The sequence below is a fragment of the Trachemys scripta genome, chromosome 6 (assembly GCF_013100865.1).
Source record: "Trachemys scripta elegans isolate TJP31775 chromosome 6, CAS_Tse_1.0, whole genome shotgun sequence".
NCBI lineage: Eukaryota > Metazoa > Chordata > Testudines > Emydidae > Trachemys > Trachemys scripta.
This window is the reverse complement of record NC_048303.1, coordinates 67,374,527-67,446,615: the sequence shown is the minus strand read 5'-3', so window position 1 is coordinate 67,446,615 and position 72,089 is coordinate 67,374,527. Positions and strand designations below refer to the sequence as shown.

General features: G+C 43.3%; 2 protein-coding genes across 3 annotated transcripts in view; one reads left to right on the top strand and one right to left on the bottom strand.

The window, feature by feature from the left end:
• The first annotated feature begins 15,978 nt into the window (after positions 1-15,978).
• Positions 15,979-50,148, top strand: REEP5 (receptor accessory protein 5). 2 transcript variants are annotated; one of them, XM_034773031.1, is made up of 5 exons: positions 15,979-16,244; positions 17,109-17,202; positions 38,858-38,996; positions 44,769-44,937; positions 46,546-50,148. In XM_034773031.1, exons 1-5 carry the CDS (start codon positions 16,127-16,129, stop codon positions 46,593-46,595), a joined length of 570 nt encoding a protein of 189 aa, XP_034628922.1. In that variant the 5' UTR covers positions 15,979-16,126; the 3' UTR covers positions 46,596-50,148. The 2 variants fall into 2 exon arrangements, with proteins under 2 accessions (XP_034628922.1, XP_034628921.1); XM_034773030.1 differs by lacking the exon at positions 15,979-16,244 and adding an exon at positions 16,647-16,908.
• An 11,467-nt stretch (positions 50,149-61,615) lies between these two features.
• Positions 61,616-72,089, bottom strand: part of SRP19 (signal recognition particle 19) — an 11,285-nt gene continuing 811 nt past the window's right edge. Inside the window, exons 2-5 of the mRNA XM_034773033.1 lie at positions 69,979-70,054; positions 68,336-68,407; positions 63,945-64,056; positions 61,616-62,269 (exon numbers count right to left, since the gene is read on the bottom strand). Of these exons, the coding sequence (XP_034628924.1) occupies positions 62,136-62,269; positions 63,945-64,056; positions 68,336-68,407; positions 69,979-70,054 (394 nt within the window). The 3' untranslated portion in view covers positions 61,616-62,135. The remainder of the gene's footprint in view (positions 62,270-63,944; positions 64,057-68,335; positions 68,408-69,978; positions 70,055-72,089) is intronic.

The following is a 72,089-nucleotide window of genomic DNA, read 5'->3' as shown; positions in this document are numbered from 1 at the left end:
CGCCGGGACTACAGCGCCACAGTGCCTATATAGACACCGTGGTGATTACAGCGTTGCAATTGGCCTCTGGGAGATGTCCCACAATTACTGTTCTCACTGCTCTGGCCATCAGTTTGAACTCTACTGCCCTGCCCTCAGGTGACCAACCATCAGCCCCTCGCCATACATTCCTTTACAAATTTGAAAGACCCCTTCCTGTTTGCTCAGTGATGCGTGCAGTGGTCTCAGTGCATCTTTCCAGGTGGCCAGCCTGCTCCACACACCAGGCAATCCCCTGCTTGGAACAATGCCGATCTGCTGGACCTCATTAGTATTTGGGGAGAGGAGGCAGTGCAGTCACAGCTGTGCTCCAGCTGTCAGAATTATGATACCTTTGGACAGATTTCTAGATGCATGATAGAAATGGGCCATGACCGGGACACATTGCAGTGCAGGATCAAAGTGAAGGAGCTGCGGAATGCCTACCACAAGGCGCGGGTGGCAAACCGCCGCTCCGGTGCTGCACCCACAAGCTGCCGGTTCTACAAAGAACTGGATGCGATACTCGATGGTGACCCCACCTCCACTGCGAAGGACCCTGTGGATACTCCATTGGCTTCCATGCCAGTCGAGAATGGACCAAGCCAGGAGGAAGCAATCTTGGATGAAGGGGGGACCCAGAGGCAGAGGATGGCTCGGAGGCCAGAGATGTATGCAGTCAGGAGCTCTTTTCTACCCCGGAGGAGCTTAGCCAGTCACAGCAGTCGGATCTTGGCGAAGCACAAATAGGAGAGGAGGCCTCTGGTATGTGGATCTGATTTTGGGAATTGCTGAAGTGAGTTGTTGGAGGCAGGAGGGTTGCAGAAAGCAGGCTTGTTTCCCACCTCATGCCTAGTTTGAGCAGTGGAAGGGGCTGTTGATACACTCCCTCACTTCACAGGAATCTCCCTCGGAGATCTCCAGGAAACTCTTGTGCAGATACTGGGCAATCCACTCCCACAGGTTTCTCGGCAGTGCTGCTTTGTTTCTTGCCCCATTAACAGTAACTTTTCCGCACCACTGTGCCATTATGGGTGGAAGGGGGCGGGGAACCATTGCTGCATGAAGGCTAGCCACAGAGGGGCCAGGGCGAAAGGTGCAGGCTTGGAGAAGACCCTCTCTTGATTCCCTCCTCACCCTCAGCAGCAAGATATCTTCCATAATGATCACCTCCTGTGGAAAGGGTGGGGACAGGAATGATTATCAGGCCCACTCTACAGTGCTGGCTCTCCCCAAGTGCCCAAGAGCCACGTGCCCAGTGTACAGCAGGGTTCGGGAACAGTGATTTACCCTGCCCCTGCGACTACTCACCATTTTTGGGTCTTTTGGCTTATGTGTGCTTGCCTGGGGTCAGCCAGTTAGTGACAGGTGTGAGAGTACTGGCTGTGTTTTAAAGAACTGAAACAGTGTTGTCTGTGTTGCAAACAATACTGCTTTGTAAAATGTTGCATTTAAACTTCACAGAGATGACCTTGGGAGCACAACCTCACTCTTTGTTATGGGTGGCAGAATGGTTGCGAAGAATTAGGAAGCATCCAAGAAGAACCAGGGAGGACTTTATGTATGAGGTTATGATGCACTCCGCCGCCGAGAAAAAAGAATTGAAGGAGTGGTGGGACAGCAAGAAGAGGGACCGAAAGGAGAACACGGCACACCAGAAAGAAGCCACAGAGCGGCTCTTAACAGTTATGGAGCACCAAGCAGACACACTCCAGGTGACACTAGCTCTTCAAAAGGAGCAGCTCTGCGCCCACCCTCCCCTGCAGCCGCTGTCGCAAAACTCTTTCCCATGCACTACACACACACACACCCCACCAACACACTCAATCTCCTGGCTACACTCTCTACCCGCAGCATTCCACTCCTCCCTCCTTACTGTCCAGCAGTGTGGACTCCCACTACCCTCAACACCCATCCCTCTGCAGTTTGGCCCTGCTGAAGTACAGCACCCACTGCATCATACTCCAAAGGAGAAGGTTGGGTATGATCCCTGGACATACAGAAATCTATAGCAGTCCCAGGACCCCTCCTCCTCTTGAGACCTTCCCTTCCCTCCATCTCCGTCCCTGCTGACGATTTTTTTCATTTGACTCTCTCCTCTGGTTGTTGTCTTTCAATAAAAGAATTGTGTTGGTTTGAAAGCAATCTTTATTCTATTAAGTGAAAGCAAAAAGAGCACTGCAAAACAACATACAATTATGTTAAGGGCCCCTTTTTGCATCATGTGCCCCAATCACCTCCTAGCATTACAAGCACTGCAATCCAGAGCATAGCAACAAATATTAGTGGCTTTCAGCTTCAGATTGCTGCCTCAAAGCATCCCTGATCCTTATGGCCCCATGCTGTGCCCCTCTAATAGCCCTGGTCTCTGGCTGTTCAGACTCAGCCTCCAAGCGCTAAGTGAGTGAAGCTTTTGCCCTTCCCTTCACAAATATTATGGAGCGTACAGCACACTGCTATAAGCATAGGAATATTGTCATCAGCCATGTCCAGCTTCCCATACAGGCTTCACCAGCGGACTTTTTAAAACGGCCAAATGCACACTCCACAATCATTCTGCACTTGCTCAGCCTGTTGTTGAACCACTCCTTGCTGCTGTCAAGTTGCCCCGTGTATGGCTTCATTTGCCACGGCATTAAGGGGTAGGCGGGGTCTCCCAGGATCACAGTGGGCATTTTGACTTCCCCTACGGTGATCTTCTGGTCCGGGAAGAAAGTCCCTGCTTGCACCTTCTTGAACAGGCCAGCGTTCTGAAAGATGCGTGCATCATGCACCTTTCTGGACCAGCCTGCGTTAATGTCTGTGAAACATCCATGGTGATCCACAAATGCCTGGAGAACCATTGAGAAATACCCCTTGCGATTAATGTACTCAGTGGCTAGGTGGTCTGGTGCCAGAATTGGAATGTGTATGCCATCTATTGCCCCTCCAGTTAGGGAAGCACATTTATGCAAAGCCATCCACAATGTCACGCACGTTGCCCAGAGTCACGGTCTTTTGGAGCAGGATGCGATTAATGGCCCTGCACACTGCCATCAACACAAATCCAACAGTCAACTTTCCCACTCCGATCGGTAGCAGTCTGGAGTAGCCAGCTTCCACAGTGCAATCGCTACGCACTTCTCCAGTGACAGGGCAGCTCTCATTCTTGTGTCCTTGCGCCGCAGGGCTGGGGCGAGCTCATCACACAGTTCCATGAATGTGGCTTTCCTCATCCGAAAGTTCTGCAGCCACTGCTTGTCATCCCAGATATGCATCATGCTGTGATCCCACCTCTCGGTGCTTGTTTCCCTGAGCCCAAAAGCGGTGTTCCACTATGGTCAGCACCTCTGTGAATGCCACAAGCAATTTCGTGTCATAGCTAGTATGTGTGGCGAGATCAATGTCGCACTCCTCTTGCCTTTGTAGTTTAAGGAATAACTCCACTGCCACTCGTGACATGTTGGTCAGTGCGAGCAGCATTCTGGTCAACAGCTCGAGATCCATTCCTGCAGCCAGAAAGAAAGAGGCAGGGCAGGGCGCACAGTACACAAACCATTGCCAAATGTGGACAGAAGGGATTGCTGGGATAGAAATGGAGATATCCTATCTCCTAGAACTGGAAGGGACCTTGAAAGGTCATCGAGTCCAGCAGCAATGCATCATGGGGCATTGGGACAGGACCCAGGATGCCTCGCGACCCCTTCCGCCTTCTCACAAGTCTTAGTGGCAAAAGAGAAAAAGGTGCTCTGTGGGACAGCTGCCCAGAGTGCACCACTCCGAATAGTGCCGCAAGTGTGAACACGCTATTGCACAGGCAGCTGTCAGTATGAACACACAACAGCAGTTTTTCTTTGGCACTCTCTGAGCAGCGCTGTAACTGCCAGTGCTGTAACTTTGCAAGTGTAGGTGTGCCCTTACTTGGGAGCTCAGCTAAGGTGTTTTCTTCTGGTTTTGGGAGAGCAGTTCTTTCACACCTTACTATTTGTACAAAATCTTGTGTGTACCTTTCTGGTGGGTTTGATGTTGGAGCAAGTGCAAGTCTTTGTGATGGCAGCACTTGGTTCTCCTGGGGGTGTGGGGTTTTGACAGTGTTTACTTCTTCCATGACTCCCAGTTGCAGTAATGACAGGGCTACAGGCACCAATGTTGTCATGCATCTTGGCATCCAGCATTCCACCAGTCTGATATTAACGCTTGCTGTGAAAGTGTTTCTCCCTTCAAGTTGGCTTGCCGTATATTTTCTTTGCTTTTTGCGTCTCTCTTTAATAAGGCTTAGCCATTTTAACAGCCCATTTAATTTGGTTATTTGACTTGCTGTGGCATGTGATGGGATATGACAATCTGTTGCCAGCCGAGTTGCAAACTCCCTGCAGGTAAACTGGGGTCCGTTGTTAAACGACACACAATTTGGGATACCATGCCTGCCAAAATGTTTCCTGGTTTCATCTGTGATGGTCACTGCAGTAGTGTCTGACAAGTCGTCTAGTTCCTAGATGTCCGAATACAGTAGTAGTCTACAATAATGAGGTAGTTTGTGTGGTTTGTAGAGTAAAGGACCATTTGCTCCATGGTCTGTGGGAATGCTGTGTATTTTTAGTCTTTTTTTTACTACTTTGCCTGTGTTTCCCCAAGGTCTTGGAAATCCTTGGTCATGTTTGGCCAGTATAGGTTATCTCTTGCTTTCCAGATAAACACTTCTACTCCAGAATGCGTGAGAAGTATTCTTGAGAGAATTTCTGTTCAATGATCTGGGAATGATGAATCGACTGCCTTTGCGCATATGATGCTATTTTATATGCTCAGATTGGCTCAATAGTTCCAGTATACTTGATAGGCAGATGGGGCTTCTCCCCTGAAATCTGGCCTTCATGACAGAACGAGAGACCTAGCACTTGTAACTCTTTGTCTTGTATGGTTTGCTCACAGATTCTTTTCAGCCCCTGCCTTGAAACTGTCACATAACTGGCTTGGTTGATGCTTTCTATGTCTGCATTTTCTGTATTTCTACCAGATTGAGGATCTCATTCAGTTTCATGCTGCAGGGGCAGGACTGCTCTGAAGTTAGCTATGTACCTCTGTCTTTCTTTAAATTGTAGCATTGCAGTTTCAGAAGCATGTGCTGATGGCATTTTGGGGCCACTAGCAGTAGCTTTAAAAACACATAGAGAGAGAGAGAAAAGGAGCGTGCATGCACACGCATGCACCAAGACAGTGCAGCTTTCAGGTTTTATTTCTTCTTCCCTATAGAAAGTGCTCTCTCATTAAGCATTTCCTGAAAGTAAAGTTGTCTCCTACTGTATCACAAGTAACAGCCCCAAATGGCTGCTGGAATACTACTGTAAACTGTAGTGTCTGGCATTGTTTATTTACAATTTTGTATAGCAGTATAAGTATTTGCTAGTCTCACAGATATAGTACAGTAACATGCACACCTGGCACTTTATCAACCACCCCTAAGGGAAAATGAAATCTTAACTAATCTCTCTCCCCATATAAATTGTAACTATACACTTAGGGTGACCAGATGTCCCAATTTTATAGGGACAGTCCTGATTTTTGGGTCTTTTTTTTTATATAGGCTCCTATTACCCCCAACCTACTGTCCCGATTTTTCACACTTGCTGTCTGGTCACCCTATATACACTCCAAGCTGCACAACAGTTTGAATCAGGGAGACTTTAAAAATTTTAAATGAAGGAAATGGCAAATACACCAACCTCATTAGGGCATCACAAAAGGTTATGGTCTGCCATTTAGGAGGTTGTATGATTGGGTCTGTAGCACACTCTAAAAAGGAGCAAGCATGCTGTTCTGTTGCTCTACAGCACAAAATCATGACTAGTTTTATAAAATCATGATTGATGTGGAGAAAGTAAATAAGGAAATGTTATTTACTCTCTCATATAACACAAGAATTAGCAACTACCAAATGAAAATAATAGGCAGAAGGTTTAAAAACCAAAAATATTTTTTTCACACAACACACAGTCAACCTGTGGAACTCCCTGACAGAGGATGTTGTGAAGGCCAAGACTATAACAGGGTTCAAAAAAGAACTAGATAAATTCATGGAAGATAGGCCCATCAGTGGCTATTAGTCAGAATGGGCAGGGATCGTGTCCCTAGCCTCTGCTTGCCAGAAGCTGGGAATGGGTGACAGGGAATGGATCACTTGAAGATTACCTGTTCTTTTCATTCCCTCTGGGGCACCTCGCATTGGTCACTGTTGGAAGACAGGATACTGGGCTAGATGGATCTTTGGTCTGATCCAGTATGGCCATTCTTATGTTCTTATCCCTCTAGTCCAGGTGTGGGCAAACTTTTTGGCCCGCAGGGTGCAGGAGGGGGGGTTAGGGCAGGGGGTTGGGGGCTCAGGACAGGGGGGTGGGATGTAGGAGAGGTGTGGGGTGCAGCAGCGGGCTCAGGGCAGGGGGGTGGGGTGCAGGGTTCAGGCTCCGGCCCAGCGCTGCTTACCTTGAGCAGCTCCGGGGTGGCAGCAGTGCGGCTAAGTCAGGCTTCCTGCCTGCCCTGGCCCCGCACCACTCCCGGGAGCGGCTGGCACCACGTCCCTACGGCCTCTGGGGGAAGGGGGGGCAGAGTGCTCCGCCCACTGTCCTTGCGTGTGTGTACCTCCCCCGAAGCTCCCATTGGCTGCGGTTCCCGGTTCCTGGCCAGTGGGAGCTGCTGGGGGTGGTGCCCGCAGGTGAGGGCAGCGCACGGAGCCCTCTGCCCCACACCTCCCCCAGGGGCTGCAGGGACGTGGTGCCAGCCACTTCCGGGAGCAGCGCAGGCAGGGAGCCTGACTTAGCCCCATGGTGCCATGGGGCTGGCAATCCCATGGGCCAGATCCAAAGCCCTGATGGGCCGGATCCAGCCCACAGGCTGTAGGTTGCCCACCCCTGCTCTAGCCCATTGTGAGGAATTCTGGTTTGCCTGCTAGGAATCCACTAGTACAAAATACACCTAGCTCTTGGATCTACCTCTATTCCTTCTCTCTGGACCACCGATAGAAATGGTTTTTCCAAGGTGAATTCTGATACATCATTTGCGGTCTTTAAATAGAGAATATAAAACCTCTAATAATTCATGTGTTATTTCATTTTCTTTGCCATAAATATTTTGAAGCTTAAGTTCTGTGTTGGTCTGATGGTGCTGCAGATTCAATAAATGTTTAACCCTTGCTTAAATAATAGTGAGAATGGAAATATGTATATATTAAATGTAGCCTGGAGAACAAAATTGTGTAAATGCCAAAAGACCTAAATTCACACAAAACAATTTCTTTTATAACTACAGCCACCAGAGGGCATCCACTGCTCTTTTTTACTATTTACAGGACACTGCAAACAAGGGTCATGCTTCAGCTGACTTCAACAACAGCAGGAGGGACCAGTAATTGCAGTTCCCTCGGATTTAGAGTAAAAGCCTATAATTCACAGGCCTAGTCTTCACTTACCGGCTGGTCCGGAGGCACGCCATCGATGTTCTGGGATCGATTTATCGCGTCTGGTTAAGAGGAGTACGCGGCGTCGACGGGGGGAGACTTCCGGCCGCGTCTGGACCGCGGTAAGTCCGGAGTAAGGTACTTCGAATTCAGCTACGTTATTAACGTAGCTGAATTTGCGTACCTTAGTCCGAAGTCCGGACTAAGTGTAGACCAGCCCACAGACTGCTTCTCAGAATTCCTTTTTTGACATTCCCATGAACCCTGGCTCTTCTATCTGCGACTGCTTTGGTTAGGTACACACACTCCCATATAGCTTAGCCTATTCCTCACTAATGTTTGCCTGATCTACCTCAGAGTCCCCACATGTCTAAAGCTCATCTGAATCTCTCTAAAGAGTTCTAAGATTTCTGGCTCTACAAGCTTGTGTACATGTAAAATGCTGCAGCTGTGCTGTACTGCTTCAGTGAAGACACTACCTACATTGACGGGAGGGGCATAGGTACTCCACATCCCTGAGAGGGAGTAGCTAGGTTGACGGGAGAATTCTCCCATCATCCTAGCGCCTTCTAAGGCTGGGGTTAGGTAAATTTAATTGCATGGCTCAAGGGTATGACTATTTCACACCTCTGAACAACATAGTTATACTGACAGTTAACTTGGGCTAACATCTCAACTTATTTCAGAGAACCCCCTGAATAGCCTTCAGATGGTCATGATCTTCACTGACTGCTAAAATAAGCGGAATTGGCAGTTAAAATAAGATAACACACAGATCAGTTCTGCACAGCCTCACATACAAGTCCATTCCCAAGCTCATACCAGTGTTTGCTCAATGCAGGTTTCACAGTCTCAGGGCTTTTCAAGTGCCTTTCACCAGATGCCTATTCATACCTTCACTTGAGAGGGGTGGGACTCCAGCAAGCTGTGGTAGTAGTCATTTCCCTTCTAATTGCAATTGGTTATCCTCCCCCAGCTTGTACATTACAATTTAAAAGGCTGGATTCTCTGGGATATATACTCCTGCACTCCAGGGGGAGGAGCAGAGATAAAGAAGAGACAGACCCACTATCTTTTCAGAGGGGATGAGGGGAGATAGAGAAGCAGCTTTTATAATCTCTACCCTTTGTGATGGGCACAAGGCCTGATGGCTATAGAAAACTAGCAGGAGACAGATATATTAGCCCCAGGCTAAACAAATTCCTGTTACCAGGGTAAGTAAATGGCAGCTGCTCCAGGTCAATTAAGACACCTGGGGCCAATTAAGATCTTTCCAGAAAGCAGGGAAGATAGCTAGGTTGAAGTAAGGATGGCATGGTATGGTAATGCCACCCTTGCCTCTGCATTGCTGCTGGTGGGGTGCTGTCTTCAAAGCTGGGTACTGGGCCAACAGCCACCAAGCTCTGAAGGCAGCACAGAAGTAAGGGTGGCGATACTGAGACCCCCTAAAATAATCTTGTGACACCCCTGCAACTCCCTTTTTGGGTCAGGACCCCCCAGTTTGAGAAATGCTGGTCTCCCCTATGAAATCTGTATAGCATAGGATAAAAGCACCCAAAAGACCAGATTTCACAGGGGCAGACCAGATTTTGTGGTCCATGATGCTTTTTTTCATGGCCATGAATTTGGAAGGCCCTACTTATGGGGACTGTGGGATTTAAGCTATATCTATGCTCAAAACACTGCAGTGTGCACACTTACTACAGGAATAGGTGGGGTTCCCCAGTTACTGTAAGTAACCCACTGCTACAAGAGGGTAAAGTAGCTAGGTTGATAGAAGAATTCTTCCACTGGCCTAGCGCTGTCTACACCGGGAGTTATATCAGCTTAACTATGGGGGTGGATTTTTCAGGGTAGATGAGCCCTTGTGTTCACTGACAGCCAAGTTCACCAGAACTCAGTGTAAAGTTATGAATACAGTATGTTTAGGAGAACAAATTTCCCATCTTTGGGACATGATGCAGTCAGCAGGCTAAGGTCCTAACTACATGAATGAAGGAAGTTTGCACTAGTGTAACTACTTAAAATGCACAACCCCCTAATGAAAGAGCATCAGTCTGAAGCAGAACTTTAACCCATTAAGCTGCTGTAGGAAAGGACCTTGAGTCTGTTAGGATTGGAAATGGATACTCCTCAATAGATGTCCAATTATATGATCACATCTCAGAGGGACAAAATCACCAGAAGAATCAAAACCAGACGTACTACCTATTGCCAGTGACTGGAGGTTTCCTTTCCCTCTATACTGTGCATAGCTTTAGAGCTGCAAGCATGTCTAGTGCCCTATAGGAGATTAGGGAGAGACCACAAGCATAGGGGAATGCTCAGATAGAGGGGCTCTGTACCAGGAACAAGAACTAAAGTAGGGAGTATCAGACCTAGTCCCAGATCAGGATGATTAACCCAGCCATCACACTGCCCTACACGACATAATGATGGGCCCAGGGTCAGAACCAATTGGAGTAGCTCAGCAAGGCCGAGTCACCAGATAAAATCCACCCTACAGGTTGGGGGGGGAGGGGAGGGATGGGGTCAGACTGGGCTTATTCTGAAAGAAGTGTTTGGCTGGGGTGAAGCCAGCCTAGTGTGCATCCAACAGCAGCTGCTGCTGCTGCCTCTGCCAATTCAGGTCCTGCAAGCAGCCCCTCATGAGCATGGCCAACAGCTCAAGGTAGCCAGGATTCCCTTGCAGGGTTCTGCCTGAGCCAGGGGGCTCAGCAATGTTCTCCCTAGAAATTCCTAACCTCCACCACCCTCGCACTCCAAACCCGATAGGACCCATTGTGGAGGCAATGCAGCCCTTACCTTGGCCCAGAACCTGGCTCCTGAGCAGCTCCACATGGAGCACTACAAAAGCAAATCGCTCTAAGGTAAAGCCAGCTAGGCACATACCCACTGGCTCACACAGTGCAATATCAGCCCACCTGCAGGAGCAGGAGACTGACCCCAGGGAGACTGTGCCGCTGCAGCCCATTTGGAAGGGCAGTGAAAGGAGAGAAGGTTGGCTGTTAGAAATCAGCAAACAGGAAGTGGCCTTGAGAACAAGGCTCCAAATCTTGTACCAAATGCCGCAAGCCCTCAACCCCACATGGTCCTGTGGAAGCCGGAAATCTTGCAGGATCTGGCTTGTGCCATCCTTTTTTGCACTCTCCCATTGTGGTAGCTTCCAAAACTCACCTCTTGCTAGCCTGAGGGCCCCCTCCAGCTGTTCTTGGAGTCCAAGACCTCTCTGCAAGGTCTCCTGTAAGGAAGCTGTCACCTTCCCTAGTACCATTAAAGAGGAGAGTGGAATCCTGCGCATCAATGGAGCCAGAGAGCAGGAGGGGGAAATCCTCACAGGAGGAGCACAGAACCAGAGGGTTCTGCCTCTATTTCAGCCCCAAGCCTTAACGGATCACTGAAAACTCCCTCTGCACATACTTCCATGGTACTACAAAAGCAACCTAAACATACCCCAGCAAGGTCAAATGCTTCAGCACTGGGATGCCAGCAGCCTGCTTCCTTGGCCCTGGCTCAGAGAGTTCAGCCTTGGTAGCACAGAGAGCACCTCCTCCCAATAAGGGGTGGAAGGCAGTTGCAGTACCGAGCCTTTTTCCCCTTACAAATGAGAACTCCTGAACTGCACTGAACTATTTTCCTTTTTTTAACTAAATCTAAATCACCGTTAGAACACCACAGAGTGCCAATCATAACAATTTCACTGGGCTCCCATAAACATGATGGGCTATCTGCTTCACAAACGTTAGTACAACCAACAGTCTGTCATTCCTTCTGAGGCTTCTTCATTCTCAGCAGGATCATCTTCTCAGAAGCCTAACAGGGATCAGTCACCAGACCCTTGTCCACCCTTACCCATCTCAAGTCAAAAGTCATATTGAAAGGACTGTGCTAATGTTGTCACTTTCAGGGCTTCATGTCAAGACCCAATCTTTTTCCCTGGGGAAAACAACACATCATGGGATAATATGCCCAATTATGGATTTCAACCTTGGATGTACTGGGACCCCTAGTTTCAGCCTTCTAAACCACCTAGCCATTTTCAGCTCCTATCAAAGATTCTATTCAGACTCAAATGAACTATCAGTACATATCACATGAGATAATGGTGACTATGTTATCAGAACTTCAGCAACCTATCTCTGGGGGAGGGGATGAAGAGGTACATGAAAAACCTTCTTCACCCACAGCTATCTCCACACCTTCCCCAGAAGAAACTTCCATACCTTCATTAGGGGATGACTTTAAAGCATATCAAGAACCTTTGAAAAGATTGGCAAATTCTGTAGAGGTTCCTCTGGAACTTGTTCAAGACATAAATTATATGACATTTTGCAATCCACCACTCAAGGCAGAACACTCCAAGCTATTAATAAGGGAATTCTTGAACCTGCCAAGGAATTACAAACTACTTCAGAGAGCTGGATGGAAGTAACAAGTTCCACCTAAAGGATATGAATATTTTTATTTGCACCTACCACCATAGAATATCAGGGTTGGGAGGGACCTCAGCAGGTCATCTAGTCCAACCCCCTGCTCAAACCAGGACCAATTCCCAACTAAAGCATCCCAGCCAGGGCTTTGTCAAGCCTGACCTTAAAAACCTCTAAGGAAGAAGATTCCACCACCTCCTTGGGTAACCCATTCCAGTGCTTCACCACCCTGCTAGTGAAAAAGTTTTTCCTAATATACAACCGAAACCTCCCCCACTGCAACTTGAGACCATTACTTCTTGTTCTGTCATCTGGTACCACTGAGGACAGTCTAGATCCATCCTCTTTGGAACCCCCTTTCGGGTAGTTGAAAGCAGCTATCAAATCCCCCTTCATTCTTCTCTTCTGCAGACTAAACAATCCCAGTTCCCTCAGCCTCTCCTCATAAATCATGTGCTCCAGCCCTGCTGGATTCTTTCCAATTTTTCCACATCCTTCTTGTAGTGTGGGGCCCAAAACTGGACATAGTACTCCAGATGAGGCCTCACCAACGTCGAATAGAGGGGAATGATCATGTCCCTCGATCTGCTGGCAATGTCCTTATTTATGCAGCCCAAAATGCTGTTATAGCCTTCTTGGCAACAAGGGCACACTGTTGACTCATATCCAGCTTCTCGTCCACCATAACCCCTAGGTCCTTCTCTGCAGAACTGCTGCCTAGCCATTTGGTCCCTAGTCTGTAGCAGTGCATGGGATTCTTCCATCCTAAGTGCAGGACTCTGTCCTCATCAGATTTCTTTTGGCACAATCCTCTAATTTGTCTAGGTCCCTCTGTATCCTATCCCTACCCTCCAGTGTATCTACCACTCCTCCCAGTTTAGTGTCATCTGCAAACTTGCTGAGGGTGTAGTCCAGGCCATCCTCCAGATCAGGGATTGGCAACATTTGGCACACAGCCTGCCAGGGTAATCCCCCTGGTGGGCCGGGCTGGTTTGTTTACCTGCTGCGTCTGCAGGTTCGTCTGATCATGGCTCCCATCGGCACTGCGCCGCTTCCCGCAGCCCCCATTGGCCTGGGACAGCAAACCGTGGCCAGTGGGAGCCACGATTGGCCGAACCTGCGGACGCGGCAGGTAAACAAACCAACCCGGCCCGCCAGGGTGCTTACCTCGGCAGGCCGCATGCCAAAGGTTGCCGATCTGTGCTACAGATTGTTAATGAAGATATTGAACAAAACCGGCCCCAGGACCGACCCTTGGGGCACTCCACTTGATACCAGCTGCTGGGAGCCCCACGCCCTTTCAGGAAGCCAGGCCACCCCGGTACGGTGCACTGGCTTACTTTCACCTCTGACCTTACCCCACAGCTCTAGCTCGCCCAAGCACATGGCCAGTCACTCCTCTACCCACTCTAGCCCCCCCCCGCACAAACTGCCCATGGCCCCATAGAATTTCATGATCTGGTTAAAAGCTTCTGGCAGTCCAGATTTGGCCCGTGGTCCACCTATTGATTACCCCACTATATGCTGACAGCATAGGAACATTGAGACTTCTAGGTTCAATTCCAGGAGCTGAAGGGAAGGTTGCTCTAGTAATTGTAGACCCTTCTTTTCGCCCATTCATCCCAGCCTGTCTTTGTCGCCCTCTGATCCTAGCCACCATCAACCCCCAGTCCCCACTTCCTCTGCTCCCATCCCCCTCCTGCCAGCTCCATGGCTCGTTTCCCATATTTCTATTCCTATTTCTCTCCCATACCTAGCTATTATCCCTCTCCCTCCTCCCCTTGGTTCCTATTCACTCCCCACCCCCCCACACACACCGAACTGGTCCTTGTCCTCCCTCTTCTCACCCTCTGCATTCTAGTCAGGCTGCTTTTTCCCCCCTTCTCTTTCACCCTAACCCTAGGTGCCAACAAGGGGAACATTGAGAGCACAGGAGAGAAAATGTCCCTGAGAAGAGTGGCAAAATAGGATCCCATGTCCAGATACTTTCAGATATGGAGACTTCTGGTGTAATTTATCATTCTAGTGAGAAAACTTGCTGGGAAATGGAATTAATTATTTAACTCTTATTACATAAAGTCTCTACTTGCCCCAGCTGACACATTCACTGCTGGGTGCTTAAGGCAGATAGATGAGGCAAGGCTTATCTACATATTTGCATAGCATGGGTATGATGTTCCTGCAGTCCTATGGTAGGACAAACTTCCATTGAGTTCAGTGGAAGTTTTGCCTGTGAAAGGAAATAAGGATCATGCCTCAGCTATTTAAAAATGTATTATTGTATCCCGGCTCTGGCACTGTTTTCCCTCTGAGCTCTTGTACAAGTATCTGTCTCTGCCTCCTTCCCTACTCCCCCACATCTGTAAAATGGAGAACACCTACCTGGTGCATAGTTTCAGTTCAAGAATACATTGTAATGATTTAGCTTCAGGGATTATTTATCACCTGAAATTTGTCATGCAGAAGGCCAAGGGGGATGAGGTAATATCTTTTATTGGACCAACTTCTGTTAGTGAGAGAGGCACATTGAATTTACATAGAGCTCTTTTTTGGGTCAGCTCAGTGTAAACTCGAAAGCTTATCTCTCTCACCAACAGATATTACCTCACCCACCTTGTCTCTGTAATATCCTGGGAACGACATGGCTACCACAGCACTGCATACCTCACACAGCAAGCATCAGATCAGGTAGTTTGTGCCATTCTGTGGTCAATGTTGTTCCTATTCTCGGATGGCAAATGGAGCCAGAACAAGATTTGATCACTAAAGAGAGAAGATAAAGTTGGAGAAAGAGACTGAAGAGAAAAGATACGAAAGAAAGAAAGAGGTGGAAATGCAAGGGACTCATGAAAGAAGAAAAAGTTTTGCAGTGCTAAGTATATTGTCGAGTCCTTTGCAAGATGCACTTCTCCATAGACTACAAGAATTGTGCACTTGAGGTGAACAGATAGTAAGTGTGAAAAGTTATACCTTTGAAAGGACGTTGTGCTACTTACATTTGAAACGTTCCCAGGTATGGGTAATAAGAAGCAAAGCCTCCTGAGAAAGCCATCTTGTCATTTGGACATCATGGCCAATTAATCTTTTTCTGAATGTTTACGGCTTACAGAGATTTGAGGGAGGTCTGAAATCCTTTTAGTCAGAAGTTATAAAGCTGAGTCACATGAGTAAATGATATCAAGGAGCTTCTGGTAAGAGACCAGGGCCAAAACAAAGGGGTTTACTAGTCAGCAGGCCAACAAAGCTTCCAAGATTGCATCATACTTTGTAAATTACATATTGTTGGCAGAGAAAATGTTCTAAACCTGTGGGAGACCCAACTTCCAGCATAAAGTTACAAACTTCTAATACTACTCTGATGCAGTCATGCACACTTCCCAGTAAAAGTGCAGTCATACTACCACAAACTTTGTTCTTCCTCACCTCATCCCTTCCCTAGTTTGTTACCCTGACTCATTGGTTCAAATTTATAATTAGATTGTCAGCACTTGGGAGCACAGACTGTGACTTCTATTTAATCTGTGAAATCTGTATACAATTTTGGGTACTGTAAGCCCTGTCAAAAGTAAACAAATATAAAATAAGTATGGATTCCAACCAAGAATGATGACCTAGGCCTATTTGTACAAAATATCACTAAAGTTCCAAAAAATTCAACACCTTCCCAGTGACAGGTCTTCTTGACCTTTCAGCTAAGTATCTACTTAGTATTAGTTCATTGATTTGATATCACATACGGGGCACTGTTAGGGGGCCAGAGCTGCGTTTGGGAGAGAGGGATGAGAACTAGAGATCTGGAACAGACAATCTACTAGAGCGCTGCCGCCACGCATACCCAAACCCCGCTGAGTGCGCTAGGCTGTGTTTACTGAGGGTTTGACGTCCTGGGAAAATGTCCCCGACCACAGCCTGGTCCATTTGCCTGTGTTTTATCACCTACCAGCACCACCCTCCCCTCTTGCCATAGCAACCACAAAGGCGCCTGCAGACCCGCCCTTGCTGCGGCAGCTGCCGGGCTGGGCGTGGTGTTTGCAGTGCGGCCCGGGAGGGGGAGGGCAGCTGGGCAGGGCTGACGCTCAGCTCACGTATCCCATGATGCTGCCGCGTGCCACCGCCTCCTCCTTTCCGCGGCCAGGTTTTCCAGCCAGCACAGCAGCAGCCGCCGCAGCCCCTGCCTCGCAGTGCCAAGGCTGGGCTAAAGGATCCGGGCGTTGCGTGCTCTCCAGCCAGCGGGGAGCCGAGCGGTCTCGCCATGACGGCGTCCATGAGGCAGCGGTTTGATAAGTTTCTCCACGAGAAGAACTGCATGACCAGCGTGCTGGAGAAAATCGAGACCAAGACGGGGGTGAACCGATCCTACATCGCCATCGGTGAGTGAATGCCCCGCTCCCCACCGCCGCCCGGGCTGGGGCTGGCCGCTGCTGGCCCCCGAACACGCCCGGCCTGCGGGCAGGAGCTGCGGTCAGTGCCCGTGAGCCCGGGCAGCAGCTCTGCCGGGGAGTGGCCTCCCGGGTCCCTGCTCTGGGTTATGTAACCGGGTTTTGGCGAGGAGGAGGAGGAGGAGGAGGCGTGGGGAAGCCCGGCTGAGCAGAGGGGCAATGGAGGAGGAGGAGGAGGAGGAGGTACTGTATGTCTGGGATTGGGTGTCTGCGGCAGCTGAGACAGAGGAGCGGCAGCAGCAATGTTGTGCTCTCCGGTTACGCCAGCCCAGCTCCCCCCTCCCCCTTATTGCTTCCCTGGCCCTGCCTTCTCCTTGGGGCGATTTCTGCTGCATGGATGCTCCTGAGCCGTCTTGTCAATTGCTCTCCCCTTCCCCCAAAAAAGGGCGTACCGGGAGAAACCCCTTCTCCAGGGATAAACCCTTCCTGGGCGATGGCATCTGGCCCAGCGCATTTGCGTGGAACGGGGAGGAGGGGAAAGGGCGAGTTACTCCCAGGAGGTGGAAATTGACTAGCCAGCGCGGTGGACGTGTCTGCGCCTGGACACTCTGCTTCCCGCCCCGATCCGGCATGATGTACCCCTTTACTGTCACAGGTTAGGAGCTGCTCCCCGGGCTGGCTTGTCGGGGGCGGGCAATAGGCGACTGGGGCTCCATGCGGCAGCGGTGGAGCGAGCGGCTGACTCGATAGCTTGATGTCTTTCCTACCGGTCCAGAGCCATTAAGAAAACGCCCCGTCTATATATAACCGGTTGCTTCCCCTGTCTAATGCTCTATCTGCTTTCTCCCTGGGTAGCTATCATTGGCGTGCTGGCCGTGTACCTGGTGATCGGCTATGGAGCATCTCTACTGTGCAACCTGATCGGATTCGCTTATCCTGCCTACATCTCGTAAGTGCCTCAAACGCACCCTCCTGCACAGTGCTGTCCCGGAAACAAGCCATCTGAAAGGGGAAGAGGGGAGGGAGCACCTCTCTAGAGAGAGCACTATTCCAGTGCTGGATTTTCTCTGTGGGGATAATTTTTTAGGTGATGTTTGTAGCATTTCAAGTTTGTGGTGATTTTATCCTGCTCATTATTTTATCCTCTTGCATTCAAATTGTCCAAGTTTGAGACAATCTGGTGGATTAATGTGCTAGTGAAATGTGCAGATGGTGAAACTTCCCGAGGGCCCTATGTTCACAGCTTGCGAAAACATTGCCTGTGGCTTTTTAAAAAGACAATGTCTATGGATTTCTGACTATGCGAATAGGGTTCCTTGTTACAAGGTGAAACATTAGTCATTGGGTGCTTATTTCTGTAGGATTGTGTTAAGGCTGGCCCTTGGTATAGATTATAGCTGTTATAGATTATGATTTTCAAGTTTTAATTTTTCTTAAGTTAAAGACTTGCCACTTTGGAACCATGGTGGGCAGATGTTGTTGTTGCAAAACAACTGAACAATGTTGAGTAAGACCGATGAGTACTGCAAAGTTGAGACTCTGCCCAGAAAGCTAATAAAGAGTTGGAATTTCAGAAACATACGTCAGATCAAATATCAGTTGGATGGAGAGGCAGTGCCTGTGACTTTAAAAAAATATTTCCATGGCTTTTGCCCTTTCTATCATGAATGTTAGTTAGCTTATTTTATTATTTTGGAACTTTGTATTAATGCAAAGTTACAATAAAACATTAACATACTACACCATACATTACTTATTCAGGATCAGCATAATATTCAAATAACTTGGCTAAAGATTCTAGCTTGCTGGCTAGGAGGTTTTCCTCCTTTGAGTATGCTAGAAAGGGTGGCCAAATTTCTAAATACCTATCCTCTTTTTGGTGCTTCTCTTGTGTACATATTTGTTGTGCGAACTTTTCCATTACAAGAACAATCTGTTTTACTATACCTCTGTTCCATAGGAGGAAGGGGTCACATTTTCCAATTTTAGTGGATATTTTTTAAAGATTTTTTTTTTTAAATTACCTTTGCAAAATCACAGTCCTCTAGCTTACACTCTTTATAGTGCCTGTGGCATTGAAGTGCAATACTTCTGAATTTTATCACTCCTTTTATGCTAGTATGTGTAGTCGCTAATGGGAAAACTCACTTGAGTTTTACATGGTTAAAGTGGAAACATGAAAATCTGTCATTTCCCCCTAACACTCCACCAAGAGTGCTTTTTTTCCTGCATGTGCTAGATGGTAAGGTATTATGTTAGGCAATCTTAATGCTTAAAAACCTGTTCTTATTATGTTCCAGCTTTTGGTTTTGAAGTGTGATCCCTTAATGAAAGGTTGAATCATATGTTGCATTTGCTTCTAGTGATGAGAGAAATCCAATATTGTAACAATAGTAATTATTTCTAAGACTGATATGGATATTTTAGTTTAGAGTACACTTTGAGATATTCACTAGGGCAGTGATCTAGTGTAAGCATATAACCTAGGCTGTGATAAAAACTAACAGCATTGTATAAAGAATCTGAGAATAGATCCATATTTAAGGAGGCCTCCTTGCTCCAAAATGACTGCTGTTCAAGAGGCTAGAAGTAACATGTAGGAGCAGCACTTGACAGTAAACGAGAGACAGGATTAAAAATATTTTTAAAAATCCACAAGACAATATGGGGAAGCAGTCTGAACTTGTTCTGTAGCAAGGGCAGTCAATCTGGTACCTTTCACAAGTACTACATTAACTTTAAAAATGGAAAAAATAAAACCTGTTTCCTGTTAGGACAGAATACAATATTGTAAAAGGTCTTGGAAATTTATTAAACTTCTATTTAACTAAATCTGTTCATAAAATGGAACTTTCTAACTGTACTAATGCTTTTAAAATCTGATGTTTGCCTTTCACACAATAGTGCTTTTGTTTTAAATATAGTCAGCAGTATTTGTAAGTACACGATCCGTGGCCAGCATATGGCCAGCCCCTTTCTAGTTTGCAAGGGAAAATGCAAACTATATTGCAGTGTTTGTTCTTCCTCTTGATTATTCTGACATCTTGAAGGTTGGCTCAGCTTCAGGCTGTGACTGGTTTAATGCTACCTTCTTGAAACAACTTATGATCATTATGCTTATGGAAAAGTCTAACTCTATTAAAAATAATTAGATAAGTTCATAGGTCCATCAATGGCTATTAAGCCAAGATGGCCAGGGACACAACCCTGTGCTCTGGGTGTCCCTAAACCTCTGAGGGTACAGCTACGCTGCACAGGTGGCCCATGCCAGCTGACTTGAACTTGTAAGGCTTGGGCTAAGGGGCTTTTTGGACTCAGAGCTCTGGGCCCTCCCACCTCGCAGGGTCCTAGACCCGTGGGTCCAGTCCAAACCCAAACACCTACAACTCAATTAAATCCCTTTAGCCCAGGGGTTCTCAAACTGGGGGTTGGGACCCCTCAGGTGGTCGTGAGCTGTCCGCCTCCACCCCAAACACCATTTTGCCTCCAGCATTTGTAATGGTGTTAAATACATAGTGTTTTTAATTAATAAGGCGGGGGGGGGTGTTATCTTTATTTTTCTCTTGTTGGTTTCTGTTCATAAAAAAATATCCACATGGCAGCTGTGATTATGGAACATTTTCTATGGCTAGTTGAGTCACATTGTATACTTCAACATCAAGTAATTATATAACATGTGGACATGGTTTGTTTTTTATTGGCTTTTTTTTTTTAACAGCACTCATCACAGTACAGTAACTCCTCACTTAACGTCCTCCCGCTTAATGTTGTTTCGAAGTTATGTCGCTGCTCCATTAGGGAACATACTCGTTTAAAGTTGTGCAATGCTCCCTTATAACGTCGTTTGACTGACTTTACAAGGGAGGATTGCACAAGTTCCTCTTTGCCGCCGCCTCCTCCCCCTCCCTCCCAGCACTTCCCCGCCGCCAAACAGGCGCTTAGGACTTTTTGGGAGGGAGGGAGCAAGCGAGTGGGCAACCTCACAGCCCCCCCCGGGCAGGGAGGGCCACCCGGAATGCAGGGCTGCAAGGCCCTGGGCTAAGGGGGCCTCGTGGCCCTGGCCTGCATCTCCAAAGCCCCTTTCGGAATGCGGCCCTGCGAGCACGGGCCGGGGGACTCAGGAGGAGCTGGGGCAGCAGCTGGAAAGAAGTGGCACTTTCCCCTTCAAAGCCGGACGGAGAAAAGTGGCACTTTGAAGGGGAAAGCACCGCTTCTCTCCAGCCGCTGGCTGCGCAGCTGCCCCTGCTCCTCCTGAGTCCTCCGGCTCGTGCTCGCAGGTCCGCATTCCGAAAGGGGCTTTAGAGCTGCAGGCCAGAGCCCCAAGGCCCCCTTAGCCCCGGGCCCTGCAGCCCTTAAAGCCCCTGCGTTCTGGGTGGCGGTGCCTGCCGGGGCAGCTCCCAGAATCGCGGCTATGGGGGCAGTGCCACGCTGTGCAGAGCCACCTGCACACCCCCTACACCAAACAGGAACTGCCCCAGGTAAGTGCTCTGCACCTCCTCCCGCACCCCCATCCTGAGCGCCCTCCTGCACCCTAACTCCCTCCCAGACCCTGCACCCCCAGCCCTGAGCCCCAGGGGTAATCCGGGGCACCTCCCCACCACAGTACAGTACTGTACAGTATATAATGCCTCTTGTCTGCCCAAAAAAATTTTCCTTGGAACCTAACCCCCTGCATTTACATTAAATCTTATGGGAAAATTGGATTTGTTTAACATCGTTTCACTTAAAGTTGCATTTTTCAGGAACATAACTACAACGTTAAGTGAGGAGTTAGATTCTACAGTAAGTATTTGCATGTATCTTTTGGTACATAAATATTCTGATGTGAGTGCATGGAGAATGACTACATGTTGGCATCCAAAAACTGATGCTGAGCTTTGTTCAGTGAATCAGAAGAAAGACCTCTTTTTCACATTCTTGCAGAGGCAAAATGGTGGCAAATCAGATATGGTCAGTGGCTTTGGATTTAACGATTTGTTTCCTTCCTTTCTGAATTTAGTTAACTTTTTTTCCCTACTTTGTTTTCTTCTATGTAAAGTGAACACAAATGTCTGTGAGGGGTGGGAGGAGTACACAAATTCTCATTTCATGTTGGGTAAGGTAGTCTCTTGGGAGAGGCAGATGCTTTGAAAAGTATCTTATGGCTAACCTGTCCACCATCTTGTGTTGTAAGTCAACTTTGAATTGAAAAGTGCTGTGTGTGTACACAGACATCCTTGATTGGGGCTACATGCCAAAGCTTAATGTTTTAAAAATTAACTATCCATGAATGTATATATTGCAATATGATACTTACCCAGTTTACATTTTCACTTTAGGTTCTTTTAAATATTTATTTATTTATTAAAAGATGTTCTGGGGAAAATACTCCATAATATTAGGCTAAATACAGGGAAAAACCTACATTGTTGTGTGTTACAAACACATTTTAACATATGTGCCTTTTAAGTTAGATATTGTTTCATGTTGAATGAGTACTTTAAAATTCCATACTACAGGGTCTTTTCACTCATCAGAACTTGCCGTAAGGATAAACTGCTCCTTCTTACTAATTTAACGATGCTATCTGATTAATTTTAGTGCATAACTTACTGGATCTTCTTGAGAACTATGCACATATTTGAGTGTGCTGAATTGTATAACAATATTAGTGAAATCTGCCTTAAAGGTGTTGGATAGGACAGTCCTGTTCACTAATAACATGCTCTTGGGACGCTTGCTGTAGGTAAAACTGAAAGCTGTGGCTCATGTTGGAGGTGAGAGAATAAAGTGAGCTAAATTCAGCATATTGTCACAGGGTCTTAATGTGACTGTTCCCAAAGCAGTTAGCTGGATCATTTGAATGATTCAGATCTCAGAAGGTGATGGATGGGGGGGGGGGGGGGGAGACAGGGACAGAACTTTCCCAGTAAATTTTTTTTTTTTAATAGAACAAAGTGGATTCAAGTTTCATTTTCATGGTATGTCTAGTAACTTGTCTCATTTAAAGTTACATTTAACAAAGTACTCAAGCACACTGCTGCAAAAACATGCTTTCCTTGGCTCCTTGTTCATGGGATGGGCATGCCGCTCATTTGTATTGCTAGCCATGTGGGCTAGAGACCATATCAAGTCCCCGTCTACCTTAACCCAATCTACACCAAGCAGACTCTGGGAACACACTTAATTGTTAGTGTCTATTTCTAACTTCTGTGATACTAGGATTTTAATATTGGGTGCTTCCTGTGGCAACCACACTCCTTCCTCTTTTTTTTTTTTTTTTCTTAAACTAACACAGACACGCACAAAGGGACCAACTTAGAATATAGTCAGTTTCAAAATGCAAGTTTGAAAGTAGCTGTGCGTTGTCACACAAGTCCCCCTACTAATTTGTATGGTTTTACAATTAACTGTATTTTCCTATTAAGTTTTATCTTCCTTGTTTTTGAGAGACTTTCATGCAACAGGGAGAAATGAGCTATAGAGTGAAAATGAATATAAAGTGTTATCAAATGCACAAAGTAAACTGGGGGGAGGGGAAATCTATTTTTTCCAGTTAATCTAAAATCACTATAATGGAAAAGAAGTGTTATTTGTAATAATAGCAGGTAACAATTTTCAAGAAGTCTGATTTTTATTTTATTTTAAGTTGGTGATGTTCCTATATGTGTGTTTTGTGCCATCAATGTTGCCATCTTTTTTGCTACCTGAGGAAGATTCTTTTTTGTAATGTTTAAACTTATTCCTCTTATGTGATATGATCAGGGACCCAATCCTGTTGTCCTTTGCCACAGAAATTAGAAGCAAACTTAGGGCTGGTCTACACTTAGTCCGGACTTCGGACTAAGGTACGCAAATTCAGCTACGTTAATAACGTAGCTGAATTCAAAGTACCTTACTCCGGACTTACCGCGGTCCAGACGCGGCCGGAAGTCTCCCCCCGTCGACGCCGCGTACTCCTCTCGGCGAGCTGGAGTACCGGCGTCGATTGTGAGCACTTCCGGGATCGATCCGGGATCGATTTATCGCGTCTTAACCAGACGCGATAAATCGATCCCAGAACATCGATGGCGTGCCTCCGGACCAGCCGGTAAGTGAAGACTAGGCCTTATTTCCAGCCAGCTTTAACTCTGAAGAAGGGAATATCCAGACTACTAAAGGAGGGAAGAGGTGAATAGTAGAAAACGTTTTTGTTGGCAGTGCTTAAATAATGCTGTCAATACTTTTTCCCCTCTCCTATGCATTCTGGAGCATAAGTCTGTTAAATGTAGCCCACTCGTAACCAGTGGTGGTGAACTACCTAACCAAAACCAAAAAGCTATATATAAAAAACAGCTGTGTGTGTGTGTGTGTGTGTGTGTGTGTGTGTGTGTGTGTGTGTGTAAAATATGCATACACTTAAAAAAAAATGGAACAGGAAATGTCTTCGGTGATTTCTAAGTGATGAGGATCATCTGAAACTTTCTTTTAGTGTGCTTTTTTTTTTTTTTGTAATTGCTAAGAATAAGGTCATTTGAAGCAGTAAAACTGCCTTACTGCTAATGTCAAAAAGCAGAAAAACATTTGCGTTTAATTAAACTCTGCTGCTTTGGCTTAATTTATGCTATTAATATTTTGATTAAGCTACATTTTTTGCTACATAGGAAGAAAACTAACAAATACCCATGTAATGAGAGGCAGCATAGTCTAGTGACTGAGATTAGGGGTTGAGAACCAGAAACTTGAGTTCTAATTCCAGCACTGTCACTGGAGCCTTGAGCAAATCACTTTAGCCGTTTTGTCTCCATCTCTAAATGGGTTTACTTTTCCTATACCCAGTGGTATTGTGGCAACTGTTCAGCATTTTGAAAATGTAAAGCATTTATATAAGTGCTCAGAATTAGAGCAATGAGTTTCTTCAACCTCTCTTTTCTCCCTCTTTCCAAATCTGGTGGGAAACACTATTTACTTTTTTCCATATAACTTTTCTCATAAATCTCCAAATGAAATGGCCCATTGTGTCTCCATTGCTGATAATGAGATGAGAAAATGTGCTTGAAGAATTTGATTCTCAATTTAAATGTGAAAGGAAAGCTGCCAAATCTTGCTTTCAGAAATGTTTTAATTTCTACCATTTTCCCCAACCTACACTCTAGGTTTTTAATGAGGGTTAAAACATTGAACAGTATATATCAACTTGATGCATGCTCTTCAGAGTCAGGTCCTCTCAACCTATTTGCCATTTGAATTTCTGAGTCTTATGTCTTACGATTTATTTGTTTTTTGAACAAATCACTGTATCTGGTGGTTAGATAAGTCACAAGTTTTCTTTTAAAGTTAGGTATATTCTAAGCTTGCAGTAATGGTAGGAAAATTAGAATTGCTCTTTATCTTCATATTTCAAGTGGCTCCTCATCCTTTCACAGGAAACTGAAGAGAGGCTCTCTTCAATCAGCTTATAACTGACACAGATATTATATATATTATGGATTGCTGATCAGTTTGGGACATATGTCAAATCTGGCTTTTATTTTTCTCCTCCAGTTTTCACTAGATATACACCTCTACCCTGATATAACGCTGTCCTCGGGAGCCAAAAAATCTTATCGCGTTATAGGTGAAACTGCATTATATCGAACTTGCTTTGATCTGCCGGAGTGCGCAGGCCCCTCCCCATTCCCCTTGGGGCATTGCTTTACCGCGTTCTATCCGAATTCTTGTTCTATCGGGTCACGTTATATCGGGGCAGAGGTATATATAAATGTGTGCGTCTCATTATGTAGCGCTTTTTTTTTTTTTATACCAAGTGGGCCAGATACTCAGCTAATGTAAACTGGTGTGTAGCTCCACTGATGCTGGTAGAGTTACCTTGATTTACATCAGCTGAAGTTCTGGTTCAGTATATTTCTAAAGTGCCTTTGATCCTTAATGATCTCAGAGTGCTTCACAAGCCACATATGCAGCATTGCCAACCCCAAACATTCAAAAATTATGAGTTCGGCACCAAAAATCAGGAGACTTTAAAAAAAAAAAAAAAAAACACCCTGGGGGTTTTTAGTTGACTTCTGGTTTTTGAGATTTTAGGGTACAATTTAGTTACATCTTTAGGCTTTTCTCCATAGCTGAGAGCTAAAACCTTACTTTATCTGTTTGTGTCCAGCAGTTGTGGCTTCAAGTACAAGATATCGAATATCGTGAGACTCACAATACAAATATGAGAGTTGGCAATGCTGCACTAGCCCAATGAAAATGCGGCCTTCCTCTGGGTTGAGAGCACCAATGAGAATATGCTAGTATCAGGAGGGAAAATTTTGGCCAAGGACTGCAGGGCAGTCTCCTACTCTTAAGAAAATAAAAACATTAGGGAATCTTTGTCACTGTCCAAAGCTGCAGCAAAAACCTTATTAAAAAAAAAAAGTTTTCCACGAAAGACTACTACGTAGTTGAGTCCTTGCAGTTTACTATCTAACTTCAGACAGATGAAGGGCTGAGTAGGCCATGCAGGAATTTGAATCCAGGAGTCTATTAGGTCTTTTAAATCTGAAGATTTAGACACTGATCCATCCCTCTGATTGAATCTGGTATTTCTGTGATTATTGGAACATAAGGATGGCCAAACTGGGTCAATGGTCCAACTAGTCCAATGGTCTCCAACCTTTTTATGCCCAAGACAACTTTTTGAATTTAAAGGCAATCCAGGATTTACCCCACCCTGCTCACTCCATTTCCCCCCTTCACCCTGTCACTTGCTCTCCCCCACTCTCTCTCACTTTCACTGGGCTAGGGTAGGGGATTGAGGTTCAGGAGGGGATGCAGGTTATGGGCTGGGGCCAAGGAGTTTGCAGTGTGGGTGAGGGCTCTGGCTGAGCCTGGGGCAGGGGGTTGGGGTGCAGGAGGGGGGGTGAGGGATGCAAGCTCTGGGAGGGAGTTTTGGTGCAGGAGGCGGCTCCGGGCTGGGGCAGAGTGTTGGGTGCAGGTGGGGTACAAGGTGTTGGCTCTGGGAGGGGTGGCAGAGCTGGGGCAGAGTGTTGGGGGGGGCAAGAAGGGGTTTGGGGTGCTGGCTCTGGGAGGGGGCTCAGGGCTGGAGTGTGGCTTCCTGAGCTGCCCCTCTCTGCAAGCACCACTCCCGCAACTCCCATTGGCCACAGCTCCCCATTTCTGGCCAATGGGAGCTGCGGGGGCAATGCTTGCAGGCAGGAGCAGTATGCAGAGGGAGACCCCTGCCCACGGGGCCATGCTGGCCACTTGCAGGAGCGGTGTGGGGCCAAGGCAGGCAGGGAGCAAGCCTTAGTGGCAGCTCTTCTGCACCACTGGAGATCGCGATGGACTGGGAGATTCTCTAGGATCAACCGGTTAGTGACCACTGAACTAGTCCAATATTCTATCTTCCGACAGTGGCTCATGCCAGATGCTTCAGAGGGAATGAACAGAACAATGCAATTTATCAAGTGATCCATCCCCTGTTTTCCCATCCCAGCTTTTGGCAGTCAGAGGTTTAGGGACACCCAGAGCATGGGGTTACATCCCTGACCATCTTAAGTAATAGCCATTGATGGACCTATCCTCTGTGAATTTATCTAATTCTTTTTTTGAACCCAGTTAGACTTTTGGCCTTCAACGTCCCCTGGTAATTCCACAGGTTGACTGTGCGTTGTGTGAAGAAGTACTTCCTTATGTTGGTTTTAAACCTATTGCCTATTAATTTCCTAGGATGAAAGGGTAAATAGCACTTACTTTCTTCACACCATTCATGATCTTATAGACCTCTATCACATCCCCCCTCTTAGTAGCCCTCATTTCTAAGCTGAACAGTCCCACTCTTTTTAAGCTCTCATATGGAAGCAGTTACATAACCCTAAACACTTTTGTTGCTCTTTTCTGGGGTTTTTTGAATTTTAATGTATCTCTTTTTGAAATGGGGTGACCAGAACTGCATGCAGTATCCAAGATGTGGGCATATTATAGATTTATATAGTGGCATTATGATATTATCTGTCTTATTATCTATCCCTTTCCTAATGGTTCCTGACATTAAAATACACCTTTTGCAATTAAATATAAACTTTCTGGTCAAGAATGATTACACCAATTAATGATAACCTCAAGGTATTACATTTTGTCATGGTTAATTAAGAAGGTGCAAATGCTTTGCCAAGAACTAGATCTGAAAACTTCATAGGCCAACTGCCCCTTCTAGCACGACTTACACTAAACTTTTTCATTTATATAAATGTCCGTACTTGACAAAGGTAATTCTTCTGCTGAATCACAATAAATACAACTGTTAAATATGTTGATATTGGTGTCATTGTTATTGTCGCTCATTTTTGTAGCCATAATATGGCACAAGCTGATGAGAAAATGTGTAACCTTTTACTTTCCTATATTTGTTAGTTTTCATTTGATTGCAAGGGGAAGAGCAGTGTGTGGTGTGTGTGTGTGTGTGTGTTTTTTTTAAATTATGGTTGCACAAATTAAGACTGATTCTTTGGGGGTGGGGGGCAGCAGGGGCACCAGAGCCCTTCCAAAAATGGGAGGGGGCCAGAGGCTCCTGTTCTACTCGGAGCCGTAGCCCGGACATAAGAGCCGCGCAGGCAGCTGTGGGGAGCCACAGCGGACACTTCACCTGCCAGTGGTGTGGGAGACCCGAGCAATTCCTGGCCCATGTCCCAGGCCTCTTTTTCCGTTAAGTTAATGATCGCTTTAGCATTGAGATCAATGATACAGGACTGGCCCATTTTAGAATCTAAGGAACATCTGTGGCGGAAATGAAGTTACTGAATATCTGACTATAAACACACACACACACACTCTTTTGTATGTGAATAAAATAAGCTTTTGCAGGCAGAGAGGAAGTCTGAAACATTGGGTTTCAGATAGTTAGCAAGTGGTTTCTCATGCAGTGTGTTTCTATTGGAAGGATGAAACACTTGATTTTTGGCCCCATAGCAAAATAACTGTTCTCACTGCATTCCTGACTCAACATACCTACCAACATCTTGAGGCAAAACAAATTACTTTTAATTTAAATAAACTGAATTGGGCCTTGCCAAAATAGGGATCTGCTCTGATTCTAGTGATTGGTGTAGACAAGTAACTGCTCTTTGTATTAATATAGCTTATGCTGGGGTTTCAAGGAAGGGTAGATTCCACCGGTGCAAGTGGTGTCTTTGCCTGCCAATGCTAAAGGTTGCACCAGGACAGCTAAGTCACTGGCTGGAGTTAAGGCAAATCACCATTCTAGACAAGGCCTTTGACTGGCTGCTGATGGAGCAGGAGCCCACAGTTTAGTGGAAGGGAGCGGAGCTGCCATGTACACCTGCATTATTGGAACCCACAGCTGCACAGGGAGAGAAGCTGGAAGCCTCTGCACCATTGTCAAGCCTCCCAATTAATTAATATCTGCTTCTCCAAATACTTCCACCCCCTTTCTCCATGAATTAATATGCTGCTCCCCCCACCTGGGGTGAGAGTAACTTAAAGGACTTACCGGTACGCCGAAGTCCTGAGTGGGGGCGTGGCCTCAACCGGAAGAGGCAGTGCCTTTCAATATTAAAAGGCCCTGGGGCTCCGGCTGTGGCTGGGAGCCCCGGGGCTTTTTAATCACCCCAGATCTACCAGCTACAGAGGCAGCTATGAACCCTGGGGCTCAGGGGTGAATTAAAGGGCCTGGGGCTCCGGCCGCCACGGAGCTCCGGGCCCTTTAAATCACCGCAGGAGCCCTGCCACTGCTACCCCAGGGCGGCAGGGTTCGGGCTAGGGCTGGGGTAGCGGCGGCGTGGCTCAGGCAGTAATTTAAAGGGCCCGGGCCGCCGCCGCTGAGAGGAGCCCCGGGCCCTTTAAAGCACCGCCGGAGTCCTGCCACCACTGGCGTTCTCTTATTTTTTTGGTTGGCCTCTCCTGTAGTAGGTGACTTCTGGGTACTCTTCTGATTCTGTCAATCTGTTTTTTCACTTCAGCAGGTGGGTATTGTAGTTTTAAGAATGCTTGATAGAGATCTTGTAGTGTGGTGTGTCCACACGATCCATTGTCTACAGCCAAGCTCCAAGATACAACCGCATTTGCTCTAATTCCTCAGACAGAGACCAGCACCTACACGATCTCTATCAAGCATTCTTAAAACTACAATACCCACCTGCTGAAGTGGAAAAACAGATTGACAGAGCCAGAAGAGTACCCAGAAGTCACCTACTACAGGACAGGCCCAACAAAGAAAATAATAGACCACCACTAGCAGTCACTTTCAGCCCCCAACTAAAACCTCTCCAGCGCATCATCAACGATCTACAACCTATCTTGAAAGACGATCCCTAACTCTCACAGATCTTGGGAGACAGACCTGTCCTCGCTTACAGACAGCCCCCCAACCTGAAGCAAATACTCACCAGCAACCACACACCACAGAACAAAAACACTAACCCAGGAACCTATCCTTGCAACAAACCCCGCTGACAACTCTGTCCACATATCTATTCAAGTGACATCATCATAGGACCTAATCACATCAGCCACACCATCAGGGGCTCGTTCACCTGCACATCTACCAATGTGATATATGCCATCATGTGCCAGCAATGCCCCTCTGCCATGTACGTTGGCCAAACCAGACAATTTCTACGTAAAAGAATAAATGGACACAAATCTGACATCAGGAATCATAACATTCAAAAACCAGTAGGAGAACACTTCAACCTCTCTGGTCACTCAGTAACAGACTTAAAGGTGGCAATCTTGCAACAGAAAAGCTTCAAAAACAGACTCCAACGAGAAATTGTTGAACTTGAATTAATATGCAAACTAGATACCATCAATTTAGGCTTGAATAGAGACTGGGAATGGCTGAACCATTACACACATTGAATCTATTTCCCCCGGGTTAAGTATCCTCACATCTTGTCATACTGTCTGAAATGGGTCATCTTGATTATCACTACAAAGGTTTTTTTTTTTTTTTCCCTCCTGCTGATAATTGCTCATCTTAATTAATTTTAGCCTCTTAGAGTTGATAGGGCAACTCTCACCTTTTCATCTTCTCTGTATGTGTATATATATCTCCTTACTATATGTTCCATTCTATGCATCCGATGAAGTGGGCTGTAGCCCACAAAAGCTTATGCTCAAATAAATTTGTTAGTCTCTAAGGTGCCACAAGTACTCCTGTTCTTTTTGCGGATACAGACTCACATGGCTGCTACTGTGAAACCAGGAATAAAGATGTGAGGTAAGAGTCAATATTTGATGGCTGAAAGAGTGAGAAAAGAATCAAGAGTGAAGCATATATAAACATGGGCACCTTCTGCATAAAATGTGATACCCTAGTATGAATTTAGACAATTTTGCCAAGGGCAGGATGTGATAATGAGGAAGACGAAGGAACTATACTTGAGAGATCTGTTAGTGGCAGAGTTCATTGTCAATTGCAAAAATTATGGTTAAATATGCAAGTGCCTAAGATTCCAACAATGTGATAAATGTGGCTGAGAAAGGTCTGGTTGGTAGTACGAAATACTAAGTTCAAGAGGGGAGAGAGACTGTGGAAGGAGGGCGGCACATTAGTGGGGTGTTTCAATATTGTGTAGGTGACGAGATACTGGAAACAATCCAGGAAGGCTCTAAACATAAGTCTAGTGGATGGGTAGGATGTAGGGGTGTGTGGGTGTGGTTTCAGAAGGGGTGGGGAAAGAATAGTCCTTCAGGTTTTTCTTTTTTTTAACAAAAAAGGAAGATCTGCAAAATTCACGTTTTCAAAACAAATATATCAGTAACTACAAACACACAATACTCTATTGAGTGTGGTGGAATGCAAGTTCATTATTGCATAAGGAGTCTGTATCACGTATTAAAGGGTCCCCACTAAATAGCAAACTTAAGTATGCAGGAGTCTATAGATGCTGGCTGTTTTCTATCCCTATGCCTTTTAAAGCCTTTCTGTCTATGGCTATGTCTACACTTAAACCACGGCAGCTATGCTGCTGTAGCACTTTAGTGTAGACACTACAGCGATAGGATGGGTTCTCCCATTGCTGTTAATCCACTTCCCCAAGAAGCTGTAGTTAGGTTGAAAGAAGAATCCTTCCATTAACCTAGCACTGTGTCTACATTGGGGATTAAGTTGGTTTAACTATTTTGTTCAGGGATGTGGATTTTTCACACCACTGAGATGTAGCTGGGTCAACTTAACTTTTTAGTTTAGTTTTAGACCTGGCCTAAGATTGTGTATATTTGTATATTTTAACCAATATACTTTGTGGGGGAGGGTGTTTCTTCTTTTCCTGGTTGTAAAGATACTCAGTAAAATGTTTGTCACTTGAGAAGGAAAGTGGAAACAGATATAAACGCTTCCATTTCTCTCCCCTCCAAATTAAAGTATTATTCCAGGTTCTTCTTAGTTCTCATTAGTTAACTAATGGTGCTGCTGGGAAAGTGTTTAGTTTACTTACTGGTGGAAAAGCCCGTGTTTGGCACCACTTGAAATGTGATCGCAATAGTGTCTGTATTCTTTTATTGACAGTTTTTTTTTCTGTGTGACTTCATTTTCCTTGCTTTTTATATATTGATACAAAATAGCTTTTGTTTTAAAACTGATAGTATATATACCACTTTATTGTGTTCTCTTCTGCACTAATCAGATTGGTGTTGTAAAATACTGAAAACAAAAATCCTGTAGTATTCATCTTGGAAAAGAGCAATGGAGAAAGTGGTATAGTCCCTAGTTTCTTAATTCTGCACATCTGTAATGCTTTATTTACATGAGTGATCTGGTATGCACTGTAAATTCTAAGGTTTTCCCATTTCCCATGACACTTACAGTAACAGCTTTTGGCATCTCTCAATTGCTGGACTCCATCCTTTAACAATAAGCAAAAGAATTTAAAAGGGTATGCAATGCATAATACGCATAAAGGGAAGTGTGTATGGATTGCTAACCCTAATTAGAGTAGTAATTAGTAGCATCACAGCTTTAGAAAGAAGGTTTTAGTCTTTCTCTGCAAAATAGCTGAATCTTGTCAAAAGGAATCTGGTAACTTAAAATTTTCTGGCTTAGTTAATTCACTTAAAATCGGAAGATGCTTACAGTAACTTTTTAATTAGCTGGTTGCAGAAAAGGTGAGCACTATTGGTTTAGAATTCTGTTTGACTAATTTCATGACACAGACAATCCAATAGAGCTGACTCTCTCAGGCTCAAAGAGAGTAGCTTCCTTTTGTAGCTTCCTTTTGTAGCATTTCTTCTATTGGACGTTCATGGATTTTAAAATAAATGTAGCCGTGGGATGTTCACGATCCAATATGCTCGAAACTGCTTCTTGTATCAGAAAATGCTGTTGAGGAGGAACACGTTTCTGTAGGTACCATTGTCCCCTCTGATGTGCCATAATCACAGGAGTTTTAAAATAAATCCCATACAGTATACTATATAGACATGATATAAAACTTTTTTTGAACAGTTCAATCTCCAGACAATGATTTGCACTGTTATTTGATCACACATCAGTATTACAGATGCTTTTGGGTTGGGGTGGGACTGTGACTGGCAGCCAGTCCATTTTTTAGGTTTTAATTAAAAATATAAAGCTATACCATGTGATTTTTAGGTATTTCTTTCCCTTTTCAATTCTAAGAACATTGTAGTTTAGTAGGTCTCAATGCTAGAGCTATCATAAATTACATGTTATCTGTTCTTTCCAGGGCTGGCTCCAGGCACCAGCATGGCAAGCAGGTGTTTGGGGCGGCCAACGGAAAGGGGTGGCAATTCGGTGGCGGGTCCCTCTCGGAGGGAAGGACCTGCTGTCGAATTGCCACTGAAGAATGAAGCGGCGGTGGTAGAGCTGCAGCCGATCATGGCTGCTTTTTTTTTTTTTTGCCGCTTGGGGTTGCAAAAACGCTGAAGCTGACCCTGGTTCTTCCGGTATACAAATAACATTGCAACAAAGATGTCTTTGTAAAATAACCTACCTTTAAAATTTGCATACTAAAATTGCTCTAGTGCCAGTGTCTCACAGTCTGACTTCGTCTGTAATTTATATTCCTGTCACTTGTTAAGGCAGATGGCATGCTGAATATTGTATGGTTAGATTCATGATTTAAGATAAAAATGAAATGTTGTTGGGTCTTTTGTACAGTACATGATAAGGTCTCTCTCAAGTTAGTTGGAGACCATTGTCCTGTTGCAATGTGATATACTATTGCAGTATAAATGCTGAAGTTCACTAAAGATATGTTCAGAAATAAATATTGAAGAGAAAGTGGAGATTGTACTGAAACAACTTATTTCTATAAAAATAATCAAAGTACCCAAACTACTCTAGCTACAATAAAGTTATTAGTTCTTGGTTCATCACTATTACAATCTGATTTTTCAGTGAATAGATTATGTGGGCATTAGCTACTTTTGAACATCTCATTTGTTCCATGTGCATTTTCATACTTGACATATTTATTCTTCAGTACACATCTTTCATATTAGTAGTATATTGTTTAGGTTGAATCTACAAAGCAAATCTAGTCTCCCTTGCTTGTACTGCTGTTGATAACCAGATAAAAATTTCATTTCACTTGTTATGGATGCAAAACAAGTCTACGTTCACACAAACTGCACAGGAATATTAGCATTAGCACATTATTTCCAAACTTCTGAAACTTCATCATTAATAATGCTCTATAGAGTCACGTTAACTAAAGTTTGGTTGTTTTTAAAGAAACAGGAAAATCACACATCCACATGACTGAAGGGCTAGAAATGTATTGAAGGTTCCATAAACAACTTAATTCTGATCCTCTGTCTCTGCCCAGGGGTTCACTGTAGGTCAGAACCACATTAAGGCAAATATATAAAAGTTAATTTGAGGTGTGAAAATTTTCACTTTTTCCAAATAAAGGATTTTTTTTTTTTTTTTTTTTTTTTTTTTTTTTTTACAAATTCATTCAGAAACTCTGAGCCAGCTCTAGTGTCCATATAATACATATAAATATACTTTTGGATGAAACCAGAAAGCAATGGTGTGTGTGTGTGTGGTTTTTTTTAGTTCCTCCCCCTTTCAGGTAAAATGGAAAAACTGTTTTGACACTGGAGCTCAGCCTGAGTTCCAGTCTGTGGGGTTGTATGTGATAGATGATATGAGTTCTGTAGATTTTCTTTCTAGTGTGTAAGCTTGCGGCCAATACTGGAAGCGTGGATGAAGCATCTTAGTTTGGTATGGTAGCTTGGTATAAGGGGGCTGTTGCTGGATAGGTAGAAGGATAAATAATCCTCAGTTCCACTAGTGCTATTATAAACTTAGATACAATCAATTTAGGATTGAATAAGGACTGGGAATGGCTGAGCCATTACAAACATTGAATCTGTCTCCCCTTGTAAGTATTCTCATACTTCTTATCAAACTGTACTGGTCTAACTTGATTATCACTTCAAGTTTTTTTTTCACTTACTTAATTGGCCTCTCAGAGTTGGTAAGACAACTCCCACCTGTTCATGCTCTCTGTATGTATATATATCTCCTCAATATATGTTCCATTCTATGCATCCGAAGAAGGGGCTCTAGCCCACAAAAGCTTATGCTCTAATAAATTTGTTAGTCTCTAAGGTGCCACAAGTACTCCTGTTCTTTTTGATCACCAACAATCAACTTGAAAGACTGTTTCTCCACCTTTCTTCATGTGTGAGAAGAGGGGGAGGGGGGAAGAGGTGCTGGGGGAACTGTGACTGCGAGGGAGGGTGGGGAGGGGAGCAGAAGAGGAGGGGCCAGAGGCTAGCCTCCACCCTGCTCACCGTGCTGCCAGGGAATTGTGCTGGCTCCTCTGCAAGCCGGGCTTGGCCTCACTTCCTGGCAGGAGCTCGGGGGCCAGAGGGAAGGGTCCTGTGGGCCGGATGTGGCCCACGAGCCGTAGTTTGCCCCCCTCCGCTCTAATGGTAAAGCCTTCCCCATGTTTAATGCCAATAGGGACCTGAATTCCATGGCAAAGTTTTTGCATCGCCCTGGTGGTGCAGACTGGAAACTCTTCAATAGTTGCATTTACATTAAAAATGGACGTTTGGGATTGTGGGCACACACATTAGCTGGATATTTGCACTAAAGCGATCAGCTGTTAAATAGTTAACAATTTTGAGGCAGGTTCAGGGTCTCCAGACTCAGGAAGAAACCACTGCATTGGCTGAGACTCTGCTCACATTTCCAAGGCTCTCTTCACAAACAGGGAGACATCATTTTGTTTGTTGTTGTTTAGATGAATTCTACAATTTCGCAGTAAGGGGCAGTTCCAGGGCATCATGGAATACATGGGGCTCTATTTGTGTTAGCCGGTATGAGATGGGATAGAGAATCTGTGTGTGCCCTTTCTCTGTGAGCCAGTAGGGGCTAAGAGCTCTGTCAAAACAGCGGTGTGTGAGGAGGAAGTGCTCTAGTCTTTGAGTAACAGCCGTGTTAGTCTGTATCCACAAAAAGAAGAACAGGAGTACTTGTGGCACCTTAGAGACTAACAAATTTATTAGAGCATAAGCTTTCGTGGACTACAGCCCACTTCTTCGGATGCAAGAAGTGGGCTGTAGTCCACGAAAGCTTATGCTCTAATAAATTTGTTAGTCTCTAAGGTGCCACAAGTACTCCTGTTCTAGTCTTTGGTAATTTGCTGTGGCCAGCTGAAGGAGCTGCAATTCACCTAATTAGCTCAGAGAGAGAGGGCTGCATCCATGTGGGCCTTGGGGAAGAAAGGCGCACAGAAAGATCAAGGGATAGAGAACAGAAGTGTGAATTCCAAGTAGTGAGGGAGATAATCACTTCTTTTTTTTTTTTTTGGGTGCTAATAGCTGACAGAGCAGGTGTTATGTTTGGATTAGCTCTTCTCTATTTTGGCCCAATAGCAAGAGTTACATAGAGGGGTGGGGGAGGGCACACAGAGGCGGGGTGGAAGAATGAATCTGCCCCACACTCACCCCACAGGGTGGCGCGGTCAGGGGGCGGGGAGCAGGGGGAGTTCTGGGGGGGGGGGGAAGGAGGGGGGGGGGGTTGCAGGGGGATGGTCAAGGGGCCTGGGCCCTGCTGTGGGGGACAGGGGCAGAGCAAGCCAGGGCCCCCCTCCTCCACCACCACCACCACCAGCGTGCTTGGCCCCTGTCCCCAGCAGCCAAGCCCAGACAGGGAGCGAACCCTGCCCGACTGCCAGGGAGAGCAGCCAAACAAGCAAGGGAAATGCACAAGGAAAGGACTGAGCCCTCCCCCGTTTCCTCCACCCCACAGGTAATGTGGGGCAGGGAGGGTTGTATAGAGGTCAGGGGTGGGGAGCAGAGGAGATGGGGCAGGGGACCCGGGGGGATTGGATAGGGGATGGGCGTCCTGGGGGTAAAGGTGGGATGGTCAGGGGGCAGAGGTGTTTAGATAGGATGTGGGAGTCCTGGGGGGCAGTCAGGGTTGGATGGGGGTGGAGGTTCCGGGGGCCTGGATAGGGGGCGGAGGCCAGGCCACACCTCACCTCACTGTTTAGGGAGGCATAGCTTCTCCCAGCCTTCCCTACTTGGCCCTCCATACAATTTCTGTACCCAATGTGGCCCTAGGGCCAAAAAGTTTGCCTACCCCTGCATTAGACCATCAATGCAGTTCTTTTCTCCCTCCTCTCCTGTCTGTTACTACACCATTGGCTGGGAGGGATTTTGGAGCAATCATAGTGCTGTGTTTGTGGGAGCAGCAGTGGCATGGAAATGCTGTCCTTTACAGCACTCTTTGAAAAGCCTGTTCCTCCAGTTTCTGTGCCAGCAAAGTGGCTTGAGCACCACAGGTTAACTGTGCTGGATGGGTCATGGCAGGTTCAGTTAATATCCCGCTGTGGGATCTCAGGAAAAGTTGAGGATGTTTACTCTGTCCAGATAACAAGTAAGTTAAATCAATATCTTTGTGCCATATTGTGCTTCAAGATAATTTTGTCAAACAGAGCTAAGTCAACTGGGGAGTGTTTTTTCCAGTGTTTATCTAAAACATAAAATCAATAGTGTGACAAGTTTTTTTTTTTTTTAACCTGTAGAACCAGGATCTGAAGCACTATAAGGAGTCTAGCATTTCATAAAACAGAGGTGGTATTCACAGGCAGAATTGTCAGTAGCCATGAATCACAGGGCTCAATAAGCATTATTACAGACTTTCAAAAAATCTTGTGCGACTGATGGTCTCCCCCCAGACTTAACAAAAAACAATATTAAAGGAATAATATATACAAGAACATTACAAACCGAATTGGGTAAGTATACACGCTTTATCCTATTACTATAGAATTACCCAAAGGAACATTCTTTCCAGTACTGCCACATTCACAAATAAATTGTACATTTGTTAACCTGGGTCATCTAATAACTACTCAATCCTTGGAATTTTCCTCAAACTTATCCAAAGTGGTAACATTTCACTGGAGTTCTTTAGGACTTGTAGGATTCCTAGATTTCCACTTTTTATTCAGTAGCTCACTCTCTAATGTGAAGACACAAACTCCAGTTTACTCTGGTTCAGGTCAAACTCCATCCAGTCTCTCAAGCACTGTGTACTAGTTACTTGCCCCCACTCTAGAACTTCATTCCAAATATTACAGAAACTCTGGCAACTCTAGATGGGCTTTCTAGAAAGCCCAACAGCTACAGATGCAATATTTACAACACTTAGGTACATGCTCAGATCCAATTTAAAATAAGGGCTACCACCTCTCTTCTGTCCCACAAAATAACAAGAATAAGTTTGTTCACTTTATATTCAGGCTCTGGTAAGACTTCCTTGAATTCACACTAGTTTTCTAAGGAGAGCGTGTTTGTTTAAACTTTTTTATAATGCATTGCACAGGTGAATGATGTTTTGCTATGACATGCAGGTTGACACAGGTCAGCCACATAGTTACATGTTTTTGCCTCTGCTTGTATGAAATTTGGGTTCTTGCTCATGCAGAATCATTGTGTATGAGAGTGCTAAAATAATCATTGCACTTTAAAAGCTGTTAGTCCAAAGTTTGGCTTTTGTTTAGGGAGCTATAGTACAGATCTGCATTTCAGTTCTACTGTTTAGACTCTAATAGTATGCAGAAGCACTAGGTGCATTCCAATTATTGAGGAGGATAGTGTCTGTGCTATTTCTTATGGAACCAGTGAATAACTTACCTTCTTGCTTGTCACTAAAGAAACAGCAAATGAACTCTTTCTGTGAGCCCTATCTTGTTGTCTCCAGTGAACTGGAACATTTTATTATCTTAGAATGTGGACAGAAAGACCATGTGGTTCAATAAGGTGGAACACCTTCGGTTCAATGAAGGACTCTCCACATTATTTCTGCTAACATTACCTAACCTGTTCTTAACTATCTACTGGAATGGAAGGCCACAAATAATTTGATGTCTATGTTTGATGTCTATGTATGTTTTATCATCAAAAAGTCACAAGTCGGAGACCTAAAAATATATTTGAGTTTCTCGGCGCCTTTCGTATATAGAAAGGTTTTAGTGTTCAGAGATCTGGAGCAAGTCCTCTGTATGAAAGGAATTTTTCCTCCCACATACATATGCACAGGTAAATCAAAGTGATCGGTCTCTCCACTATATCATAACAGATTTGTGACAAATCCATGTATTTTGTAAATGAGGTGGCATTACTGAACTGCTCACCTGTTACGCTTTCCTTTTCAGAATCAAGGCTATTGAAAGCCCCAACAAAGATGATGACACACAGTGGCTGACCTACTGGGTTGTGTATGGCATCTTCAGCATAGCAGAATTCTTCTCTGATATCTTTCTGTCCTGGTTCCCTTTCTACTACATGCTGAAGGTTTGTTGGTTCTCCCTTTCCCCTTAAAATAAGAATCTCAACATACCTAACGTAGAATCTATTAAAGAAGTAGATGGCAATCAGGTTCCCCAATACTGGGTGATAGTTAACTTTTAAACTGATTAGCATATAAATTGTCACTTTGGCACAATGAGAGTGAACTCTCGAGGTTAGGGGGAGAATGAAGAGAATGTCAAAAGTTGCAGGGAGGAGGAGCACAGCATGTACAGGCTAGGGAAGCTGATTCCCTAGCCAAATTCTTTAGCTAGGCTGAGACAAGATGACTGTGTGTGCCCATGCAGTGAAGAGACCCAAGGCATTTGCCCCCACATTATGGAATTAGCAGAAGTAACTTCGAAGACCGCAATAAAAAGTATAAATCCTGTGTATTTGGGTGGGGGGAGGGAAGCGTGTGACTCAGAGGGTGAAGATATTGATTTGGATCATATGGGCTTCATATATCCTTTAACGTGACCTTGTCTTTCTGAAAGAGCAGAGCTGGAGTCCCAGTACCTTGTCACTAAACTATGTTTGCAGCACCATGAACGCTTTCAGCAGGCTGTAAATAATCAGCTACACTTTAACTACAAATTACAACTTGCCTAACATGCTGCAGGCTGTCTTTGCCAACAAACATGTGATATTACCAGACTTTCAAACATTACATTGTTTGTGTTCATTTCAATAGGCTATTTTTTAATACACTTCTGGGTGGAGAAAGATCCAGGTAACTGAGTAGCTTTTTAACTGAGTAATTAACTGTTATGTACTTTCTGGGTGGGCTGCTTTTCTCTCTCATTTCTCTCTCCCCATATCTCTGCGCTTAGCTATTTTTGTCACAACTGTTTGCAAAGAATGCTGAATTCTAAGTGTGTGTTTAGTCCATCAGGGTTCTTGCAATTCTGACTTGCTGTTAAAATTGTATGATTGTAATATGATACCAGGTTTGATGTTCTTTCCCAGGAAGCACCTTATAGTAAAGCCAAGATTCTACTCAAAGCCGTTAACTGAACAGTTCAGTTGATCCTGCTAAAGATTCAGAATGAAACTATTGTCCCTCTCTTGACAGGGCCATGCTTCTTTCTAGCAAGGATCCAGTTCATTAATGCAATGTTAGGATTTTTTATTCATTGCAGAAAAGGGTTTTTTTTAAATGCATCAAGTTAACTATCTTGATGTAAAATCCTAGTGGAAAATAAGACATGGTAGCTTTTACCTCTGTCTCTAGTTGAAATAAACCCCATGTGCGAGGTGTAGAGTGAATCTTGGGGGGGGGGGGGGGGTTGGATTTTTTGCGCAGTCAACCCTCAGCCTAGGACTCAAAAAGATCAGCTTGCTCATTAGACTGGAATCTGGAGAGCTTTGAAACTCAGTACTATAATTTTTTTACCTGAACAAAAAGATGAGAAAAATATTAAATTTGCCTCTAACTCCTTTGATACTTTTTTTTATTTAATTGAATAGGAATATGCCACTGTGACAACTTGATTATGAAAACTACAACAGAAGATTTACTCCCTCAAAAGAATTGAAAATCAATTAAACCTTACTTGATTTCCTCTCTTTGTAGTGATCAAACTGTCTTAGACACTATCATGCAGAGAGCCATGTAACTACCCAAATGATAATTAGATGTTTTTCCCTGAAGGCCATTTCTTCACCCACCTCAATAAAGAATAGCTGTAACAACATGATCTATTGAATTTCCCAGTAGGAAATCTGAAGTATAGCAAAGAAAATGGAGAAGTGGCAAAAATCCTTTTCTGAAAGGACAACATGATTGCATAGTTAACTTTAAGCAATGCTTCAGCAATGCATTTGGATTTTGATATGGCTAGAGACTTCTTTAATGTTTTTAAATAAATAAATACTACTGAGGATTCTGTGATTATGGGAGACTTTAACTACCCAGATATAAATTGGAGGACAAGTGCTATAATAATAGTAGGGCCCAGGTTTTCCTGGATGTGATAGCTGACATTTCTTCACCAAATAACTGCTGAACCAACAAAAGGAGATGCTGTTTTAGATTTGGTGTCGGTGAGTAGTGAGGATCTCCGAGAAGAACTGGTTGTAGAGGAAAACCTTGGTTAGAGTGATCATGAGCTATTTTTATTTATTCTTCCATTTAGTTTAAACTGAATTAGATCTGCAGTTAGGGTCCTTGATTTCAAAAGAGCTAATTAACCCCCCCCCCCAAAAGGGGGGGGGGAAATTAGTTACGGAAGTGGACTGGACTGAAGAATTCAATGATCTGAATGTGGAGGAGGCTTGGAATTATTTTAATTCAAAGTTACAGACACTATCTGAAGCCTGTATCCCAAGTAACGGGGAAAAATTCATAGGGAAGGGTTGCAAGGTGGATGAAGATGAGCAAGCATCTCAAACCAGGCGATTAAGGAGAAAGCAGAACGCCTACAAGGAATGGAAGATGGGAGGGATCAGCAAGGAAAGCTACCTCTTGGAGGTCAGAAAGTGTAGAGATAAAGTGAGAACTGCCAAAAGCCAACCAGAGTTAGACCTTGCAAAGGGAATTAAAATCAGTAGTAAAATTTGCAGGTTTAAACTAGTGTAGATGGCAAATTCTGTGCAACTTTAAATCATGATTTGAGGACTTCAGTAACTCAGCCAGCGGCTGTGGGTCTATCACAGGAGCAGGTGGGTGAGGTTCTGTGGCCTGCAATGTGCAAGAGGTCAGACTAGATGATCATCTTGGTCCCTTCTGACCTTAAAGTCTGAGTACACTGAAAATCTGTTCATGAATAGTTAAATAAGATGACCAATACCTCTTCCTCAGGAGTTTTCTAAAGCTCACCAGCCTCCAGAGGTGCTGCTATAAAAAGATCTGTATTTACCCCAGTTTCTGAATTCTAATCCCTTGATAGCACAGCTTCCATATTCTAGGCAGGGTTATTCCAACCACCTATTATTAAGATTGCCTGACACTTCTCATTATAAGGCCCTGCTTTTAGTTGCTTACAACTTTGCCAAACTTCAACCGTTGAGGCTGAAACTTCCCAAGCTGTGTGTCTGCATCAGGCTGAAATAAATGTGGTGTGTGTGTGTTTTTATTCAAAGTTTCAACCAAAACTGTTCAGTCATTCTTGAGAATATGGTTAGGGAAAAGTGTCTTGCCCATGTAAATTCTTAATACAGTTTCTCCCAGAAGTTCTATTGCCTGCATGCTTTGGAGCAGGGACTTGAAATTTGGCAGTAAAGGTGACCTTTGTTATTGCTGTGAAAACCTGCCCAAACTTGGCCAAGTTACAAGCCTGTGAAAAATTGCAGTTCGCATACATTCAGTAGATATGAAAGTTTAGCCTCTTAAAATTTTCAAAAATTCTTTGTGCACTGAACTTGTTCCATCCTCTACATGGGACCTCATTCAATATACTCCACTTTCCCACCCTGTGTGGCTGAGCATGCTCCAGCCAACAGCTGCAGGGGTGAAGCGGGACTTCCCCTGTGACAGCTGCTCTCAGCTATAGAGAGGCCCTAGAACTGAGCTCTCAATGACCCCCTGCTGGTGCCCAGAAAGCATGGAGAAGGAAGCTGCCTGACTCGAATGCATAGGGGACAAAAAGTCAAATGAGTGGAGGAAGTGGACTAGATTGGAACAAGGAGTTTGAGACTGGGACCAGTGGGGGAGGGAAGAGAGAGAAACTGGGAGTTCAAGGTGAAAGGGAAACTGGGACTGGCTGGGAAAGGAAATTGGGACAGAGTTCTAGGCAGGCAGTGGTTGGACAGGGAGTCTGTGAAGGGAGTCTAGACAAGGGGTGCTGATTTGAGCCAGTAGGATAGGACTGGGAGGAGAAGCTGGGATGGCAAAGCAGAAGAGAACAAGGACAGTTGGAGGGTACCAGGTAAAAGGGGACAAACTTTTGGGGAGGGAGAGGGAAAGGAATGGGCAAGAAGGATCTGATCACTGGAGAACACTCCCTTTCAGAACCTCGAATTGAATTCCTGAGTATCCTCATTTCTCTGCTGTGAGCATATCTGTGAAATCACTTGCAAAATATGTCTTGTCCACATAGAGGATGACAACCTAATATTGCTGTCAGTTATTCCATTACCTCACATGGCAGAGGCTTGTATTCTGAATCTAAAGGTTCCAGTCCTGCCAATGACCGATATGGCTGTCAACATGATTATACATAATGGGATGTTTTTTCAGTTTGCTTTTTTAAAAAACTTTGGAAATTGCAGCAAAAATCTACACTAAAAGAACATTCAGGTTGCAAAATCAAGCACTTAAAAAATTAAGAAATACCAGGATTAAGGTGCAACCTTATTTCAGCCTATTTGTGTATGTGGGTTATCATACAGTCTTGAATTACTGTCTCCCCCCACTCCCCACCCCTGCACCATACCTCATTTAGTGTATAGGATGGATGCTCACTTAAATGAGCACCTATTCAATATTTTGTTTTCTCCTTGTTCAATATGTGGCTTAGGTCTGCCTTAGTGTTTCACCAATGTTCATTAATTATCTTCACAGCACCTCTGTGTGGTGAGTGGAGTGGTGGTTATCCCCATTTCTCAGTTGAGAACTGAGATGCAGATATTAAACTCAAAAGGATCTGCTATTTAGGGTGCCCAGTCTGAGACACACAAAACTGGATTTTTTACAGTACTTAGCATTTTAAGCTCCCGAAGCACAGCTCCCATTGATTTCCATTGCAGCTGAGAGTACTCAGCACTTCTGTAAATCAGACCCCAGGTCTCAAGTTGAGCACCCAGACAGTGAAGACAGAACTTTGTGACTACACCTCTACCCCAATATAACGTGACCTGATATAACACTAATTCGGATACAACGCGGTAAAGCAGCACTCCAGGGGGACGGGGCTGCGCACTCTGGCGGATCGTTCGATATAACGCGGTAAGATTTTTTTTGGCTCCCGAGGACAGCGTTATATTGGGGTAGAGTTGTACATCTGAAATTTGGTTTCAGTGACTGGCCCAGCATCACATAGGAATTCTGTAGCAAAGACAGGTGTGGCATCAAATTCTCCAAGGCAGCATTCAACTGCTTAGCTATCAGATAGGGGACCACACAAAGAGAAAAGACTCTGCACCTGCCAACTCCTGCAACAAATGAGGTAGGTGTCCTTCAGAAAACAGCCTTCTTCAGTACGCAACCCTGATTCAACCTCAGAGCAGGTCCTCTTTCACACTATATATGTACAAAGAGTCTTAATTTACGTTGCACAGGTGCTGACTTTGACTAATTCTGATGTTCACTTTGCATCCTAAATGTTCTTTTTGTGTGTCTGTACTGGGATGGTTGCCATAGAAATGTGTATAGTATCAATTCCAGTAGTACATAAGCCTCTCATATGCTAAAAGATCTATCCTCCAAACACTCTTGTGAGGTGGTATCCTAATGTTACAGACCGGGAATTGAGGTACAGAGACTAATACTTGATTGAAACAACAAAACCATACCCCTGACTCAGTTCTACAGTACAACCCCCTACTATGGATGCAGTTTTACTGGTATAAACCAGCCTTAAACAGGTATAGCTTATTTCTCCTCTTCTCATATGAAAATAAGCAATACCAGTATAACTGAGCCCATGCGGGAGGGGGGTTTGTGCATGTCACTTTACTATATAGGTTAATTAAACCAGTACAACTTTTGTGTGTAGAAAAAGCAAAAGTGACCTTGGTAAGTCACTGTGTCTGGGGGAAGAGTTAGGGACAGAACCCAGATCTGAATCTCATCCTGCCCCTCTCAACGCCAATATTGATTTTGTTTTTTCTGTGCAGTGTGGCTTTCTCCTGTGGTGCATGGCTCCAAGCCCTTCCAATGGAGCAGAGCTTCTCTACCACCGAATTATCCGCCCTTTGTTCTTGAAGCACGAGGCTCAGTTGGACAGTGTTGTGAAGGATCTGAAAGACAAAGCTGCAGAGACTGCAGATGTCATTACTAAAGAAGGTGAGACCAAGAATGTAAACTTACCTCAAGGAGTGGGAATTTACCTTTATGATTTCAGGGCTGATGCCTTTTAAATGATTATTTTTTGGCCTTAAAAGATGCTGCTTTTGCAGATATCTGGTGGGGTGTGTGTTGCCTTTGGAGCAAAGTAAAGGAGGAGGAGGATTGTAGAGGGCATAGATGCAGCAAGTACCACTTCTTTAGTGTATGTCTACGTTAAGCAACAAATCTCTTGAAGGACACTGCTTGCATGAAATGGTCCAGTTATTTTGCTTGTCTCTACATCTTAGCATGTCCATACAGAGGTGGTGTTAGTGAGAGAATCTATTCAGCTCATCACACAAGGCAATCCATACAACTTTACGTATTCGGTGCATTTTGAGTCACCTGAAGTACTTAGAATTTGGTGCTGTGGAATAACTGCCAAATGTTTTATATGGCAAGTTGTTAATATTACTTGGAATTTAACACAAGGTGAAACATTACTACCTATTAAGTGTCTGTATTTTTCCCCTCCCAGAAAGCAAAATGCCTCACTCCCACTTTTTCTGTTGGTTTTTTTTTTTTTAACAAACAAACAAACAAACAAACTGATTTAGGTCTCGGGAGAAAAGTGAAATCTCTATAGTGACTCCTAGATGTACAATTGCTGGAGCTCAAGCAGCATGCTGAAATGGTTCAGAGGGGCTTGCACGGGGGGAAGAAGGCTGGAGGTTTTTCAGCCCTTATTTAGCTCCCAAGGAAGCCAGGCAAAAAACTTGCATTGTAAATGCCTCATGTAAAATATGGATGAAAGAAGGAGATGTAGCTGACCTTTCTGGAGTGTTTGAATCTAAATCTGAAGGGAGAAAGAAGCTCTTGTAATTTTTTAGGAGTTTTCTTTGATTTCCCCATTATCTTCTCTTACCTCTATTTTCCTACCCAAATGTAAATGACTCATTCTTTCCTGTTTTTCCTACGCTTTTGATGCATGACCTTTACTGAGACAAACATCTGTTTTGTAGACAAGGTTTAAAGCACAATAACTTCTTTCTTCACAACTATTCTTGTTCTCCTAGTTATTGCCTGTGTTCTCTACTCCTATCTTTTTTGCGTTCCTCTTACTTGAGTCTTGCCCTCTTGTTCTCTTTTCCTTATCTTCCCCCCATTAAACACCCTCAGACACTAAGGTTTGCACATACCTCCTAAATCAGTGTGTTATTACAGCCCACTCCATCTGACTGATGGGCTGCTTCATTCTCTGGACATGTTATAGTGAAACTTTCAAAATATACACAGACCTTCAGGTACTACAGCTAGACCTGGTATATCCCATATTAAATAATGCTCGTTTCTTAAGTTGGTCTGTGATCTTCACTGTGGTGCTATCAATCTATGGTTGGTTTGCTGCAATAAAGATTTTCACAGAATCTGTTTCTACAAAACTTCACAGCCTTGATCCACCCCATTGTCAATTTTATTTGCCTATTTTAAAATGTTGGTTTTCCCTCAGCATTTGGAGGTAAAATGTAGATTTTTATTTCACAACTGCAGTCAATAGTGATTACACAGGCCTCTTATTTGTAGCAGGATAGAAATTTTAACACTTTGTTTTCTCCCCTCCTCCAGCCAAGAAAGCTACAGTGAACTTACTGGGTGATGAGAAGAAGGGCATTTAAACTGTTAGCAGGATGAAGAAAGTCCTCCCCCCCCCCCCCTTTATACAGCTCAATGTTACTGGAGACTGTGGTATAATAATTTTAATAATGTTGCCTTGGAAACATTTTTGATATTAAAGGAACATGTTGTAAGTTTGCTTACTTTTTATGTTGTCTGTATAGAAAGTAAGCACTTCTATTTAAATGCAGTGCAATGGGCAGCATCTAAAGCTTATTGAAAACTTATCTTATTCATCTCCATGCAGGGAAAGACCTTTCAGTAGTGTCTCATCTTGCCGTGAACACAAACTTAAATAAAACTATATCTATATCCCACAGGCTCTGCACTTCACAGTTTTTCTTTGTGCATGCATTCTCTGTATTTACAGTTGTTAACATTTGACTGGTTCTTTCTGTAACATATCATTTTTGTATGCAAAAGTAATGCGTTCTTCTTGGATTTTCATGCACATGTGTTTGCATATACAGGAAATAATTTATCAGAGGGAAGTGGCTTAATACATGTATTCCCCACCAGTGAAGCCAACCGCACTATGCACTTGGTCATGGAGATTCATGTTGTTGCATGTACCACTTGTAACCTTCAGTATTCAGTACAAAGTGTGTGTGTGTTCAATATTAAATGGGTAGTTCTTAAATGTAGAAAAGAGCACGTTAGTGCAAATGACCAGGGTTATACTGGTGTGAAGTTATTTGCCAGAAATGGATGCATTGAACTGCTGGTGCAAACTGACTAAAGCATAACCCCTGACTTGTCTGTTAAATGGAATTGGCATGTGAAACGGTTCAGGAATGGAGTGCCTTACAAATAAAATTACTCAGAAGCAGAAAGCAACTGTAAAAAAAAAAAAAAAAAAATCTGCTGCAATGATTTGTAGAAATATCTGCTGAAGTCAGTTACAATTTACATTGTAATCATGGGGCTTGCCTCTTATCTTGTTTGTTCCTATCAACCCCTTCCTCCCTGAGCTTTTTCTGCAAAAGGTGTTATCTACTCTGGCTACATAAGGAGATGTGGGTCTTCCCCCTATTACTCACTAAATTAGTCTATGAAATGCATGGGCATCAAAAAACCTCTTACAGGGGAAGAAGTAAAACATCTAGGTTACTTAATTGGACAGGAGCAGAGCACCACAAATGTGACCAAAGCCTTAAAAATAATTCCTACAAGTCAAAACACTCTGGCCCTTTACAATCTGTGCTTGCATTTACTGTTAGCATTACTATTTTATTTGAATTGAGATATATTCACACTGTACACAACTTTGTAGTTTTACATCATGTTCTCTTCCTTGGCATTATGCCCTGTGATGTTTCCTTAGAGCTTGCTGGCTTTGTATCATTTTTAAAATATAAATTTTTCCATATTTGTAATTGTGGCCCAGCCCATGTACCTTAAGAAAAATACATTCCAATTAATGTAGAGCAGCACATAAAACCTGTGAAGGTTTCTAGTTTCCTACAAAAATGCATTGAATTCTCCAACTTGAGAATGAGACAGTCAGGGTTAATCCATCAGCGATCTCTCAATGCATGAAACAATACAAAAATGTAATACAGCAGCTTCAGGGTTATATCTGAAATAGATTTTTAAATCAAAGCTAGACTAATGAAGAGGTATCACACATGCCTTAGAGCATAATCTGTAATCAAGAGAGCAATTTAAAATGGGAGGTAGTGAGAATTCAGTGCTAGTAAGGAATGTGGGTGATTTAAGTATATTTTCCCCCCAAAAGGCCAGGTTTGTATGCTGAATGGAGAACTTGAAATAGCACAGCTTGCAGACAAGTATATATTGTGTATGGTTGGCTGGTAAAACTCCCCCTTGCTTTGTGACCACTTTTTGCTACAAGCTGGCCTAATGCATAGAACAACAGATAAAGGTAACTTTGAAACTGAGCAAGTGGAGCAGTGCCAAAGGCAGATATCCTCGTTAACTATGACCTACCCTTAAATACCTGTTGGTACAGTCGTGGTGTTCCCTGCCTCCCTAGTCCTCTAGAATTTTAATGGGAAGGGCTATTGGAACTTTCAGTTCAAGCTGAATTTCTTGCCCTACTTTTAGGAATGCCTTAGAGCAAAGGTTCTAGGTAGAAGAGCTCAAGGGGTGGGTGAAGGGTACTTAACTATTCAAAGTGCTGTTGTTTTTCCAACTCTTCCCATGCAAACAGGAAGTTTTTCCCTTTAGAGACAAAGGCCATTGTGGACAAAGGAGGGGTACAGCGTGACTGCAGGTCACTAAAGTTGGGAGGGTTGCCACTATTTCCAACAAACTATTTTAGATGATGAGGAAGGGGTTAAAACAGCCAATCCCCAGCATTAAGCATTGGATAGCTATGACACTGGCTAACTTACAGCACCCCTGCAGCTAACAAAAGCATGAATAGCACAGTATAAACTTAGCTAGATCAGGAATGGAAGTGCAATAGTAACCTAAAAAACTAGTAGTCATCCTCTGGATTTCACTTCTGCTAAGAATTGCAATGTAAAGGTAGTCTGAGAAAAAGCTTTAGTATCATCCTCCATGCTATATTTTAGTGGAAGTCCTATTAAAATGGAGTTAGTGGAATTTTGGGGGGGGCTATAACCCATTTTAATTTGTTTTATGCACTTTAAATCAGTTCTGCACAAGCCAGTCAGCTTGTGCCATTAACATTATTGCCAGTTTCCTTTTTAGAAGGCTGTTAAAACACTTGAGAATTTTTAGGTTTGAGAGCAGCAATACCCATGAAGTATGGTACTCAGTAACTGAAAAGAACTAAGTACTGTTTATGTAAACAAACAACACCTTATAGGGCCATTAAATACTGTCCCTATTTTAAAGAGGTGGGAAACGAGAGGTTAGAGACTTTCCAAGGTCAGCCAGCCATCCTTGTAGGGACACAACATAACTTCCTGATTCTCAACCCAGTTAATTTTGATTCTGAAGAATCCTATCTTTTAAACTTCACCCCATCAGTGGAGCAAAGCCCTTTTAGAGAGGTATAAGGGGAAGTTTACTCTAGTATTCTTAAATAAGGTTCAGAACTGAATAGTTAAATGTTTTCTGTTTACAACAAAGCCCTCTTGATCAGACAGCTGTTAACACTATGTTTAGTGCAACACAGCCCTCAAGTTTTTTTTTTTTTTTTTTAAAAACAATTCTTCCACCTCATTTACAGTTAGACAAACACATTAAGTGGCTTGGTGCTGTATGCATTACTGCTAATAAAAGTTGCTGTATGGGAAATTCAAACTGTACAAACTTAACATTCTCTTAAAATTGCTTTCAGGCTTGATATATTGAATCTTTAGGTGAGTGGGAAGATTTTTCAAAGGTATGCAAATTAAGAGGACCTGTTCACTCATGTAGTCTTGTAAGGGAAGGATTCCTGCAGCAACCCATTCTGTACTTGCAAATAACTCCTGTGGGCACTGGCCACTCAGTTCAGTGCCAGTCTGTAAGTCTTCTCACAGCAGCTGTTTGAAAAATTAGTATATCTTAGCCAATTGGTCTGTGCTGAAGATGTAATGTACTGAACAGAAAGATATAAATAAAGAGCAGTATCTTACAGTACTAGAATAATGCTTTTCAATATGTCTTAAATAAGTACCGTCTGCTCAACCTATGGAAAACTACTGGGTTAAAAGGGCAAGGCATCTTTACAGCATACATACTTTTCATCCTTGCCCCCATTCTAGCAGGAGCTTGCAGAGGAACATAATACTTCATTGCTGGAGCTCTTAGTTTGTGTACCTATGTGGTACAGAGGTCTGCTCCTCCAAACAGCTGGTAGTGGACATCTATAGTATAGGGCAGGGTAGTCAATAGGCAGACCCTGAAATCTTATTTATTTTATTATTTTCTTCTCTGAAGTCTGGACTGTGACTAGACCTTGACAAAAGTAATTAACTATCCCATAGTACATAGTGAGCATCCACAAGCAGATGGCAATGCCAGCCTGGATTTCCTGACTTTCAGTGACCTCGGCTCCCTAGTGACCTCAAGCCTTGGGTGATAAAAGGGCTATGCAGAGAAGAAACATTGGCTATAAGCTACAGGGAATTCAGACAGCCTTTTCCATTCCTGTAGGTTTGCCAGCCTTCGGGAAGCATATAGGCCCAAGTGACATTGTGCAATAATGCAGGGGTGCTCAGATGGTAGATCGGAACAATCATACCCTCCCTTCTTTCTGCTAGCATATACATATTCCATCAATTTCAACTCATCCCATGCAACTGCAAACACAATATAGCAATAGCTTCAAGAAGGAAATGTAACAATGCTGTAACCACTAAAGAAATTTTTCACACTAACAAATTAAACTGTGATAATTCACTCATTGAAAGCAAAACAACTGCTGTATCAAGAATCCTTATCCTTTTCTATTTCTTACCAAATATCAATTCTTAGAATGAAAGCTGTAACAAATGCTGGGTTCTCAAAAACCCAGCTTAACTTTTTTGATTTGATACTCATCAGTTTCTTAAGTCTGCATTCCAATCTGTCAGTGGGTACCTTTGTGCAACTATTCTGCAAATTCAATGGAAAATGTGCAGAGTTTTTAACTTTGCAGCACCTATCTCTCTGGTAATCAGTCCCCTGAGCAAAGAGGAAGTACACAGTCAGAAGAGCTCCTTTTATATAATGCACAGATGTCAATACTCTAACAATTATAGTTAATTACACGCACACCAATAAGAACATAAGGTTGCAAAATCAAGTACTCAAAAAAAGCACTCATTTTGTCCCCTTTTTGGTATGTATTATGATTAGGGCTGTCAAGCAATTAAAAAAATTAATCGTGCTTAATTGCACTTTTAAACAATAATAGAATACTATTTAGTTCAATATTTTTGGATGCTTTCTACATTTTCAAATATAGTAATTTCAATTACAACACAGAATACAAAGTATGCAGTGCTCACTTTATATTTATTTTTGATTACAAGTATTTGCACTGTAAAAAAACAAAAGAAATAGTATTTTTCTATTCACCTAGTACAAGCACTGTAGTGCAATCTCCTTATGAAAGTTGAACTTACAAATATAGAATTATGTACCAAAAAACCTGCATTCAAAAATAAAACACTGTAAAATTTTAGAGCCTGCAAGTCCACACAGGCCTAGTTCTTGTTCAGCCAATCGCTTAAACAAATTGGGTTACAATTTGCAAGAGAGAATGCTGCCCACTTCTTATTTACAATGCCACCTGAAAGTGAGAACAGGCATTCACATGGCACTGTTGTAGCTGGCACTGCAAGATATAGATCCATATGTCCCTTCATGCTTCAACCACCATTCCAGAAGACGTGTGTCCATGCTGATGACGGGTTCTGCTCGACAATGATCCAAAGCAGAAAGTTCATTTTCATCATCTGAGATGCCACCAGCAGAAGGTTTTTTTGGTGGTTTGGGTTCTGTGGTTTCCGTATCTGAGTGTTGCTCTTTTAAGTCTTCTGAAAGCATGTTCCATGCCTTGCCCCTCTCGGATTTTGGAAGGCACTTCAGATTCTTAATCCTTGGGTCGAATGCTGTAGCTATTTTTAGAAATCTCACATTGGTACCTTCTTTGCATTTTGTCAAATCTGCTGTGAAAGCGTTCTTAAAACGATCATCACCCGAGACTGCTATGACATGAAATATATGGCAGAATGCAGGTAAAACAGAACAGGAGACATACAATTCTCCCCCAAGGAGTTCAGTCACAAATGTAATTAACAGATTTTTTTTTTAATGAGCATCATCAGCATGGAAGCATGTCCTCTGGAATGGTGGCCAAAGAATGAAGGGGCATATGCATGTTTAGCATATCTAACACGTAAATACCTTGCGCTGGCTACAAAAGTGCCATGAGAACACCTGGTCTCCCTTTCAGGTGACATTGTAAACAAGAAGCGGGCTTGTTTATCTCCCGCAAATTCTAACCAAACTTGTTTGAGCGATTGGCTGAAGTAGGGTTGAGTAGACTTGTAGACTCTAAAGTTCTACATTGTTTTGTTTTTGAATGCAAATATTTTTTTGTACATAATTCTACATTTGTAAGTTCAACTTTCACGATAAAGAGATTGCACTACAGTACTTGTATGAGGTGAACTGAAAAATACTATTTGTTTTTTATAGTGCAAATATTTAATAAAAATAAATACAAAGTAAGCACTGTACACTTTGTATTCTGTGTTGTAATTGAAATCAATATATTTGAAAATGTATAAAACCAAAAAAATGTAATAAATTTCAATTGGTATTCTATTGTTTAACAGTGCACTTAATTTTTTTGAGTTAATCATGTGAGTTAACTGCGATTAATTGACAGCCCTAATTATGATACAGTAATTATATACTGGTTTGTATATGATATTCAGTGCACAGGATGGACCATCTGTAGGGATGTATCAGGGTTGTGTAGGGGAGAGCTATTACCTGTAGCACGCCAGTTTCACAGGCAACCATAATTCTGGCTTTTCTGAACTTTTGAGTGTTTGTCTTTGAATAAAGTTCTTAACATAGTTTTGTGCAAGCATTTATTAGATTTTTAAACAAAAGTTTCATCATGTGGCATCATACTGACACCCACATGGGTCACCAGCAGGGATGGAACCTTAGAATGCCACTTGAGCAAAGGGGCTAATTGACAGTAATAGTAGATTGACATCTTTTATGTGGACCAGAACTAAGGAAGATAGGGCATTTTGCAAGCGTCTTTCACAGTTATTTGCTGACAGCAGAGGAATGCTGAGACTAAGGAATCTCAGGTTCCATTGCGGCGTGTGGACAGGAGTGCTTTCTAGGGGACAGATTCCTCTGCCCTTTTCCTCAACCAGTGCTTAATTTTGCCAGGGCTCTGCCCCAGCACCTCTTCTGTCAGTGGCATTTAAGGCGTGACCTTGCACACATCATATGTGCAAAGTCACGCTGCCCCTCTTTCTTTAGAAATTAAGCACTGGTCAGCCCCATCTCCTCCAGCCCATCCCTCTCCCAGTTGTCTCTTCCCCACCCCTAATCCTAGTACCACTCACACCTCATCAGTCTCCACTCTTCAGGCTTCTCATTCCCATCTCCATCCCAGTCTCTTGCCCACCCATTTCCAGTTCCCCTCCAAAAAAAAGCCTTATCTCCAGTCTCTTTGCTAAATCAGGCCTAATTCCCTCCGTGCTGCTCATCCAGTCTGTCTTCCTCCTCCCCCTGCCCATGTTACCTGTCTCAATCCCCCCCCCCCCCGAGACTGCTCATCCAATCTTAGTTTGTTTCCTCCACCCAGCTCCTTATGCCAGTCTCTTTCCCCAGACAGTCCCTCCTGCACCCCAGCTCTTCATCAGATTTATCTTCTGTCCCTCCCCACCGCAACTAGTTTTCAGTTTCCTTGCCCATTCAGTTGTAGTCTCTCCTTCTGCATCTCAACTCCCAGTTCCAGTTTCCCCTCTCCCTCCCTGCAAGCCTTCAGTCCAAGTTTCCACCTCTAGGCTCTTTGTCCCAGTCTGCTCCCTGTGTCCCCCACAGGCCCAGCACTTGTCCTTTCTGCATTCGAATGCTGCTGTAGTGTGGCCACAGCAGTCCAGACTCAATTGCAGGGAAAGTCCTCATCCCCAGATGGAACTTGACTAGTGTGGACTGAATCTTTGGGGAATTTAACTGCTAAAATCTTAGAAAGCCTTACTGAGCATGTGCCAACTGCAATTTTTCGGAGGTATATAAGTTGGCCAAATTTTGACATTTTCACAGGGATGGCAAAAGATCTATCCTGACACAAAGGCCACCACCTGTCAAATTTCAAGTCCCTGCTCCATGGGGCTGCTAGAAAAGAGGTTGCAAGTGTTTGTTTGTTTTTTAAATGGGCAAAATAAGCTATTTTTCTCTAGTATCAGTCTCAAACAGCTGAACCATTCTGGCTGAAGTTTTTCCAAAAAGATTCAGTCTGAGGCAGACACCTAGCATGGAAAATTTCAGCCCAAACAGTTAAAGTTTGGCAAAGTTACAAGCTACAGAAGACAGGACCTTGTAATGGAAAGTGTTAGGTAACAATAATAATAAGCAGCACTACCAGCCCAGCCATTAATAATAGGATATTTTATGGAAAATGCTTGAGTTGGCTTATTTGGAGGAAAAAAGTGTCTTAAAAGCAGTAAATGTTAACAAACAGCATATTTTCCCCAAGTTTTAGATATACGGACTTTCATTATTTCATGGTAATAAAGTGGGATAGTTTTAACAACAGATACCTACATCTTAGATATTGCTTTTCATCAGTAGATCTCAAAGTATTTTACAAAGAAGTATATATCATTATCCCCATTTTACAGATGCCAAAACTGAGGCAGAGGTGAAGTGACTTTAAAACACCTTCTCTTAGATGCTATGGGAAAAAAAAATGTTTTCTTAAAGTTTGTCCTCTGTGACGAGCACATTGTGGATAAGGATGGAAAATTCAATATAGTAATTTTTAAATGCCATTCCCCAAATCAAACATACATTTTAAAATAAAATATTTGAAACTCACTTACTTTCTTTACATCAAGAGCTGAGTGCAAGGGTCTGCATTTCCACTGCAGCAGAGTCTGTCCTCAAATACCTGAAAAAGTAAATAAAGTGCCTATTTATAATCTATCACACTGCTGAATTCTTTCATTTTTAAGAAGTCTTTTCTTTCATTGTGTAACTTCATTTTTCAAAGCAGTCTTTGCTCTGTGCCTAATATCAATCTTCTTATCTGCTGATCTATAGAAAGTGCTACAAGGACACTGTCAGCTTGAAAAAAAAATTGCTTTTCTGTCAGAAACTTTCATACCCATTCTAGTTTAAAGTAACACAAAACATTATTATAAGAAACAAGTTACCCACCCTGCAATCCCCCACTTTTTGTTTTTTAAGTTTGCTGTATATTTCTGTGCAGTCATGTTTCTTTCTGGACAAAGAGATTCTGATGTTGACATGGGAGCTGACATGCTATTTAAAGAGCACAATAGAAAAACTGCAATATTAAAAATCTGTTATTTTAAAAAAATAATCAAGTTGATAGTATTTCTAAAACCTGGTGGAAACATTTTATTAGTGCACAAGGTTTTCCCCCCCTCCCCCCCCTTCTAGGTAAATTTATTTCACTACTAATAAAATTCCTATTACTTTACATACAGTAAAATAGATTATAGTATTTATCATGTATATTTTATGTATAAAATGTTGCTTAATATTGTTAGGAACTGGATATAACAATTTAGTGTCACATTGTCAAATACAGAAAAGAAAAGATCTTGAGACTTCTAAAGCAGAATAAAGATGACTTGTAAGAGTCACATTATGAAAAACAAGATTTTAAATGGTATGACTTGTAATTTCAAAAATATATACACAAAAAATTAAGGCGTATTGTTTTGCTATGGCAGCAAAAACCAAGTACAGATATCAGACTCATAAAGGAAGTGTTTTGAATGAACATACAACTACTTATTTAAAATTTCCATAGTAAAATATGTTAGAGAAACTGATAGAAAATCAGTTCAATCATTAAACAAACCCATTCAGTTGATTTCAGTGGGAGTTGAAGATGCTCAGTGCTTATGGAAAATTAGGCATCTTATTTAGCTGCCTAAATATGGATTTTGGAACCTAACTTTAAGCACCTGTTTTTAACAATCTTGGCTATTATTTTTAAGAGAAACATTACCTTTAAGATATTCCACACTTGCATGGGACAGAGCCTTCTAATTCCCGGAATGGATTTGTGCCTTTGCCAATACCGCCACTTGGAGGAAAAAGACAGTTACCTTTTCCACAACTGGTGTTCTTCAAGATGTGTTGCTCATGTCCATTCCATATTAGGTGTGTGTGCTCGCCACATGCACCGGTGCCAGAAGTTTTTCCCTTAGCAGTATCCGTAGGGGACCGGCTCTGGCACCCTTTGGAGTGGTGCCCGCGTGTCCCAGTATAATGGGTGCTGCCGGCTTCCCTCTAATCCTCACTTCCTTCTTGCCAGAAACTCTGACAGTAGGGAAGGAGGGCGGGTTGTGGAATGGATACAAGCAACACATCTTGAAGAACACCAGTTACGAAAAGACGGTTACCTTTTCCTTCTTCGAATGCCTACTACTCATGTCCATTCCATATTAGGTGACTCCAAAGCAGTACCTTTGAAGGTGGGTAAGAATTAATGGATATGTAGATTGCAACACAGCTCTGCTGAACTCAGTGTCATCCCTGGCCTGCTGAGTGATGGCATAATAAGTGGTAAACGTGTGAACAGAGGACCACATTGCAGCTCTAGAGATGTTCTGGATAGAGATGTGCACCAGGAAGGCTGCCAAAGACGCCTAAGCTCTCGTCGAGTGGGCTCTGACAATCGAAGGTGGTGGAACCCTCGCCAGGTCGTAACAGGTCCTTATGCACGAGGTGATCCAATTGGAAATCCTCTGCGAGGACACTGGAAGACCCTTCTTCCTGTCTGCTGTAGCAATGAAGGGCTTAGTACGTTCTAAGTAAAAAGCCAAGGCCCTTTGGACATCCAGCGCGTGAAGATGCCTCTCTTTACTGGTCTTGCGCGGTTTGGGACAGAACACGGGGAGGAAGATGTCCTGCTTCATATGGAAGGTGGATACCACCTTTGGCAGGAAGGCTGGGTGGGGCTGCAGCTGAACTTTGTCTTTGCAGAAGATCGTGTACAGCAGTTCTGAGGTCAAGACTTGAATTTCAGAGACCCGTCTTGCCGACGTCACCACCACCAGGAACATGACCTTCCATGACAGGTGGGAAAAGGAGCAGGAACTCAGCAGCTCAAAGGTCAGGCCGGTGAGCCTAAAGAGGATCAAGTTATGATCCCACTGTTGAACAGGAACCCGTACCTGCGGGAAGAATCTCTCAAGCCCTTTCAAGAATCTGACTGTCATGTCATGAGAAAACACCGCCTGTCCTTGGATTGGTGAGTGAAAAGCAGAGATGGCCGCAAGATGCACTCTAATGGAAGAGTGTGCCAGGCCCTGGTTCCTCAACTGGAGCAGATAGTCCAGAACATCCTGTATGGAAGAACGCAGGGGAGAGATGCCACGCTCAGACATCCAGCGGGAAAACCTCATCCACTTGGCCAGGTAAGTCAGTCTAGTTGAGGGCTTCCCACTTCCCAGGAGGACCTGTTGGACTCCTTCAGAACAGGTCTGTTCCTTTGGGTTCAGCCAGACAGCATCCATGCCGAGAGGTGGAGGGACCCAAGGTTGGAGTGTAGGAGCCAACCGTGGTCCTGTGACAGCAGGTCCGGTCGGTTAGGCAGGGGCCAGGGAGGGGACACTGACAAGCTCATGAGCACGCCAAACCAATGCTGGCAAAGCAACGCTGGGGCGATCACAACAACCTGCACTTTGTCTCTCTTGATCTTCGCCAGGATCCTGCTGATGAGTGTGGAATCGGAGGGAACACGTACATCAGGAAGCCACAACAGGAGAAAGGCATTGGAGAGGGAGCCTTTGCTCAGACCTTGCCAAGAACAGAACCAGTAGCATTTCCTGTTCTGTCTGGTGGCAAACAGGTCCACTTGGGAAGTTCCCCACCTCTGGAAGATCATGCAGGCTACCTCTGGATGGAGCAACCACTCATGGTGAGAGAAGAAGTCCCTGCGGAGCTGGTCCCCCCGCATATTCTTGACGCCAGAAGGTGACAAGCTTCCACGTGGATTTTGTGGCTAATGCAGAAGTCCCATAGATGGAGTGCCTCTTGACAGAGAACCAATGGGCGCGCTTCCCCTTGCCTGTTGATGTAGAACATCGAAGCTGTGTTGTCCGTCAGGACTTGTACCACCTTGCCCAACAGGTGGGGCAGGAAGACTCATGCCAGCCGGACTGCTCTTTGCCATTTATGTGCCACTTTGCTTCCTCCGGGGACCACATCCCGTTTCTGGAGGTCGCTGAGATGTGCACCCCAGCTAAGGTCCGAGGCGTCTGACACCAACTTGATGGAGTGATGGGGGTTGTCGAATGGAACCCCTTCAGGACTGTCCTGTGGTCGGTCCACCATTGCAGCGAGGTAAGTACCGCCTGGGGAATGGCAATGATCTGGGAATCCAGCCAAAACCATTCCCAGCCATTGTTGAAGGGGCCACATCCGGGGCCTGGCATGGTGGACCGCAAACTGGTAGTGGTGGGGCCCCACTGTAAACTGGAGGAAGCGTCTGTGTCCTTGAAAGATTGCTATATGGAAGTATGCATCCTTCAAGTTGAGGGCGGCATAACAGTCTCCCAGATCCAGGGAGGGGATAACAGAAGCCAGGGAAACCATGCGGAACTTTAACTTCTTTAGGTATTTGTTGAGGTCTTGCAGGTCCAGGATGGGCCGTAGACTGCTCTTGGCCTTTGGGATTAAAAAGTACTGGGAATAGAACCCTTTGTTCCTGTAATCGAGAGGAACTTCTTCCACTGCACCCAGATGTAGCAACCCCTCTACCCCGTGCGAGGAGACTCTCTTTAGAGGGGTCCCTGAAGAGGGATGGGGAAGGTGGGTGGGAAAGGGGGGTAGAAAGGAACTGGAGAGTATAACCCTGTTCCACTGTGCTGAGGACCCATCAGTCTGAGGTTATAGTGGTCCAAGGAGGGAGGAAAAGAGAGAGGCAGTTGGAGAACACTGGGACAGATGGATCCAGGGAATAGTCTGGTAGGTCGCACTCGGGCACATCTTCAAAATGACCATTTGGCTCCTTGCTTGGCATGGGTCAGGCCCGACTGGGCAGAGGGTGGAGGCAGATGGCTTGGACGTTGCCTGTAGCCGTTGGCTCATTTTTTTTTTTTTTTCCCAGTCACTGCTTTCCATGGCAGAATGGAAATTTCAATAAACATGCTCCACTCATTGTGTGTAATGGAATCTCAGACTCTCCTAGCCTTCAACAACTTCTTCTCTTAATAAATATTTGGAATAAAATGTCAGTCACTACAAAAATATACAGTTAGCATATCATTCACGTGGTAAGGCTTCCGTCAGTTCAAGCATTCGGTATAGATGCAGCTTCTTTCTTTAACTGTTAGTTTTGGAAATCCCAGTGTGTGTTTACAGAGATTCTCCAAGAGTAATTCACAGTAGATTATGCATGCATGGCTCACACAAACAGCCTCTATTACTCAAAGTTTTAAAATAACCCCATCTCCCTCCTCCCCCCCACAAAATTTATTTCCTTCTGTGGCCTTCAGGTCCCTTTACTGCAGGTAGCCTTGTGAGTTATTGCTGTTACCCTGGATGAACTCCATAGCACCTTTGGCTATCCGACTCTAGATTTGTCATGAATTTTTGAATTTGCTCAGCTGCAACAATGATGAAACAATATAATTAATGTGCAATTATGTATTGTGTAGTTAGTAAGTGAAAATTCTCACCCTTTGCAGTTGTGCAAAATCTAAGAGTAGTCAAGACAGATTTCAACTGACTGTTACAGAAAAAAGAATTCTGTTCCCAATTAGAAGACTATATAGGAAATTAAGTATTGCCTAAAGTAATAGCCAGTCCACTGGCACTGATTCCAGAAAGTGTCAGTAATTCCCCATGCCACCTTCAGGTAAGATATCCAAAGAGCTATCACAACACTCTGAATTACAGAACAGAAGAAACAGGTAATATAAAAACTAAGATCTGCACGGAGACTCTAAGTAAGATACTGTAGCTATATCTTCACATGACTGAGAATGTCCTAGCATACACTTTACCCCCATAGAGAAAATACTAATCAGCTGTCACACTAAATACCTACTTGTATTTCAACTGCTTACAACAGAAAAAGCAATGACTGTATAGCAAGTGCATAATATAGCATCTACTTTCCCAAATTTTCCAAACCTAGTGTCAAAACCTACCATAAAACAACTGTCATATCACTTTTTGGGGCCAGTGCTTTATGTATTTTTTGTAATCAGTCTTTAAAAAAAAAAAAAAAAAAAAACCACCTCAATACTACATTAATGAGTCAAATTGGAGACGCTCACATGGTTGATATACCATGCAAAACAATTAGCTAGGTTTTAATAAAAGTTGAAGATCACCCTCTGAAATTCTTGTGGGGCTTGTCTTTATGCTGTCAAGAATTAAAACTCTGCTGTCATCCCCCACAACCAGGCTTTTTGATTCATCACAATGATATGCACAGGTGTTAGTAACCTTGGCTGAGATGAACTGAAATAAAGTAAGTGAGCATATCCTTGTGATTTTATAATCCATCACAGTCAAATCTAACACTCCATACACTTTAACACTGCTTAAACAGCTACCACATAAAAGATGCATGTCAGGAAAGACATGCAGGAGGGAAGAGAAGAGTATCATCCTAAATATCACAATTTACATACAGGTATATAAATAAAACTGATCAGTTGCCAGTGCCTGTAAACACACATTAACAAGTGCTATATTCACTTTTACAGAGTTCTCCTGAACAGAGACAGAATGATCATTTAATAAACATGGAGATTCACTCAACGTGTAAGTGGAGGAAAAAGACCTATATGAGATCCCTTATTGAACAGGCTCTGCTCTTTCCTCTCCAATCTCTCCCCCCCCCTTCATGTTCCCAAACCATCCCTTCCTCTGGAACTTACAAAGTGCACTTTTTACTCTCTGCGAGGCCCTTCCTTCCAAGAGTCATCCTTATTCTATCCTACTCCCCACAGCTGATGAATCCAGATCAGCTTAAGCTTCTGCACAAAGTGAACTTTTCCCCACCAAGGCAATATGCACCTCTCATAAAATAGATATTTGTATATGATGAGATTAATAAAGTTGTGTTTCCTATATCTGATTGTAAGAATGAAGATAGATGGTACTTTCTTTTTAAAGCTGAAAGAACATTAAAGTCAGTAAGCCCTTTCTCATATACATGGCAGCATACAAGAGTCTGTGACATCTGATCCCACAGTAGAATGCAGCCAGCCACAAGCTTTTAATGGAGTGGGACGTAGAACATATCTTCTCTTCAAATAGGCATCGGGGGGGGGGGGGGGGGGGGGGGGGGGGGGGAAAAAGGGGAGGGAGGGAAAACAGTGATGAAGTTCCAACTAAAGTATTTTATACAATTGGATTTTCAAAATTTGTTTTTTCCACCTTTATTAGACTTAACATTTGTGAATGATTAAAAAGTGAAATGTACACAGTAATGATAACTTCATTGTAAATTTTCCTAGCACAGGGATATATAGGGTCCAGACTTAAGACAAATTTCTCTTTATCAGCATAGATACATTTTGTACTAAGGCAACCAACTTCAAATATCCAGTCTGCATAAAATAAGCTTTGTTTTTGTTTATTTTGAAAGCCAAACAACTGCATATTTATCCATAAAAAGAATCATGTTTCCACCCTCAAATTGTCTACGTCGTTTGTAACTTTTAAAACTGGCTGCTACCTTTGGATTTGGGAGTTCTGTGAATACTGTTACACAATGTCAGGCACAGTACATGCATTCCACTTCAGTAAAAAATTGAAGACAATTCTGTACAGCTTCACCAGTTTTCTTGTTTTCTGTATCTCAGTTCAGATTCACAAATGGTAACGTCCATCCATATTTGTCGTAGAATGACTATAAAGTAACAATTATGCCAGTGACAGGCTCACTTCTTCTTCTTCCCTTTGCCTTTTTTGCCTCCCTCTCCTGGCTGGAGATTTTGGTCACTACCTCCCATTTTTTGTGTCCTTGTTTTCAGTTTGGGAATTGTTTCTGCTGCATATAGCATCACTGATTTACCTAGAAACAAAAGGCAAGGGTTAATTTATATGAACATTTGTAACACTTTGAACATTAGAATCCCTAGCTAATGTTAGGAACCCCTGTCAAGTTGGATACAAAGTCCAAGCTCTGCTTCTTTCCCCTGTATCTGTGGGATATTGGGTGCTCTCTGGAAATAGGGCACTCAGTGCTTGCTGGGGGAACTTGTGCAGAACAGTTTTAAACTGAATCATCACTAATAGAATCCAGAGCAAGCCTAGAGAAAAGTCACAGTAATTTTGGACCTAATCAAGGAATCAAGTTGCTCTTTATTAATCAGACTATGATCTAGCTCAGGGGTTCTCAAACATCATTGCATTGTGACCCCCTTCTGACAAGAAAAGTTACTACACGACCCCAGGAGGGAGGAACTGAAGCCTGAGCCTTCCTGAGCCTCACCGTCCCCCATGGAGGCCAAAGACAAAGCCGCACCACCCGGGGCAGGGGCCAAACGAGAGGGGGCCTGTAACCTGAGCCCTACCACCCAGGGCTTCAGCCCTGGGTGGTGAGGCTCGGACTTCGGCCCCAGCAAGTCTAATGCCAACCCTGGCAACCCCATTAAAATGGGGTCACGACCCACAATTTGAGAACCGCTGACTAGCTTGCACAGACAATGAGGTGCAGCCCCCTCCCCTCACCTTACTTCCCCATAGCAGTTACTCACTTCACAGGTAACAGTGCAGGGGAAGGCCAAGCCTCCAGAAAGCCACCACACTGCCTTTTGTTTATATGGACTTGGCGTGCTAATACTGTAACTATCTGGGGCTAGTCTGGACTTCAAAAGGACAACCGGCTGGACAACCAAAACATGCTACAGGGGAGCAAGATGCTGATCCAACTATTTGCTCCCACCAGAAGACTCCATGGCTCTAGCTTCCCCTTCTGATCAGTGGAGCTCATGAAGCCATCATACCATTAATGGCACTTTATAGTTTCCAGCACTTTCATTCTCCCACCCTGTAGATTAGCCTTTGCCCCTATCCTTTCTGCACACTAATTCCTTGCTTACCTATCAACATTAACAAGGCTTCTTTAGTTAGGCCAGTTAGTATTTTAGATTTCCTATGAGTATTTTAGGCAGAAAATTGCAATATCAAACAGGATTACTACATCAATTTATCAACTGCATTGAAATTTAACGGAGGTATGACAACAGTATACACAAGAAAAGACTAAGTGAAATACAGTAGTTTTAAAGCAGATTTGTGTGTGTTTTTGGAGAGAAACCTTCTACTACAACACAGTATACTAAAGTAGCACTGCTGCTTTGTTGAAGACATTGGTCACCCAGTGTGTCCAAAAGAATGTTCAATTCCCAATTTTTAAAGTGAGAATAAAGCACCATCGAAGGAAATACAGGACTGAAGACTGTACTCTAAAACAGAATCACATCCTCGCTAACAGGCTCATCTCATTTAACTACCAGTTTATATGGCTTACAGTGGCCAAATGTTTCAAATGGTAGGATCTAAAATGCATAATGACAAAGTTCTCTATTAATGTTTTAACAGATTGGTCACAACAACATTAGCGTGGGAGACACAAACAGCCTGACACTATGGCAACAGACCCTAACTTTTTCTAAGTAGGTAAGAATATATAGTTACCCAAGTTTTCTCACTGCACATACCCCCTCAACAAATACTCCACTCACGTGTTGGAAACTGAGGTAAACATGGGTTGCCATCTTCCAGCTTGAGCTGAACTCGTACTCTGCCTCTATATTGCATATCACGGTTCCACTCTCTAGGGTACAACTTGTTCTTCTAGCAAATGGAAAAAAGAATAACATAGTTAAACTAGAGATTAAGAGGCAGAAAGGCATTTTATAAGATAAGCATCAGACATTAAATAAATATGAATTTAAAACTGCTATGTACTAAAATGCCTATAACCAGTGAACACTGCTCATAGATGTAACCTTTTTGAGGGAGGTGTCACAGCCATGTAGACTTTATGTACATGCTTTGAAAGTGAACGGTCACACATGCTTATTGGGAAAATATGATCATACTCTGAATTTACCACTGGGTTAGTTGTAATGTATACTAAATAACTTCAGAACAAAATTTCAGAGGTTAAGGCAATCTAGGTGTGGGTTGGATTAGTGAGGATGAAGTGAATACTGTTAAGACACTGGAGAAGAACATTTTTTCAAAGGAAGCAGAATAGTTATCCTCACCCAAATTTCTCTTCAGAAAATAATTCATACAGCACAAAACCAGAGAGGTGTTTGAAGACATATTGATAAAAGTAATTTACAGATGACAACGATTGGTGAAGAGATGAATAATGATGTAGACAGGACAGTCACACGGGGCCATCTGTATCACTTGGTAACCCAGGCCCATCTGAACAAAAGGCATTTTAATACAGCCAAATGCAAAGTTATACATGCAGGAACAAGAAATGCAGGCCACACCTACAAAACGGGGGACTGCATCATGGAAAGCAGTGACTGAAAAAAAAATAAAATTAAAAATCGTAGTGGACAGACAACTGAACATGAAGAGGGGAGAAGTGAGTACGAAGGTGATATTAGCATTGGTGAGTCAGACACTTGAATACCCTGTCAGTTCTGATGTCCACGTTTTAAAGAGGATGTGGAAAAATTGAAGAGGGTGAAGAAAAAAGCCACAAAAATGATTTGAGAACTAGAGAAAATGCCTGTGAAATCTCAATCTATTTAGCTCAGCGATTCTTAACCTTTCCAGACTATGGTACTCCTTTCAGAAGTCTGATTTTAGGTTATCAAAAAAATTGAAAGACTTGATTACAGTGTCTAGGAACCTTCATGGGAGAAAGTACCGAGTAATAAAAAAGATTCATAATCCAGTAGAGAAAGACATAACAAGAACAAATGGCTAGAAGTTAAAGCCAGACAAATTCAAATTAGGCACAATTAAAAAAACAAAACAACAATAAAACTCACATGGTGAGCGTGATTAGCCAGAGGAACAAACTACAAAGGGAAGTGGTGGATTCTCCATCTCTTGGAGACTTCAAATCAAGATGTGTTTTAGCCAAGCCCTAGTTATTAGTCTCAATACAGGGTAACTGAGTGAAATTTAATGGCCTGTGACATATAGGAAATCAGACTAGATGATTTAATGAACCCTTCTGGCCTTAAAACAACAAAAAACTTGGGTCTATGACATATGGAAACCATTTATAGGGCTTAGAATTCAAGTATGAAAATGTGTATTACTACATTTACTGAAGAATATCATTAAAATTTTATCTTTAATGAGACATTACCATCAATTAATTATTTATGTTTGTCTATTTTCTGTGTAAGTTTTGTTTAGATTTTTTTAAAAACACAATTATTGTTAATTGTGCTGTGAATGTACTAGCAGTTATGAGAGGAAAATTAATTATTTATAACTTAGCTGCATACCTATTTGTATTTAAACATCCTGATAAAGTCACTGCTCCCAAAGTTCCAGAGATAAGCCACACACCCCGACAGAAGTTATCTGAAAGGAGGAGTATGAAACATTACATCTCAGTGCTCTATCAGCACTGCATTTTGATAAATGTGATTAAGGTTTTATCAATTTTGTGTTAGAATTCTGTAATTCAGAAATGAAGGTGGCATCATTTAAGCAATCCATACAGAACACCGAGGGAAGTGTCATCTAGACAAAGGGAAAAGATCTAAACCTCTGACATTCTTCAAGACAATAGGGAAGATTGCATGCTGCACATCCAGAGCCCGGGGCAAAGGTGGCTTTAAAATCCTTGAGATTCTGGGTAGTTTGAAAACTGAAACCACCCCTGGCATAATTTAGGCAGATAAAGTTACAACAGCCCCATGTGGGATGCCTCCAAGCAGCTCCACAACACAGTGCTATGGCCCTATCTCCATCATACTTCCCATGCTTGACCTGTGAGAGCCATAGGCTGTCTTATGCAGCAACCACAGCTGAACTACTCTTCCCCAGGTGGATAAGGGGCTTTTATCACTCCTATCCCGCACACTGGGTCTAGGTCAGAGAAGGTCTCTACACATCAGAGATTCACAGAGTCTAAGGCTATAGGGGACTATTGTGATCATCATAAGATAGAGGTACTTGAAAGTTCCTTTCAAACAACTAATGTTTTAAATTTTCCTGAAGATAATGATGAAACCAATCTAATCCACTAATTCTTAAAAACTTACTACTGAAAAATGTGATGCTCACTTGAAAGTTCTGAAACCCTTTGTAATCCCTAGTAAAGATTCTTCCTCTCTTTTATTTGGCTTTGCTCCTGTTACAAAAGTTTCATTTATTTTTTTTATGGAGCTATCCCATCTCCTAGAACTGGAAGGGACCCGTAAAGGTCAGCGAGTCCAGCCCCCTGCCTTCACTAGCAGGATCAAGTACTGATTTTGCCCCAGATCCCTAAGTGGCCCCCTCAAGGATTGAACTCTCAACCCTGGGTTTAGCAGGCCAATGCTCAAACCACTGAGCTATTCCTCCCCCCAAGTAAGTCAATAGTTGTGTGTCTCCAAGGGATAAGAAAAAAAAAAAAAAATACAGACAGTTCTCTGAAAGCATAATGATAAAGGTATATATGCTTTGTAATATATCACGGTCAACTTAATTTCCAATTTTTGTTACAATAATACTAGCAACTTTGATTGTACAGATTAAAGAAAAAATCTGATTTATGAAAATTTAAGATGGCGCTGGCAAAATTCATACCTGAATGAGCAAGTTTTATGGTACTACTGGTTATGTTTGATATTAATAGGCATTTCATGTGCCAAAGAATAACTGAAGTGTTCTTTATTTCTCAGAAAAAATCTCTTTATATTTAATTATGACTAGTGACTTGGTTGATGCTGACAGGGTATTTGAATGTATACATTAAAAGGAAGATCTTATATCCTCATAAAAACATTTAGGGTTTTCATCAATAAGTTTAACCTAAAAATGAATACTGTAAATGTAAGGTACTGGAGTAATTACTCTTTTCTGTTGTCAAACTGCACTTTAAGTGCCAATGCAGTTAAACTATCAGAATTTTAATACCAAAAGAGACATCTATGACCTGTGACATATAGGAGGTCAGACTAGAACCCAGTTACCCCTGCATGAAGCCTAACAACATATATTTGGCCAACACATATCTTTGAGAAAAGCATCCAATCTTGATGTGAAGATGCCAAGAGAAGGAGAATCCATCAATTCTCTTACTAGTTAAGTCCCAATGGCTAATTACCTTCAATGTTAATAAAATTGTGCCAAATTACTAATTGGAATTTGTCTGGCTTCATCTTGCAGCCAGAGCCGTCCCATGGGTAGGGTGAATCGGGGAGACTGCCCAGGGCCCTGGCTTTGGGGGGACCTGTGCTTTGATAAAATTGGAACTATCCCGATATTTAGCACTTTGTCCCATGTCCCAATCAATTTACGATCGGGACACCATTTGTCCTGATATTCAGGTGAGGCGGGAGGGATGAGGAGGCGAACAGAAGGTGGGAAGGGGGTGAGGAGGCAGGCGGGTGGGCAGATGGTGAGGAGAGCGGCGGTCAGGCGGGGGGAAGGAGGCGTGCCGGATGGATGGTGAGGAGACTAGCGGGTAGGCAGGCGGGATGAGGAGGCGAGTGGCGGCCGCTTGGGCACGAGGAGACTAGCAGGGAGGCTGATTTGTCCCGGGCCCCGCACCCACCTAGGGATAGCCCTGCTTGCAGCCCTTGTTTTTTGTTATGCCTTTCTCCAATAGGTTAATGAGCCCTTTAGTACCTGTATTTTCTCCCCATGAAGGTAAACACTAATCAAAAAAACTCATGACGTACTTTTTGATAAGCTAAACAGATTGAGCTCTTTAAATCTATCATTGTGAGGCGTTTTCTCTAACCCTCCCATTTTTAAATTTCTTTTCTGTACTCTCTCCAATTTTTCCAACATCCCCTTAAGTATTAAGTTAACTTATATTCAAAGAAATCAGAGGACTTGGTTGATAAGTTTACATGACAATGTTTTTTCTACAGCACATTTTTTTAAATTTTTTTAAAAAATAAGTCTTTAATGTATTCATAAAGTTTCACATTACCTCTACAAGCACATTGAGTCCAATTGCCGCACATACATCTTGGATTTCTGTAGATGTGGGATTTTCAATGGCCTATTAAAATAATGTTTTAAATTACTACATTGCCTTTTTTAAAAAATAATCTACTGCCGAAAAACAAATCCATAGTAATTAGGTGTTGACTGGATTAACTCCTGAAATTCCTCAGGGGAAGCAGCAGCAGTAAGGGGAAGGAAGGGCACAAAGATGGATCAGGGAAAACAGATCAGCTTGCTTCTCCACTTATGTAAGTTATTTATGAACCAGGACATGTACATTTCCTAGAATATATCAGAAAGAAAGGAACAAAGCACCATAGGAGAAGAAAAAAGAAGCATGGGTTCAAATGTTAGCTGTAGACAGGCCTTGGCAGGAACCCAGGAAGAAGTGGGGACAGAGTTAGTACTTTAGAAAAACAATTTTGGTTTCTTTGGAGTGAGATAGGAGTAAGAGATTTCTTTACGTGTGGCTTAAGCAATTAGAAGGGGGGAAAAAAAGCCCAAGACCAACCTGCAGCAATGAGTCTCAGAGCCCGGGCCTACAGACTTGGGCTTATGTGACGTTCTCACTTGGGCTGGAGCCTGGGCTCTGAGACACACTCTGCTTGGTGGGTTTCAGAACCTGGGCTCCAGATCAAGCAGGAATGTCTACTCTGCTATTTTTAGCCTGTAGCACAAGCTTGAGTTTATAAGACCCAGGGTCAGAGACTTGTTGCTGCAGGGTTTTTGTTTGTGTGTAGATACACCCTCAGTTACAGACTGAGGATCTAAGAGTATTGACTTAGTGACAGGCATCTCTTGCCAAGGATTCAGCGAGAGATTGAAGAGAAAGGAACAGAAGGCCATGGCATCAGTTATCAGAGATGTAGGGGCCTGATCACTCAAGTAACAGAGTTAACTCCTAGTTCAAGTTAAAACAACTGACTTTTTGCTATCACAGGAAAAACATCTAAGAAAGTATATAGAGAATATGGATGTTTTAGTAGTTCATTGTTTAATCACTTCTCGGTAAGCCATGTCTATTCCACTATCAGCTGGGCTCCTATTGGATCCTGAAGCACTGGTTGTGGACACAGATGTAACAGACAAGAAATAGTACATTACAGACAGTGACTCAAATGTGTTCTATTTCCCATCATCCTTGATATTACAGGAAGCCTCTAGGGTCAAAACAATAGTGCAAAACACCCACATCTAAACTAGTTAGATAATCAAATTACAAGCAAATTATTAAGGCAGCCTTACAAAATCCTTCTTGCCCAGGTGATCAGTATCTGTTTCCCTCATCACTGCAAGGATGGGCAAGAAGATTTTGTGCAGTAAGTTTTCAAGAGATTTTCAAGGTTGCATCCAGTCTCTCCCAGCTGATGTGTTTGAGCCTTGCTCATGTGACAATAAGAGGTTCTGAAACCAGCCTTTCCCATATTGAATTCACATTTTGACACCAATGGTCAGTCTTCAAATATGTTACAGAATTCAATCAACTTTCCTCCCCTTCTTATAAAAAAAACAAAAAAACAAAACAAAACCTTAAGTAGCCTTGTCCACAATTGTTAGTTCCTTCCCAAACTCCCTCCAAGCTATCATGAAGCAAAACTTAGTTTCCCCATGCCACCCACAAATTACTTTGTCCATAGGTATTCTTCTTCCTTCTGCTATTGTCTTCTTGTTATTTAAGTATGCTGGATAGATGCAGATGAATCTAAAAAAAAAAAGTGATAAGTTCTGAAAATACTGATTTTTGTAATATCTTCTAAAGCACATAAAAAAACCTCAAAGGAATGCCAGCTTCTAAAATTTGGAAACTATCATAGCAAATCAGACCATTGGTTTATCTAGTACAATTGCAAGATTGTGAAAGCACCAGACAATTCAGGGAAAGATGCAAAAAACCACACCGTGGACAATGATGGAATAACCATAGGGAGAGATTCTTCCTAATACTAGGTTAGTGGCTAGCTAAAACCCCGAAGCATGAGTTTTTATATCCCTTACAATTTTGTCCTATTTTAAGCAGCTGTGAAAGCTATTATAAAAAAAAAAAAAAAAAAAAAAAAAAAAAAAAAAAAATCAATTCCTTTGCTAAATCCTGCTAAGCTCCAGAATGTGAGATCTTACAGAGAACCCCACTGCTAATTATCCACAAAAAACACACACACCACACAAAAAAATCTTGTTAGTTTTAATTTGTCATCTTCCAATTTCATTTGGAAACCTAAATTCTAGCATTATTAAAGAGTAAACAGGAATTCCTTACTAACCTTCTCTACATTGATGATTATATTGAAGTTGCCAGACATTTCCCATTACATGACACTGCCAGAATTGGAGCAGAAGAGGGAGAACTAGGAATGATGGGGCTAAGAATCTATGCAAATACGTGGGAAACCTACTGGCAAAGTGTGTTCTCCCTCCATCTCTAGTGCTGATCTACACAGAGGATGACAACCTATTATTTTTATCAGTTACTCCAGTGGCAGAGGTACATGGAGTGAATCTAAAGGTTTCAACCCTGATGATGAACCATGTAGCATCACACTGATAGCCATATGATGGAGTTTGTTTTTTCAGTTTGCTTTTTTTAAAAACCTAGGCAACTGCATACAACAAATGACTATAAAAGAACATTATTAAGGTTGCAAAATCAAGCATTCAGAAGTTAGGACATGCCTGAATTAAGGTTGCCTGGGAAACCTTGATTCAGCCCCCTTGCGCAGATGCATTATCTTTAAATACACAACTCCTATTTTTTCCACAGGACCCATACCTCATTCAGTGCACAGGATGGACCGAGCTCTAGAAATGAATCAGGGTTGTGTAGTAAAGGAGACTGTTTTCTGCAGAATTCCCACCTTATTTGTCACCAAAATTGGAAAGTATGTAGTAAATGAGGCAGCAGACAGCAGGAAGATGAAGAATGGTTCACATGATTAAGGTAGATGAATACTGCTCTGGATTAATGTCACTACTACACATAGGTGCCGACTTCCCCTCTGTCCAGTGGGTGCTTGCTTCTGGCCCCACCCCTACCCTGCCCTCACCCAACCCCCATTCCACCCCTTCCCCAAAGTCCTCACCCTGCCTTTTCCCACCCCCAACCCCTTCCTGCCCCCAATCCACCCCCTTCCCCTAAGTCCCTATCCCTGCCTCTTCTCCACCTCCTCCCCTGAGCACGCCGTCAAACAGCTGTTAGGCGGAGAGCGGGGATGTGGCACGTTGGGGGTCAGAGAAGGAAGCAATGAGAGCTTGGCAGCTGGTGGGTGTGGAGCACCCGCTAATTTTTCCCCCTGGGTGCTCCAGCCCCAGAGCACCCACAGAGTTGGTGCCTATGCTACCACAGAGTTCCTGCATGATTTTTATCAAGTCACTTAAACCCAGCCTTTCATAGGTTGTCACAAGTTGTTTGTTCCTCATTTTCTGGGTGCCCAAATTGAGAATCTGGGACTCAATGCCGAGCACTCACAACTGCAACAGGTATCAGTGGGATCTGTACTTGAATATATAAAGTGCTATATAACACCAAGTATCCTGAAAAGAAAAAAAAAAAAAAAAACAGGTCCCAGGCACCTAAATTAGTGGATACTCTTCACCTTCCATTCTCTGTGCCTCAGTTCACCACGGGTAAAATGAGAATATCATCACCCCCTCACCTGACAGGAGTATTGCAAAGATAAAATTAATCTCTATGAAGCACTCCGACACTGTAGTGATAATCCCATAGAAAAGCCCATGATAAA

Excerpts from the sequence above, each read along its gene's own strand:
- REEP5 (XM_034773030.1), top strand. The coding sequence starts at position 16,647 with ATGGATGCTCCTGAGCCGTCTTGTCAATTGCTCTCCCCTTCCCCCAAA. Across the intron at positions 17,203-38,857 it reads GCTTATCCTGCCTACATCTC|AATCAAGGCTATTGAAAGCC; the intron begins GTAAGTGCCTCA and ends TTTCCTTTTCAG. Across the intron at positions 38,997-44,768 it reads CTTTCTACTACATGCTGAAG|TGTGGCTTTCTCCTGTGGTG; the intron begins GTTTGTTGGTTC and ends TTTTCTGTGCAG.